Below are 72,089 nucleotides of genomic sequence, written 5' to 3' on the forward strand. Positions count from 1 at the left end.
AGCTTGCTGCCCCCTTGACTGATTTGAAAAAGAAAGGAGCTTTTTTTTGGATGGAAGAGGCACAAAAAACATTTGATAAGCTTAAGGAGGTAATGAGTTCATGTCATGTGCTTACAATTCTAGATTTCTCTTTACCTTTTGTTGTTGAATGTGATGCTTCTGGAGAAGGTATAGGGGCTGTCCTAACTCAAAGGGGACATCCAATAGCATTTGAGAGTAGAAAATTAAATCAATCAGAGAGAGGTTACTCCATCTATGATAAGGAAATGTTGGCAATCATGCATGCACTTCATAAGTTTAGACAATATTTGGTATGTGGGAGATTCATTGTAAAGACAGACCATAATAGCCTCAGGTTCTTCTTGAACCAAAGGGATTTGAATGATCGTCAACAAAAATGGGTAAGAAAATTGCAAGCTTATGATTTTGATATTGAATACATGAAAGGAAAGAATAATGTGGTTGCTGATGCTCTCTCAAGAAAGCCCACTTTGTGTTCCTTAACATCTATCTCTGTTGATTGGAAAGTCTCCATAATTTCAAAAGTATGCTAAAGATTCCTTTGCCACCAAGATTTTGGATAAGTTAGTGGATGATAACAGGTACAAGGTTGTTGATGAATTGATTTATTACAAGAACAGGATCTTCTTAGTGCCAGGATCAAAAACTAAGGAGAGGATATTGAGGGCCTTTCATGACACACCTTTGGTTGGTCATCAGGGATACTTCAAGACATACAGGCAAATTTGAGAGTGGTTTTCATGGAAGGGTATGAAGGAGGATGTCTTTAAACACATTAAAGAATGTATGGTATGCCAACAAAGCAAGAGTGAGCAAAATTTTTCTGCAGGGTTTTTGCAGCCACTTCCTATTCCTAAACAAAAATGGGAAAGTATTTCCATGGACTTCATCATTGGGTTGCCCAAGGTTCAAGGTAAGGATTGCATATATGTGGTGATAGATAGACTAACTAAGTATGCACATTTCTTTCCTATCACATCTGATTTCAAGGCATCACAAGTGGCCGAATTGTTCTTCAAGGAAATTTTTAGATTACATGGCTTGCCTAGAAACATTGTTAGTGACCGAGACAATAGATTCCTTAGCTCTTTTTGGAAGGAGCTCTTTCATTTGGCAAGAACTGAACTCACTCCCAATACTAGCTATCACCCTCAAATAGATGGACAAACAGAGATAGTTAATAAATGGTTAGAGGGATATTTGAGGAACTATGTTTCAAATCAACAACATGCTTGGGTGAAATGGTTACACCTAGGGGAGTATTGTTACAATACATCTCATCACATGTCTATTAGTATGCCTCCTTTTTGTGCTCTTTATGGTTATGATGCCCTTTCCTTTGTTGATCTAATACTTTTCGATAGTAGAGTACCTGCAGCAAGTGATTTCGTAAAGCAAAGCCAAGACATAATAAGGTCCCTCAAGGATAATCTACAACATGCACAGAACCAACAAAAGTTATATGTTGATAGGAAAAGGATTGAAAGATCTTTTGAGGTGGGAGATTTGGTATTTTTTAGGTTGCAGCCATATAAGAAAAGTACCTTGAAGAGGAGTGGGGTAGAGAAACTCAAGCCAAGGTTCTATGGGCCTTATAAGATCATCAAAAAGGTAGGAGAGGTAGCTTATGAATTGGAGCTCCCACCAAACAACAAAATACATAATATTTTCCATGTATCTTGTCTGAAGAAGGTTCTAGGCCAGAAAACCATAGTATCTACAGAATTACCACCTCTTGATGATGAAGGGAAATTAGTTTTGATACCAGAAGAGATTTTGGATACAAGAGAGAACAGATTGAGAAACAGGAGCGTCATAGAGCATTTGGTCAAATGGAAAGGATTACCACTAGAGGATGAAACTTGGGAAGGAGCACATATTCTTGAGAATTCCAACCTTCATTGCTTGAGGACAAGCAATATTTGGGAGGGGAGGACTTTTCATGTCCCCTTTTCAAATAATTAAAAATAATAAACTTTGCTAAGGTAGGCAGGCTCCAAAAAGGTGAAGTTTCAGCAAAAGGGGCTAATCTTTGGAAACCAATGGACTAATAAATAAAAATTATTATTAAATTATATTTTATTAACCCCTCTTGGACGTGAGTTAGGGTTATGCCCTCTTTTAAGGGGTTCGGAGGCATTTTGGGCTCATTCCAGAACTTGATTTTTGCTCATTTCTTTGTTGTTCTTCAAAGGCTGCCAAACCTGTGGAGAAGGAGACCCAAGAACGGGAGTTTGAAGGTTTCCAAGAAGGCTAAGGATGGGAGTTTAAATCCATTCCATGTGCATGCTCATGCAAAGTTTTCTTTTGTGCTGAACAGTGCAGATTTGTGAGTTTTTGGGTGTGCTTTTGTAAGAGTTTGGTGTTTCCGGTTGAGTATTTCATATCAGTTTGGGTTGCTACTGTATATCAGACATTTAGATGTTAAAATAGAGCTGAATATATGTATTTGGTCATGATTATACTTCTATGATATATTAACAGTGCTTTTGTGGTGTTTTCGGCTATTTTGTGTTGTTTTCGGGAGCTCGATGAGCATTGTTTTTGTCCTCCGTTTGGGAGCTGTTGTGTAAATGTTATACAGATCTGGAAATGTCATTTTGTAGGTTGTTATGCTACTAAAATTTCTATAAAAAATTTCCACTTTCAAATTTATTAATAATATGTGAAGCTGTGAAGTTTTTGGCACTATTTCCGGCATACCCAATTTGGGGTTTATTAAGAAATTGGTGGATCTTTGAAATATTGGTTGTTTGATCTTAAAGATCTTATTAGAGGCTTGAAATATCATATAAAATCAGAAAAGGGACATTTCAATTTTTCACAAAAGTCTCCTCTTCCATATCCTTGTCATCTTCTGCTTCCTCTTTGATCTCTATTATTCTAATCATGGAAATGGTTGGAATTGTTTCCCCTCTGGTTTTGAGTGCTACTGTTGGCCTCATCCTTGTTCTTATGATCATCATTTTGGCCTCCATAAGACCGTCTACCAAATTTTCCACCTCAACCTCTTCTGCTATTTTGTTATCAAACTTCTTGTTCATCTTTTCCTCAACTCTTAGGGAAATTGGTACGCCTCTTCAATACTAGTCATTTGAACCAAACTCAACTCCTCTTGAATTCTTGGTCTCAACCCATTAAGCTAACAGGCAGCTTTCTCTTTGTCATCTTCTGCATGGCATGTTCTGATGAGAACTCAATAGAACTCTTTGATATACTCTTAAGCAAATCTTCCCGCTTGCTTCAGCCCTTGCATTTTCTTCAATAGATCAAGCTCATAATCCACGGGAATAAATTGTCACTTCAATTTGGCTATCATCTGGTCTCATCTCATAATTTTTTCCTTTCCTCTTCTATTTCACCCCAACTAGATCTCTTGCCACCAGATCTTCGCATGACCCTTCAGTTTGGCCTTCGCAAACTTGACCCTATCTGAATCTTCAATATCTTCCTACTTAAAGTATTCCTCCAATTCATTGATCCAATCGATCAATTCCTTCAAGTTAAGATTTTTCAAAAACGTGGGAACCTCAAACTTAGGTCTTTCCCCAATCTTGGAAATGGCCCTAAAAAGCCTCTCTTCGTTTGGGTTCAAAATTGTTTCTTCTTCAACATTTCTTTCTTCTTCTTCTTGCTCACTTTCATCTCTTACGGAAAGATTTATTCCTCTACACATTTGTTCTTCCAATGCTTGCATCTATCTCTAAAGGACTCTAAAACCCTCAAGTGTAACACCTACAACTCTTCCACCACTCTCTCTTTGTGGAGGCATTTTTGGGCTTCTGTTGAAACCCTTTTGTAAACTGCCTCAGAATTGGCCATTTGTTCACACGCTTAGCCCAAACCATGGTCCTGGTGTAAACTGCCTCCTAATTGGCCATATGTTTGCACACTCAGGAAATCTTACTCTGATACAACTTGATGAATGGTGCTCCCCTGAATACCAAAACAAACAACAGAAATAGAGAACACAAATTGCAAGAACAAAATATGAGCTTCTTATTATTGTCGCAAATGTAAAATTATAGAATTACAATATGCAAACCCACATGAGCACCTTCCTTACAACAATGTGCAATACAAAGTTGTGACTATCACCCAGAACTACCCTAGACAACCTATTGGTCTTCCCTATATAGGCACTTTCAACCACCCAAGAAGGTTCTAGACACTAAGCCCTAACCCTTGAGGCTGACCAACCTCATATTATATTATTTCATTACATATGATTGACTTGAGACAATTCACAAATTACATTTTAGATGGGTCCACTTCTGGAGACCATAACTAGCAAACCGTTGACCCAATGGGCTATTATAACCCCATTCTGGAATTCCCAGCTAGTAATCTACAATCTCTCATCATGAAAGCGCCCATCTATCAAATTTTTTCCTCGTTTTGGAGCTATTTAGGCTTTCATCATCAAACCTGAAGTTTGGATAGCCAAAATTTATACCAAAAATCTACAATAATTGGACCAATACATTTGATATGATGATAAAACTCATCCAACAGGCTAATATGTCAAAGGTGATGCAAGATTGCCCTTACACCTAGGATGCTCCTACATCAATTTTTCTCCATATGATATCTTTCTTTGTTCATACCTATTCTTATTACTTCTTCATCTAGTATTTTAATATCAAGTTCTACCTTTGTCTTTTCATTGAATGTATTGTCAAAATGATCCCTATTCCATTTTAAGATTTTATTTTTAAGCAATTTTAGTTTTAAAGTGAAATAGAACAAATTGGATCCTTCAAATGACTCCTCATTCCACCCATTTTTGAGTAAATTCATAAAGTCCTTGTGTTGAAACCACATATTTTCAAATTTCAAGGGATTTTTAATAGGCTTACTAGATTTGGTGACTTCTAATCTTACAAGAAAATGATTGGATCTAGCATTTGTTAATATTTCTCATTCTAGTGTGAAGTCAAATTTCCTTATATCTCCTTTAAAACTATTTGGCTAAAGCCATCTCTCCTATTATTCCATCTATAAATTTTGTCATTTGTTTTTACATCCAACAAATTATTGTTTTTTACCCATATATTGAAATCTTTGTGGAATTGTGATACATATTTTTCACTACAGCCCAAGATTGCATTGAAATCTTCTCCTAGAATGTGAATCTCTTAATTACTTTCACTCATATACTTTTCTAATTCTAACCATGATGTTTTTCTATTGTTGTTACTAGTGGGGTCATAAACGTGGCTTATATTAAAATTTAATTGACTGTTTAGTCTTCTTGATATCTATACAATCCAGTTAGGTTTTGCAATTTTAGTCTCATAGATTTCCTTGAATCCCGTAATATGGCTAGGCCACCTCATGCCACATTAATGTACCTAATTTTTGTAGGATTTTTTTAATTCTTCTTTACTTAACTTGGTTTCTTCCAGCAATATTATGTTTGAATTAAAATATTAAGTTTTATTTTATTAATCTTTATTTATTAGGGAAATTAATACCTCTAACATTCCATGTAGTGGTCTATATTGGTCCTTGGGAAGGTCCTTCCCCTTCCCTACATGAAATATGTTAGTGAGTTTAGTTTGGATTTATGTTAATTAACTAATATGTATTAAATCTACCAAAGATTTTCTACCTTTCTTCTTTGGGGTTTTCACAATTAATGGAAATTCTAAACCTTTGATATTTACAACAATACCTACATTCTTGTTTGAGATGTTTATATTATTTATGTCATGTAATTCTCCTGATTTCGATTAGATTCTTGTTCAATTTCTTTCCTCGTATTCTTTTCAATGGCTTGATTGAATTTGTCAATGTCCTCATCTATCTCATCCATATTATCTTCATCTTCATTTAATTCATAGTTTTCTTCATTATTACTTTTTATATGATTGAGAAGGTTATTTCCGTATGCTTCTAAAATCTTATCCTTTTCTCTCCATGGGGATACTCCAATTTGATTGTAAAGTGACTCAACTTCGACATGTAGTTGAATAGAAACTTCATAATATATTTCATTGTTCTCATGATTGATTTTACCATGTGTTTCCTTTAAAACTTCATCTATTGTCATCTATGGTTCTATCCTATGAACTCTAGAAGATTCCTCCATCTTGTGCCATTGTATTAACTTGTTGCTACCATTTCTAGAATGCCATTGCATGGATTATCCACACCCTTGTTGTAGTTGACTACGTTACTCTAGTTCTTTCATTATTTCCTCTTTGTCAAAACTGCTTAATTTAGCGCCTTGGATGTATGTGTTTTTGAATTGGGATAAATGTATGTTGAATATTTTGCATGGGTATCTTGTTGATGATCACTAACTTCCATATTTATTAATAGAGCATCAATACATAAAAGAGTGTAGTTTCATTTCTTGATTAACCTTATTGTTATTATTTATCATTTTTATTTTATTATCAGATTGATGATCCTTTGTAAAATATTCATTCTCCTTTTCAACAATATCACCACCTTCAATATCTTGATTGGATAGGGCATGGATTTTATTTGAGTGAGTTATGTTATAATGATGTAAGTTGCTCATATTACTTTTGTTATTATCGACAATGATTATTGGAGTTGAAGTCCCTTATCTTTAGAATTTGCATTTGAATCCTTTGAAAAATTGGTGTTTAGATTTAAGTACAATTTGCTAAGTTTTCATAAAACCCTATTTGTTTTCCTTTGATTCCTCTTAGATTATGTTAGATCGTTTATATATCAGAATTAAAATCATAAATAGAACGACAATTATAATCTTTAGGGGTTCAATGTTTTAGTGCTAATGCTAAGATTAATTAAGAGTTTAAGAGTTTTACATCAGCATTATCTAAAAAAATTGCTTCCATACCTAAGACCTCTCCCATCATAATTACCAATTCATTTCAAGATTTTAGTGTGTAACAACTCTATATATATATATCCATTCAATAATATTGGTCATGGAAGGAGGTCCTCCCCAAAGTGCCTATATTATCCATGTTTCTTGCAGTAGTGCCAAAATCCTTCAATATATTTATTACTAAGAACAGTCGCAATATAGTATTTAGCCGATAGGCTTTCCTTCTGGAGTTCACTCCAGTCGAAAATTGACTCACGCCGTTAAACCATATTGTTTTCCGACAAGCAGTTTATTTTCTGAACATGGTTTACCAGTCACTATTTAAAGTGATGTGATAGCTTATGTGGCGTGAATGTTGTTCGATTTCAAAATCGACGGTTTGATTTCTATGCAAGACTGGTTTGTAAATCATTATTATAATAATAAAAGCAATCAATTTTTCCATCCATTTAACCTATCTTCCTCATGAACCGGAGCAGCTTTTAAAGAGTTTTATTTACATTCTTCTGACGTGGGCTCCGCGTGCTTTTACTCAGAAACTCCTGCCCGTCTCGATCAACATATTTGGTGCTGGCATTTACTTCTTCATTATATCCACCCTCGTTATGCCAGTGGAAGATTTTCTTTTGATTACATAGAATTTTGCAGCTAATAGTCTCAGTTCCATTTATTGCACGGCTTCATCCCTTAGCTTTTATGAATCGGGTGTTTTGTACAATTGAGCCTGAGTGCTTTTAATTTTTAGCCTAGAAATTTCAATTATTAAAATAGGCGCCTACCTATAGCATTGAAGCTTCATCACTGTGTGTGTGGGGGACGATATGTGTTTGAACAGTGATCTTATCTCGGACATCTTAGGTCGTGTGGATGGCAGAACACTCGCAAAAGCAAGACGTGTTTCTTCCCAATTTTGGTTTTGTGCAAGGCAAGAGAGTCTTTGGGAAAAGGCGTGTTTGAATCGTTGGCCTTCCATAGGGGACACAGATGCCAAACAATTCATCTCTTCTCAATTGGCCGTGTTCAAAAATTTCTATGCAAGTTGCTTCCCTTTCATTGATTTTGATCAGTCTGAGTCTCCTATATCAAATTCAAGGCTCAGTGAGTTGAAGAATCTGGGTTATGCTAATAATCCATCTGATTTTGTGTCTTGTGGATGTGAAATACAAGAACAAGTTCGTCTTTTCTGAAGTTCTCCAGGGGATTTTGAGGGGTGTTTCAGCAACTGCCCATTTAGGATTGATCTTATAAACTTTGATGAGGTTCACACTTGCCCTAATGATTTGCCCACAATTGTGCTTGGGGACATCAACAAGGGCAGTGAATTTTGGGGATCCTACTTTTAGGGATTCCGATGGCACAAAATCTAGATTGGAAGAAATAATATTGTCTTAGCACAAAGTTTGGTTATCTAACTATCCACATTTCATAAACATCTGAATAAAATAAAATAGGAACCTCATGATAAAGATTAAGAGAATAGGAACCTCAAGATAATGTTATTTTTATTTAATTAAGATGATATGTAGTTGACCTTGTTTGTTATGTGTTATTGTACAGAGGCATTTATAATAGTGTTTTTATTTACATCATTTTGTTCTATTGATGTGGACTAGTTGGAAATTCAAGTAATGATTTAACACTAGGAAGTTTCATGTAACAAAGCATGTTTTACCCTCTATTGCTGAAGTTTAGGCTCATCTATCTATGATAGATTACTTGAAATGTGAGGAAAGTCCAAAGTGATCAAACTATTAAAATTAGTCATTCCATATTTCTGCGGAAAATATGAAATAGAGTTGTACGACACATTTTTAAATTAAATTCTTTTGTAAAATGGCCAAACACTAAAATTGAATCAATTACAAGTAATAATTTTATTATGTTTTAGGAATATTAATTATTACTATTATTATTATGTGGTTATGTTAGGGTAGATTTTTGAGGTAATTTAGGAATTGGTATTAAAATTTATGAATTGATTATCTATATTTATTAACTATAAACATTTTAATTTGGATTTGTACTAATATTATATTATCTTATATTAATTTAATATTGATATAATATGTAAATTTATTATTAAAATTTTAGTTTTTGAAATTAAATAATTTGTGATAAATTTTGTAGAGTGGGAAATCTAAAGCATAAATAATGTAAGAATAATATTTAATTGAAATATTTCACTTTAAAAATGTCAAAGAAAGATAATACTCATTACGGTGATGATACAATCAAAATATAAGGCTGGTATAGTGAAATTTACTAAGCTTTGGAACAAAGTTGTTGATTCCATAGAGATATGAGAGAACCATTCAACACTCATATGACTCATCTTGCTCTTTCATTATTTTGCATTTATTGGTTCCTTTGTGCATCATTATTTATACCCAATGTTTTGTAATTTAATGATAAGAGATAAGTCATTTGTAAGCATTTAATCCTGATTCACATACCCTTTTCAACAAAAGATTCTACAATTTCAATGTGTAGGCTTATGGATCATAAGAACATTTTTCAAGCATGTTTCAACCTATATCAATTGGATTATAACTAAACCCAATTAAAATCAAATTATAAAATAGAATAAAAAGGAGGCAAATAGTGTAGTTAGTTCCTACAAGTCATTGTAATTAGGGTATTTGGCACCACATGTTGTTACAAGATAGGGTTGTCATTGAACCATAAGATCGCCCTGTCAATGTCTGATACAAGCACATGACTTATAGAACACAAGAGGTAGCTAAGCCATATTACAAATCTTAAAGGGTAACATTTGTGGTTAGTCTAATAATCCCCCCCTTAACATTACCCAAGGAGATTTGAACCTATGAACATGCTCGTATACCACTTGTTATAAGCTAGGGTTGTCATTGTACCAAAAGATTGACCTATCAATACTTGAAACAACCACTAGACTTGTACAAAAAGTGTTAACCATTATTTTTTTTGTTGTGAAGCTTTCACTCTCTCTCATTACAAACCAACTCCTCAACTAATTTCTCCATGCAACCTTTATACACCTACAAATCTAATTTTGGATAATCCATAAATGATCTTTATATTTCTCAATATATAATGACCTAGGTTTTATCTTGCACTAGTTTTTAAATCAAATGCAATAGTTGTGGGTGTGTTAAACAACTTTTACACCTACTTTTTATGTACTCCACTTAAAATTATTTCCTTTCTTCAATTCATGGAACTTATTGTTGCTTATGAATTATATCATTTAACCTTCTAGATGTTTGGAGAAAATAGAGAGATTTATAATTACGAATACTACATTTTTTTAATGTCTTCCCATACATTTGAATGTTTTGCTTTTTTAGGATCTTAAGAAATATAAACATTTTTCGTACATGTTTGTCAACATACACTTCTAGTTTTATTATGCAAAGATTTAATTATTCTTTCAAATCAAACACCTATCGGCTACCCCTTGCACCTCCTTTGGGTGCAAGTGCTAGTTTATCTTCTTTTGACTATGACCTATATTGCTGCTTGAAAATCTTGGCTTTTCATTAATTTTTAAGTTAGGGTTTATTTGAATTTTCCCCCAATATTTCAATTTCATGTATAAAAGATACCCTCTTTTGGGGGTTTTTGCTGTGTTTTCCGTCAGATTTTTATCCCTTTGAGTTAACATCGGAAATATTTCCTTTTGCAGAATGTTGATTTCTAGGTACTTTCACCTTATCTTTTGTTAATGGAACCTTTTGAAATTTCCTAGGGGAGTTTATTTGCCCCTAAAATGGCTATATAGTTCACTATTTATGGGATTTACACAACTTTTTTGTTGTCGAAACTGCCTTATTTCGTGATTTTGTACCACTATCCATCCATCTGAATTTACGTATTCATCTTTTTCCACTAGGGCCTTATTAGCATTTTCCTTTTTACAGAAGTATTTAGGGGTTATGTACTTTTGCACTCTTTCGGATGAAGAACCCTTGAATCCAAGCTTTGGGTTTCTAAAAATTTCCCCATCCGTAAATTTCTTAGTTGTCTTTCCCTCATCCTTCATTAAGTTTTGACAAATACGTCAAAGCTGTTAGAAAACAATTAGAATAGGTCGTAGCTTATACAATTCAGAAGCCCTTCTGGTAATGTTGATTGTTTAGTGGGAAATGCCATTTTCATCAAGATAGGTGTTGTTTACTGTAGGTTTTGGGAGCTAAAATTTAACCAATTTTGCCAATTTAGGGTCTTCCTTCTGCTATAACTCGCATTTCTACCTTGGTTCGCCATTCACTTTAATAACTTACTTAACAAATTACACAACCTCTATTTTCCTAACATTATCACTTAAAGGGTCTACTTTGGCCCGCCATGATTCTACACTTTCGCATATAAAACTACATTTTCCTCAAGTCTTGACTGAATCAAACTCTATACATCCCCGAGATCCAAAGCTAATCTTCAAACTCTCCATCCTCATCACAAGACATATCCACAAGCACAATGCTAAAAAAATTGTGATTCTAAGCCCCATAAGCCAAATCGAATTCAAACATAGGTGCAAATTGAATCCCATTGTTAAGTGAAAATTATATAAAACAACGAACCTTTTTCAATCAAGAGTTCCCAAAATCAACATGGCATAATAATCATTATATGAATACATAGAGCAGATCAACTAGGCATATGCACTATCTTCATGTGTCTTTCAACTTGCTCAAAATTAATAACTTGATCCACGGGCTTGACTAAGATCAAAGAGGGTCAGGATGTTGCCTTTGTCATGTCCCATTTTCAAATAATTAAAAATAATAATCTTTGCTAAGGCAGGTAGGCCCAAAAAGGTGAAGTTTCAGCAAAGGGGGAATAATCTTTGGAAGCGAATGGACTAATAAATGAAAATTATTATTAAAATATGTTTCATTAACACCTCTTGGACGTGAGTTAGGGTTATGCCCTCTTTTAAGGGGTTTGGAGACATTTTGGGCTCATTCTAGAACTTGATTTTTGCTCATTTCTTTGTTATTCTTCAGAGGCTGCCAAACCTGTGGAGAAGGAGACCCAAGAATGGGAGTTTGCAAGTTTCCTGGGAGACCCAAGAATGGGAGTTTGCAGGTTTCCAGGAAGGCTAAAGACGGGAGTTTGAAGTCATTCCATGTGCATGCTCATGCAAAGTTTGCCTTTGTGCTGAACAGTGCAGATTTGTGAATTTTCGGGTGTATTTTTTGTAAGAGTTTGGTGTTTCCAATTGAGTATTTCATATCAGTTTGGGTTGCTGCTGTATATCAGACTTTTAAATGTTAAAATAGAGCTGAAAATATGTATTTGGATATGATTATACTTCTGTGATAGATTATTAAGTTTTTGTGGTGATTCCGGACTATTTTGTGCTATTTTCGGGAGCCCGATGAGTATTGTTTTTGTCCTCCGTTTGGGAGCTATTTTGTGCATGTTATACAGATCTGGAAATATCATTTTATAGGCTGTTATGCTGCTCAAATTTCTGTAAAAATGTCCACTTTCAGATTTATTAATAATAGGTGAAGCTGTGAAGCTTTTGGCACTATTTCTGGCATTACCCGATTTGGGGTTTCTTGAGAAATTTGGTGGATCTTTGAAATATTGGTTGTTTGATTTTAAAGATCTGATTTGAGGCTTGAAATATCATTTAAAATCAGTAAAGGGACATTTCAGTGGTATCAGAGCCATGATCTTGCCAGCCTGAGGGTTTGTAGAAGTTTGCATGTCAGTTTTGACAACTACCCAGATCTTGCATGTCAGTTTTGACAACTACCCAGATCTTGCATGTCATAATTTATGGTTGCATGTTGCTTCTAATCAGTTGCATGTCAAAATTTATGGTCGCATGCAACTAAGTGAAAGAGAAAAAAGATATTTGCAGCGAGAAAAGAATAAAGAAATTTTGATCAAATCTCCAATTGAAAGTAAAAGTACAAAATCCAAGGAAGGGAAAAGTATGGCTGATCCAGATGAGATGGCAAAGAAATTCTTCCAAGACATCCAAAATACTCAGAAGCAAACAGTGCATAGTTTGGCAGAAACTACAGAGGCTTTGCGAATATTGATAGAAAAACTACAAGGAGTTGCATCTATTAATGAGAAAGGGAGCACTTCAGAGGAGCCAAGAAATCTGAAATCCACACCATCTAAATCAACCAAAACTATTTTCTTGCCTGCAGATGAGCCACCAGTACCGAATCCAGTCATTAATCTCGTGGAAGAGGTTATAGGTAACTTGATTGCATTAAGAGCTACTTACAATGGCTTAGATGATGACTTTCGTAGTTCGGTTCCTTTTAGAGAATATGTGGATATGATGAACACTTTGATGCCCAAGAAAGAGAACAGGAGGGAGCATGACATAAGTGGAAGAGAGCTCAAAAATAAAATAAGAAAGTTTACAGCACCTACTTTTGATGGAACAAATAAAATTTCAGCTAGAGCATGGCTACAAAATTACAAACTTTCTTCACACTTAACCCCATGAAGGAGAGTGATGCTATTCAATTTGCAAGTCTACACTTGGAAGATGCGGCCTATGATTGGTGGTATCATGGAATGACTACTCAAGGTCATGATCAGAAAAATGCGTTTGATTATTTTAGTCAAAGAGTGATAAATAGATTTGACCTCAAGGATGATGATTATGAGGATGTTGTTGTGCATGATGGTGAGATACCTGGTAGAGATGAGTAGACATTAAGCATTCATGACTTTTCTGAGAGAGAGTATCAGGCACAGTTAGATGCTTCATCACATGAGGTTGAGGCTCGTAGTACTTCACATGATTTATCCCGCCAACTGAAGGTTAGTGAAGACAGTATTGTGACTTTATTATCTCATCATGACAGGTATGTGGAGTTAGTTGGTATTGGTCATATTACTCAAGTGAGGATTTTGCTTGAGTTACCAGCTGATTCTAGTTTACAGATATGGACTCGAGATTGTTATATTGACATTTGGGATTCAGTTGACTGGAGATCTTTAACACTTTTTGGTAGCAGTGTTTGTTTGGGTGCTATCATGGATTTGATTAGTAGATTGCAAGATGTCTTTTCTTGTGCTAGCAGCTTGTCCGATGTTGGTATTAGTTTTTATACACCAGTGTTGGGCTTTGTTCATATATCCAGTCGACCATACTTGCTGGAATGTGTTGATGATATTTCATATTTGGCAATGTGTACAGATGAGTCCCAAGATCATATTGGCATTGATGAAATCCAGAAGGATGCAGTGGGCAGTTTTGAAAACTTAGTTTCTTTGGGTACAAAGGAGTTCGATAACAGTGCTACAGTTTTTGATACTCCATTTGTTGATATGAGCTTTAGAGTTGATTCACACGATATGGATGGTAATAATCTAGAGACTAGTAACTTTGAGGATACTCCTTTAGACAGTGCATCAAAGGAGGTTTGTAGGAGACAATCAAGCCAGTGCCATCATGTGTCTAATCAGTTGAGAGTTAGTGAGCGAGACATTGCTATCGCTTACCAGCATTTTGATGTTGCTCGTCAGTTGTTAGCCGTTTATGGATGGGGTTCTCCTACTAGTGATGAGTAGGGAGGCAGTTATCTTTCCTTGATAGAGTTCCACTCTTTATGGGAGGCTATCCAGATTCTAAGACAGGATTATATGCAGTTGGTAGCCGATAGAGATTATCTTATGGAGTGGGGCAGTACAGCATACGATGCATTGTTGGCCAAGGAAGATGAGGTGAGTGAGCTTACTCAACAGCTTGAGGTGACTTCTGAGATTCTTGAGAGTACACAGTTGGCTTTCAAGGAGTCACAGTTTCATTTGGCTAAGGTGACCATGGAGTTAGAGCAACTACAGTCTTTACTAGATTCTGTACAGTCACAAGCTGTGGTGTCTGATGATCTGAGAATGTCCATGGTCGAGATTGTCAAAGATAGTGGAGATGGGGATGCATCCATCCTTGATACTAACATTGGCATATCGGGTTCATCCCCACTAGAGTCAGGTTCAGTTGAGTTGGGTGCTGCAGTAGATTGTTGTGTTATGCCTGACATGGTGGTGACCTCTAGCATTAATGGCATGAAGACTAGAGATGTCGTATCAAAGACCATGTGTGATGTTGGTGAGCCGATAGTTGGCATGGTTCCTGCTAGTAATACTACTCCCTTGGCGATGTCTTTGGAGGTAGTAGTCAGTTCCAACTTGGTTAGTGATCGATTGCAGTTAGTTACATCTAGATTGCAGTCTGAGCCACTGACTAAGATTGGCGCATTCTATCAGCATTACATTGTAAAGTATGCTCATCAATTTACCTTTGATGACCATGTTGATGAGATGATGATACAGAGATGTACTTTGGTTCCTAGTGCTTATCATCAGTTATGGGATCGTTTAACGCCTCAGGATGAGAGTTGTGATGGGCACGACATGGTGATAGGTTCTACAGTTGACAGCTTGATAATACATGACTTAGAGCAGGAGTTTCAGAGTGATGCTTCAGCGGGTGTTGTTATTGATTCTACTCCTTTGGCTATGACATCTCCTGACTTAGTTGGTGATCAGTCACAGTGGGTTGTATCACTTGTTCATGGTAAGTTGTTGACTGAGGTTGGTTTTTTTTATCAACATTATATTGCAAGGTATGTACATCAGTTAGCATTTGATCCTTGTGTTGAGGAGTTGATGGCAGGAAAATTTGGTTTGGGTTCCAATTCTTGTTGTTTATCTTGTGATGGCTTTTCACCATCAAGGGTGCATGGTAGTTATGGTTATGAGACAGTGGTCAGTGATCTACAGAGTTGTGTTGACTGCAAGCGTTGTATAGTGTGTGAATTCTTCATACTTGGTACAGTTTCATTCGGGAGCATTCACCATTGTTGCAGAGTTGGATTGTACATTTCGTATAGGCCAGTGGAATGCATTGATGGCATTTACTGTGTTGGTAGTCCACTTTACTTGGGTTTTGATGTTCTAAGAGTTTGTGTCTCGTGGATTTCTGACTGTGGAAGTTGTGATTTTGGAGTTTTGTTGAGCTATAATTGTCAGTTTGATTATGGATTCCTCTTGGTCATATTGCAGAGGATATTGCAGGAGCCTATGTTAATTGGTAGTAGTATAGTTCATGACTACATTTGGGATCCAGGTGGATTGATTGGTTTATTGTTCAGCCATTGCTTGAGGACAAGCAATGTTTGAGAGGGGAGGACTTGTCATGTCCCCTTTTCAAATAATTAAAAATAATAATCTTTGCTAAGGCAAGTAGGCCCAAAAAGGTGAAGTTTCAGCAAAGGGGGATAATCTTTGGAAGCGAATGGACTAATAAATGAAAATTATTATTAAAATATGTTTCATTAACTCCTCTTGGACGTGAGTTAGGGTTATGCCCTCTTTTAAGAGGTTTGGAAACATTTTGGACTCATTCCAGAACTTGATTTTTGCTCATTTCTTTGTTATTCTTCAGAGGCTGCCAAACCTGTGGAGAAGGAGACCCAAAAACGGGAGTTTGCAAGTTTCCAGGGAGACCCAAGAACAAGAGTTTGCAGGTTTCCAGGAAGGCTAAGGACGGGAGTTTGAAACCATTCCATGTGCATGCTCATGCAAAATTTGCCTTTGTGCTGAACAGTGCAGATTTGTGAATTTTTGGGTGTATTTTTTGTAAGAGTTTGGTGTTTCCGGTTGAGTATTTCATATCAGTTTGAGTTGCTGCTGTATATCAGACTTTTAAATGTTAAAATAGAGCTGAAAATATGTATTTGGATATGATTATACTTCTGTGATAGATTATTAAATTTTTTTGGTGATTCCAAGCTATTTTGTACTATTTTCGAAAGCCCGATGAGCATTGTTTTTGTCCTTCGTTTGGGAGCTATTGTGTGCATGTTATACAGATCTGGAAATGTCATTTTATAGGCTGTTATGCTGCTCAAATTTTTGTAAAAATGTCCACTTTCAGATTTATTAATAATAGTTGAAGCTGTGAAGCTTTTGGCACTATTTCTGGCATACCCGATTTGGAGTTTCTTGAGAAATTTGGTGGATCTTTGAAATATTGGTTGTTTGATTTTAAAGATCTGATTTGAGGCTTGAAATATCATTTAAAATCAATAAAGGGACATTTCAGCCTTCCACTACAAGCACAAGGAGCTCCTACTGTGTTTATTAGCACCATGTTCAGATATTGGAGGCAAAAATATTTCTAGAGAATTCATGTTGCATGTTCAGAAGAAAAAAAATGCCAAATCAGCATAGAAGGTTCCGAGCAACAAATTGCATGATCAGCTCTGCAGCTACAGGATTGACCTTAATAATATCAGTGAGCTTACAGTTTGTTTGGACTTGCCTCATGCAACTCTGATTGTTGGACACGGAAACATATATCAGAACATCATCTACAACCCTTTTTTTTACCAAGCCCTAGAACTAAGCACATGTCCTCTTCGATAATTTTAACACTAACTTAAGAACATGTTCATGTAGTATCTCAAACTAAATTTAAATATCTAGGTTCATTTCTTATTGGTTATATGCAACTAATTAATCTAGATTTCTAAATAGGGTGGTCTTACATCCTTACACTAGGAAACCATTTAACAAAAATTCCTTACACTATTAAACCATTTAACACAACTCAATTGCATCAACTCTAGCACTGAATACTTCTGAAATAAAAAATGTTTTCAAAGGCACACCCTTGCTAATCGCACTGAAATCTTCAACATTTGGCACACAGAACCATCCCCGTATTGTCCATTTCCTTGTTTCATGCCAGAATAAGGAAATCTTATTTTCAATTTGTCTAGATCTCTACCTCGTCTAAGAACCTTCATAACCAGAGGATGAATGATCTACTCCACAAATAAAGGTTCTAATTGTATCAGCATTTTTCAAAAGTCAATGGAAACAAATATAAGTGATTAATGTGCTGCATAATAAACAAGATAATATTGTAAGCTAATCTATTCACTGTTCAATTTTGGTTTTGTTGATGACTTTAAACTGAAGTTGAGATTTCCTTGCATTTAAAATATCATATCTTTTTCATGGCATTCAACAAAATTTGGTTTAACAAAAGGTTTCTGCATCAAGTAACAGAGAACCTCAAAAACCAAAATAACTACCAGCCGAATACAAAATTAAATCCATTAATGAGTTTCACAGAAAACCAACAGGAACAAGGTGAGATCAGCCATCTCTCAGCTCTCCCCTCGTGCAAGTTCAAGCTGGACCGACAAGAACCCCTTGAGCTGAACCTTCTTTGCGCTCTCCCTCTTTTACCGTCTCATCATCTCCTTTCCTGATCTTGATCTTATATTTAGCCTCATAGTCAGTGATCTCTTTTTTCTTCCTCTGCAATGCCTCCATGAGTCTAGAAATCACCTCTTGCAGGCCTTCTTTGTTACTCTGTACAGCAGGCAAAACCTCAGCAATTGTCCTCTTTACCAGTACCCCACCTATCATTCGGTAACAGTGTCTAGATGGATCCAAAGGTTGAATCGCCCCAATAACCAGTGAGTGCTCACTCAATTCCATCTCCAACTCTGTAATCTTAGAATGCAGTTGGTTGAGTTCTGATCGTAATACACTCCAGTGATTAGCGACTGCTTGCTCATTGATAGGTTCCTCTCTACCATCTGTAGCTCGATCTGCCATTTCTGATGCAAAAGACCAGGTTAACTATGATCCCTGCAGATATTGGAATTAAAACCAATTCAACATTATAAAAAGAATGCAAGAGAGCTAGCAGAAGGGAACAAGAAACTTCCAAAGTTTCTAAGTTTAAAGCAAGCATTGTAAACATATAAATTTCAGATTTCATGACAATAACTACTACAGCTAGAGTGTGTATTCATTACTCTGACACTTTTGAGACTATCTTCAAAGTTTATAAATCACAGCAGACTAAAACCTGCTACTAAAAATGGAATGTTTTCCAAACTTTATAATTGCAAAACAATTTTCTGCTTTGGTTATGGTAGACTCTAACCGATTATACAAGTTACAAACTCACTCATCATCTAATTTTTCCATAACTCCCTCACTAGCAGCTTAATATTAATTTATAAACCTAAAATCAATCTACTCCTCAATTTTAAAAGATCGTTACAGTAGACTCTAGCCAGTTATGCATATAACTTGTACAACTACATAGTACAAACTCATTCCACATTTAATTTCTCCTTGACTCTTTCATTGACAGCTTTAAATTATACACCTAAAATCAAACCACTCATTAATATTTAACAATCATTTTGAATTTCACTTATCTGATGATCCTTAAATATTGGATCTCAACTTGTATTATTGAAGTCTTCCAGCTAGCGATGACATGTTCTTCCTTGTCCCTTCAGACCAATGCAATGAATTATTATTCTCAAACTGTGCCTTTGCTTCATTGACACTCTAAGTAATCGGGTTCGTACCCTCAGGCCCCGTACCGGGTTTGGGTATGCACCCAGTGTGGATATCTGTGGGTACCTGCTGGGTGCTCACAGAGTACCTGCTGGGTAGGCATATGCTGATTTTAATGTTTTTACACTATTAATTGGCATTCAATATTTATCTTTGGGATTTGGTATTGATCAATGATCAAGTATCATACTATGAAATGATTTAGTTTTAGAGTTCTGTATATTTCTCTTATTTTTTAGTACACACATATCCAAACCCCTAAAAAAGTTCACGTACCCCCCTACTATGTTCTCATACTGGCACCCTTCCATGAACCTGAACCAGAACTTAGTTTACAAGTTAAAATTGGGAATTTTCAGGAGTCCCATTCATTACATTCAGACACATTTCATCTCTCTAAAGTAGTCAAAGATTAATAGCCAGTGTCAAAATATAAGTAACCAGCGAACTTTTCAAGACTTTAATCATGATAATTGATAGGCTGCCTTCAGCTCTATTCATTTCTCCCCATCATCCCATTTTTTTGAAAGCATATTATAGAACATATTGAAAACCAAATCACGAGCATGGGCCTAATATTGATCCTAGAACCTATGTGAATTTCCTACTAGCATTGAAATGTTATTTGTTGATATAACTATTTCATTGCACCATAATATATTACATTTACGATAGGATGTTCATTTTTACTAATGGACTAGGATAGGATCATAGGACAATTGAGTACAAATCATTTCCGCCTTTTCAAGGAATTTTTTTTCTTATCCTCTCTGATTTAGGGACTTAGAGGTTATCCCTTGTTTTCAGGTTTTATGCTTTATCATCATCCTCATTAGATTGGACTCTGAAATCCTAGATGGCTATACATTGTGATAGCCCTTATTTTCACTGTGCCAAAGTTTTGGAAATTTATTGTGAAAATACTTTGAAATGTGTTGTATTGGTAGGGTTTGTTCTATGTTGTCAATTTTCCGGTGACAACCCTAACTTGATCATTTTGCCCTAAGCCCAGTTTGAAAATCTTGCCCTAGTAGGATAGTCTAATATCCTAAGGATAATATCTTTACCCTGTCATGGAGAAAATTTCTTAAATCCGTGATCAATTTTAACCTTTACCCTAGGTTTTGTGTTCAAGCAGGAGATCGAATGTCACTTTCATATATTGCATCTTACAGTACGATCTTACGATCGGAGATTTTAGCGTCTAGTCGTAAGCCTTGAATTTTCCCTCATCCGATGTTACGAAGTAAAGGCTAGCGGAGGATCATAAAGGTAAATGTTGAGTCTCCCAATCTTATGATATCCCATATAGTCGTAGCATCACGGGTGTGTGTTTTCAAGTTTGCGATCTTACAATCATCCCATATCGTATCATCGTAAGTGTTTTATGGCAAATGGCAAGTGATGCGATGTTACAAGCAGCTAAAAAGCATATGATTGTAAAGGCTCAAAAGGGAACTCTCGACCATACGAAAGTAGGAGGATCGTGAGATCGTAAGAACAAAAGATGTTGAGGTTATGCAAGGTTATGATGTTATGATAAGTTGAAGGGCATATAAGCGTAAAGGCTTATAAGGAGACTTTCGAAGCTACAAAAGTGAGGAGATCGTAAGATTGTAAGCAAGGAAATCTTAAACCCGAGTGGTGCCAAATGCATGAGCATAAAGAAATTGAGCACATGTCAATAAAGTCTTCCGAAGATACGGAAGGCAGGAGATTGTAAGATCGCAGAAGCAAACAGTGAAGGTTTCCAAAGCCACAAAATACAGCCAGCATATGATCAGGAGTTAGAAAAAGCAGTTAAAGGAAAGCTTCTGAAGTCACGACAAATGTTAGTTGACTATGATCGCAAGATCATGAGACAAGAAAGGACAAGACTCGATGTTACGCAAAGCTAAGATCGTAAGATCGTAAGGATTGAAATAAATGTTGACAATGCTACGAAGGGTTTATAAAATGTTAAGCGTAGGTTCGTAGCTCCAAAAGAGGACATAGCTTTCAATGTTTCAATCTTACAATAAGTTGTGGCTTGTAAGATCGTGAGAAACTTAAAGGGCTAATTCCAAGCTTACAAAGATACGAGGGGTTTCGATTTCAAAGTGAATCAACAGAACAGGGCATAGATCAGCACTGAACAACCAAGACAGATGAGCATTATGCTCAATATACATAGTAATGATGGAGATCTGATTTTTAGGTGGAGTAAGGCAGTAAGAGACAGATGAAATGAGATGCTCTGAGCGGCCCATCAAGAAAGAAATAAATATTTGGAAAAGCAGTTGGAGATTTTAAGGCTCTATTAGCGGGAAGCAATTGAAGATCTACACAATTAAAGGTAGTAGAAGACAAATAGAATTAAGTTGAAGACTCCTGCAGTAAGTGTCACCTGCCAGCTTTGCAACTACTTCCCTAGTTTTATCCAAATACAGAGAATGTTTTAATCGTAACATTGTAGAAATATTTATGTATTTGTTTTCCAGTAAGATTTAGACGTGTGTCCTCCCATCTGAAGCTTGTTGCAATCCTTCTCTATAAAAGAATTTCCATGATCTAGAGGAAAGGGTTCCAATTTTTGTTGAAAATCTTTTCAACTGCTATGATACCACATGTTGGTTCTAGTTCTTGGATATTTTTCCACTACTATAATACCACAAGGTTGGTTCCAGTTTGGAAGGTTTTCCATTGCTAGGATACCACCATTTTCAGCATTTCTCTCTGTATTTGAACAACAGTAATAAAGTTAATATAGACAGTTCTGGTCTATTCAGTAGTTCTATGAGTTGTTTTCATGCATCCTATTGTATTTGTTACAAGGAAATGAATAAAAATGCAGCAACAGGTTTATCTTCAGTTCTGATTCTCGTCTCCTATTTATGTTGTTTGTAATCTTCTGTAGTTTGTGAACAAAGAGCACAGATCCAGTTGCAACTCCTTAAAGTTGTATGTCTTAATATGTTTTGCTGTTGGAACAAAGAGCCAAGTAAATGCTTGATATATTTGACAGGGTTGCAGATTTAATAGAGGGATAGGTCGAGTATGAGGTTCAGTCTTGATGCAGATGTCTTATTCACAAAGTGATAGGATAGATCTAGGATCCTGATACATGAGATGTATCAATGATTTCCAAGAATGTGTTAGTGATTTATGGAATTGCCCAATAGATAAGGCACTGATCAGCTACAGGATCTATATGTTTGTTGTTCATACTTGGGTTTTGCTGATATTCAACATATTAATGAAATTCATTTCCCTTTTATGTTGAAGAGCTGAAAGGATGCCATCACTCAGCTTGTGAATTTCATAGGTTTTTGCAATTTGCTACTGCATACCTTTGTCACTGCATAAGTATAGGAGAAATAAGGGCTTCATCTGCTTTGTACAGATTCAGGTTGTATGCTTTGAAACTGGTACCATATGAACAAATCTGTGGTTCAACCACCTAGGTCTTGCAAAACTTGAAGAAGTATAGGCTTATAGTTGGCCTCGGTGTCTAAATAGGTATGTTGAACATGCGAATTAGCTGCCCCTAGATGTATTTGTTCCTATCATTGGGTTATTTAAAAGCTGTTAATTCAGGAGCCAACACATTGTAGCCATAGTCACAAGAGAGATGTAAGTACTTGGAGACACCAAAAACCAATACCATACCAGTATGGCTAATTTTGCAAATATAGGAGACTTGTACTTGGAAACACCATTTTTTATACAATTTAAATTCCAGAAAATATCATAACAGAACTCTGAAAAGAACAGTAAATCAGTTGTACAGGAACACTAAATTGTAAAGGCAATGTCTCTTTGAAGTTTAAACAATTGAAATTACAAAAAATCAGTCATATAGTCTTTTATGTCCCTCTCAAAAGTCTACTGTCAGTAGATCTAATCAATCTTAAATTGCATTTGAATCTTTGTGTTGTCTAATATATTAGCACAAAACATAGACAGCTCCCTTTTATTTATTTGGCTTCACGTTTCTTTTTTTGGTAATTTAATAGCTGGTGGGGCCAGCTCTCATTGCATTAATATCAAATAAATCATTACATTGCCATTCGCTGATGCAGTGCAAAAGCCTCCAAAAGCTCAAGAGTACTCGAAGCCAGAGGCACCCATAAACTGGTGGCAACAAAAAACCAGCAAACGAAATACTGCCCACTACCCCACATTGCAATGAAAAGACCAACTTAACCCTAACAGTTTGTAAATCTTACTTCAAGAGAGATCCCATTAGCAAGGTTTGGATCTATCTTTCATACATTTTCCTCCACTTATTGACTGAGCGGAGAAGCGTACTGAATGGGGTCTCATTTTTCTTCTTCTGCTGCACCACTGTCCAGACTTCACTATCCCCATTAGCACCCAACATTACTTCTGAGGGATCCCAATCCCCAGTGGACACAACAGTAGAATTCCCAATCAGTTCCTTAGTTGGGGACAGAGGGTGGGACGCCCACAAGGCTATTATTTGCAAGAGACGAAGACCCAGTAATGGTTCTAGTGGCAATACCCATCAGTGGGCTCAAAGGAACTACCTTGTACTCTGAGGGATCAAGAGTGTCAACCCCGTCCTTTCGCAGATCTATATGAGAGACTTTCTCTTGGACAACATCAATCTTCTCTTAGCCAGAAACCTTCTTTTCCACAAAATAGTATTGAGGAGAGACATCCCTCCACCATGAAGCAGAAACCTGGTTCTCTCTCTTTTGCTTGCTACACCAAGCAGCCATGTGACCAACCTTGAACATATAAAACAGTGGAAGGGAGTGCCTTCATAGTCAATTATCCGGTTCCAGCATTTACCAGAGGTTTGGAGGGAGAGCTCTGCAGGCAGGTCTTTTTCAATCAGCACGTAGGCTGCCTGAAGATTCATTTAAGGCCCCTCATCAACACCCAAAAATCTCCCTAAAGAGTTGCCAATTGTCTCCAAACAAGAGTCAAACCAGAACTGGAGTGACAGATTTGGGAGTCTAACCCAGATCAGAATTGCAGAAAAGGATTCTGACCTGGGGTCAAAGGCTGGGTATACCAAGGTTTCAGCATGAAGAGGTGCTCCTCCAAATCCCATTGGTAATCACATAGAACTGTTCACCCATCCTGAATATCATCAAAAACCACCACAAAGAAGCCTCTTGCACAGGGATAAAATTGAATGTCATCCTTTGGAATGGGTTTATCCTTTACAAAGGGTTTCCAAGTTGTAGAGATCCATTGATGAAGTTAAGCAACACTTGGCTAGTAATCTACATATTATTATTAGACCATGGTTGGCAAAGAATCTTCATTCTCTGATATCTCAAGCTCGATCTCCTTGCCTGGCACTTCTTTGACTAGGAAAAGAGCGAAAAGTCATGGGGCATGCAACAAAGACAGCTTCACTCCCCCCTTTATTGAATCATCGAACATCATCCTTCCCAATCCTAGACGAATAACCTGCCAACACTGAAGCATGTTTATTGTTATAGTTTATAGTTAAATGGAAGTGATTTTGAATCAACCTTTGTGGAACTCACCCAATCTACACCGCTAGTTGCTTGCTGGTTGCAAAATTTGCCTTGCATGGTGAACTATAAGTTTAATGAGTCTTACTTGAATTATCGCTTACACATTGATATGCATCAATGGATGGTGTAAATGGAATGGTAATAATTTGAACATCTTACATCTACCTTAGGAGATTGCACTAGCTTGGTTGAGGTTGATGGCTAAACTAAGTACTACTAGAGTCACAAAGACATTTGCAATTTCTTGCATTCTAAGAGTCGAATAGCTCTCTAAACCCTTCACCCCTTAGCAGTTTGTTGTTGGAAAAGGCTAAAGTAGTTGTTATCCATTGAATTAATAATGCAAGTCCCTTCATGATAACCAGCATATCACATCATAAAATTGAGTAAAAGTTCACCATTAAGAAGGAACCCTAAGGTTGTCTCATTTGATCACACAATCCATATACATTATTAAGCATATCAGAACCCTTATTCAAGAGAGAGTTGGAGATTTGGTCTTTTGTCTTGGGATACTAAATATTTGATTAAGTATATTGTAGTGGAATAAACTTCACATCAACATTACTATTCGAACTGTTGTCACCACTGCTATCAGCATATGTAAGCATCTTTAATAGTAAAGAGAAGTGTCCATTGGGATCAAGGAGTAATTTAGTCTATAACTGATGAGTAGCTAACTCCAAGTGGTGGGATGAAGAGGTTCCTCAATATGGATTCCATGAAGAGACATACTCCTTCACTCGGAAGATGGTATAAAATGAAGAGCAATTCCATTTCAAAGGACATTAGATTGAAACTTATTTATTTATTTTGGATCAGCTCGATAGAGCATTTGTCTAGCTGGCATAAACCGGTTGCAAGCAATTAAATATATATTATAAATCAGAGAAGGCACCATAGTTGCAAATCAAGAGATCAGGTCAGAAACAGCATCTTTATCATTAATGCAAGAAACAGCCTTTTCCCTCTCAGCCCAAGGATTACTCCCTTGATCTTGATCTGGCTTGTGAGGATTATGATGGTTTTTCTGACTTTGAGAGGTCTTAACCTTTTTTGGAGGATCTTGATGAGGAACTTGCAAATTTTATACATGACTTCAGTTGTCCCTGTCAAGAATTGTTCCATCTCCCATACGGCTAGTGCCGTATCTAAGCCAAACTTACCAATCAAACAGAAGAAGAATGGGTGCAAATCTGATGCAAGAGCAGTTTCATATTTAAGGACATGATGCAGTTGATGATGGAACTCAATGGAAAATGAATGCCTTCCTCACTAGAAGCAGGAGAAAGGGACCAACAAAAAAGGCTAGATTAGCATTTTTAACTGGTGTTTGGTCTTTTTGGAACTGCAATTCCTTTGTTCCTATGTTGTCTTCTTTGTTCTTGTTCTCTGATAGTTTCCTCAGCTCCCTTAGGTCTTTTTGTGAGGTCGGTCTCTCTATGCTCCCCATTCTTGGATCTGAAGCAAGCTTTATTTCATTTATTTTATAGTGAGGGTGGACCCTAATCCCACAGTTTTCCTATCAAAAAGAAAAAGCGAAGAATACATCTACATATCTGAAACAGGAACCTTATCAATATAAGCAATATTACCAATTCATTGTTGCATGTACATATTGGCATATGAGATATAGCCCTATGCTAATTGCATAAACTTATTGAAATATCAAACATAGTACATTATTCATCCATCATTGCACAATTATGTAGCTATATCAAGCAGAGCATCATTCAAAGGAAGTGCATTTCTTAGTTTAAATTGATATATCAGAAAGAGCTGAACTTAAATATATATCTGCAGATTGGAATATCTTATCTTTGCATACAGCAGTGATTCAAGATCCAATCCAAATAGTATCATTGGTAGATTGTACATATCATAAAGATAATCTCGAGTATTATCAATATATATTAACTTGACCATCTTGCATATTTCCAATTGTCATATTAGAGATAGTAATGATATGGCTATTAATTTCATACATAAGCACTCATAAGAGGTATCATTGCTCATCATTTACAGTGCTAAGACTCTTAAGGAAATTAATCTCTTGCAATTCAGTTTGCAAAGTAATTTTCCCTGTTTCCTAAGTTGGCCGAAAAGGATACAATACACTTGGTATCCAAGCTTATAATCCTGCAAAATGTGTGAGAAGAACATTCTAGATGGGCAGCAGATGAAGACTATTTGAAGATTGATACAAACTATGACACAATATTGCAGCACAACACTCAATAAAAATTAAATCAGTTGTTTAGCAAGCTAACACCAACATACAATAATGACAACAAGGGAGACAATAGAAGCCAATACATTCAAACTTCATCTAAACACATGCCTACAACAGTTTAAAGTTGATGCCATCAACATCTAGAACTTAACACCAAAGCCATGAACCAACAACAGGAGATCTACATGAGCAAATTCAACAAGATAGTGTAAAAGGTGGATTACCATCATGACATACCTCTAAAGGACTACATTGAGCTAAGGCTAAAATACTCACCTAGAGAACATAAAGGTTGCCACCTTAATCTAATAGGACAAATTGAAAAGCATGACTATAAATTGGCATCAAGAATTTCACAACCAATAGAAGCTTTGACGGTTATCAAAACAAAGGAAGGAGGAGAAAACTATAAAGACTTGAAAAAGATTCTACAAACAATTCATCAAACACAAGAAACAGATAACCAAAACATGATCACTAAGCACTTCAAGCAGTTTAAGATACTAGAAAAGGAAATAGTTTCCACCATCTCTAGAGGGATCGACGCGGTTGGCTCTTCATGCATATCTTTATCACAAATGAATCAAGTAAGTGGACTCGTGAGAATAGTGAGGTTGACCTCACATCATCGTAAAGGTCATGCCTAGAAGACGAGATTGAGCAGATAATCATAATTTAGATTATGTCAATTTGATCGAGGATATCAACCACAGCTTGCTTTCATCCAGAGGTGTGAATGAGATGAAGAATGCTTCTAGTACAAGTAAACCAAAAGTTAATTTGTGTATCCAACTTCATCAGCTCGAAAATGATAAACAAGGCAAGTTGACATTAAAATTCTGGAAAGATGAAACATGAAAGACGAGATGGTTAATAAAAATAGAGCATCTACAAATCATGAAAGCCCAAATCATAACAAAGAAGAGGATAGGGTAAGAAGTATAAAAGAGACATTGCAATCGAGAAGCCAAGGCATAGTAATCAAGCACTTCATGAAGCCTAGTAAGAAAGAAGGAGATAAAAATGATTTGAAAGGTTACTCAAAGAAATCAAATAGAGAAAAATTGGAGGAAGTAAAGTTTGTTATTAAGAGCAAGGATAAATTTCACTTTATTCATAATCCCTTGTTCGAAGTTGAGATGGACAAAGCTTATGACAATCTGCTCTTTGAATTGAATGAAGAGGCTATTAACACACAGAATGGCAAAGATGAGCACAAGACTTGTGACCCCATACAACCCTGATGCAACTACATGCAATCTACAAAAGGATAAAGTTCAAGGAAAGATTACTTCTTTAAAGCAAAGTTCAAATAGTGAATGTTTAAATTCGGTTGAGGAAAGTGGCCATCTAATTATGGCTCCTACAAATAAAAGTTATTGTTACTGCCTTTTTTTCACAAAATTAACATTAGTCAATATCTAACCATATCTCCTACACACAAAAGTTATGCCGAACTTTTCCACAAAATTAACATTAGTCAATATCCAAATTATCTTTATGAAGGCTAATGATGAGATATTCTCCAAGTACGATCACAAGGAATAGCGACCCCTACCAAATTGCAAAGTCATCCATGATTACAATAAATTGAGACAACTAAGATTGTGGAGGTATTTCAAGACTCGTTTTCTTTAGAGAAAGACTATCGGTAACAACTATTCCAATCAGATAAGTGAACATCAGACTACTGAAATCAGAATGGTTCAGCAGCAACATGAGGGTACACTCGTAAGGATGAATTAGAGCTCAATTTTCAGTTGGAGCTCAAGGACTGATGAATATCAAATGTACAAAATGTATATAGGCATCCATGCAACATTGGGTGACACCCCTTGTGGACAAGCACTAAAAGATTGTTATTCTGAATAATCAACCTAACTACATTGAGAAACATTGGTGCTTTAACAGTTGGGACATGGAAGTCTATAGGATAAGTGAATTGCATAATGAATCCACTGACATCCACGTGAAGCAATGGATGTATGTTGAAACATTATATTTATTTACTTGGGATCCAATAATCATCATGACAATATAAGAATGCTTGTGTGGGCATTTTCCAAAAGGGGGAGACTGCAATGTCCTCATCATGGTGACCAAACATTTGAATTTGTGAAGTCTCAAAAGAGACAAAACTGCAGAGTGTCAAACATGTTATTGGTGATATTTATATCAAGTCAAGAATAAGTTGTACAGCAGATCAAAATACATAGATCCGATAAAGATAAACGTTAAACAGGGTCATCTTTAATGCATAATGATTAAGATGATTGTCATTCATAACCAGATAAGGAATAGTTAACTTATGTCATGAAGTAAGGCAGCAATCCATCAATGAAATTGAGCTATTTAAATTACAACAAATAAGGAAGTTTCTCTTGTTCATTAGTTTGTGTATCTGTTACAAACTGCAGTGAATAATTTTGTAGGCAATCTGTATGCGTTCAATGGTAGCAGCGATAGAGATCTACTGGTCATACCTGAATTATTAGTTTTTCCATATGATGTTGTTGATATGCTTTTCACAGCTTTTAGTATATTCAAACATTGTCTTCGTGCATAAACATATTATCTCTGCACCGGCGGAATAATTTTTCAAGTTATTTGTTCGTCAGCTCAGTCAAGAGGTTTTGGTTGTACCCTTTTGTTTTATCCTGGCACCATTCACATTATTTGGGTATTCTTTATTGTGGTTCGTGGTTTATTTCTGACTTGACATCCATAAGCAATGTGTGTGATTTCCTATCCCTTCTAGCAACCTCTCTTCATTCAATGGTCATTTTTTGTATAGAAGATGTGGGTTATGCAAAAGGTGTCTATAATTTATTTTATTATCATCGTGACTCTTCACATCATTTTTTTGTGTTTTGGTATTCATTCAAGAGTAATGTCATTTTCTCTCTTCCATGGGTAGGAAGAAGCTTGGGGTGATCGAGCTCCTCTCTGAGTATCAAGATTATCAACGGCAGTGATTTTCCTTTATTTTTTCATTTGTTTGCATATATATTCCTTTATTTGTATTCAAACTTTTCCAATTGAAAATGGTTGACTCTTGTGTATTGGGGCATCGAATTAGTATTGTTTGGTTTCATGAGAAGTAAGAGAAATTATTATCTTGTGAAGCATGTGATAGGAGTTCACAACGGACGTTAATATTATTTTAAGAGTGCTGACCATTTTTGTTGTTGTGTTTGTTTCACAAGTCATTCTTGGTATGACTTCTTTTTAGTGGAATTCTTTATTATTCTGTGTATCATGCAAAAACATGTGGTGATAGACAAAATTCTTTTGTATCAAGAGCTATCGCAGAGATTATTATGTTCAATATAGTTCTCTCATTTGAAAGTTGTTGTGTCAAGTTATCTGAAAGTGTACCCAAATGGCTACAATGACTATGTTGAGATTAAAATTGGAGATTTGGTTGTTTTTCCTAAAGACTATAAAGAGATAAGTATTCTATGAAGATTGATTATAAATTTTTGTTGTACCGCTAGGAACAGTGTATGCTTTTAGCATTGATATCTATGTTTCTCTTCATGATAGGTTGATTCTATGAATTATTATTAATCTCTCTTGGCTGCAAGGCGGATAGAGAAGTAGTGGGATGTTGAGAGATTACATGCAAACTTGCGAAGTCATGCAGATTGTAGAAATGAACATGGGGATGTTGCTTGCAGTTTTGGGACTGAATTGGTGATATATACCTTCATTAAGAGGAAAATCATATACAGCTTGTTATTATGATTAGTTTCTTTGAAGAGAAAGGAATGATATTTATGAGACTATTCAACTGCATAAATCAGATTCAAAGGGACCTTGTATGGAAAAGGGAGAATGCCTAATTCTTGCAAGCTTGTATGGCAGTGTGATTGCTAAAGCTCCTTGTTTGGTCAACTTGGAATCAGCTCTATTATTGTCATAATCAAAGTAGTGAGAATGCTGCTCTTGTTGGGATGGAGTCTCTATAGAGAGAGAATCTCAACCATTCTTATAGATGTGGTTAATGAGTTCTTCTCTGTGAAGGAGAAGTTCAACGTGAAATCCCTTGTTCCACCCTATGCAAGTAGGTATGGTGGATCTGATGGAGCCCTAATTTTTTGCAAAAATTTGGGCCTCTTCTTGAAGAATAAAGTTTGAGATTTGATAAAGTTTTGTTATTGATTATAAAGATGAGGAATATCAAGAAGCTAATGAACATAAATAAAAACAGTGAGTTCAGATTGGAACAACGAAATTCAACACAAGTACAGACAATGCTTATCATCCACTGGAAATTACTGTTGTCTGAATACAGTATTGAAGCAACTATTCTTCTTGTATTAGACTCTGAATTCATTTCCACCCTGCAAAAATTTGGGCCTCTTCTTGAAGAATAAAGTTTGAGATTTGATAAAGTTTTGTTATTGATTATAAAGATGAGGAATATCAAGAAGCTAATAAACATAAATAAAAACAGTGAGTTCAGATTGGAACAACGAAATTCAACACAAGTACAGACAATGCTTATCATCCACTGAAAATTACTGTTGTCTGGATACAGTATTGAAGCAACTATTCTTCTTGTATTAGACTCTGAATTCATTTCCACCCAGTTGCTTGTTGAATGGGGGTTTCCAGCCACACTTGCATCCTTGCTGAAGTTGAATGAACGAACTTATCCATCTCCAGATTTGAAGCTAAAAGTCTTCCTATTGTACTCATGATTCCTTGAGAGCATAAACAATGGCAACGAACATGCAATCCCATCATAGAACAGTCATCAGACTATATAGGGGGCGAGCTAATTGCATGAAGATTGTTACAAAGAACAAAGAAGGCATTGAAAAGAGATCCAAGTCAGCAGGTTGGAATGAGTTTGTCTAATACAAACAGATGCACACAGCAACCATTTCTATTATCATATCTAGCAATGACAGAGACATAACTTAGCTATTGGGCATTCATATCAAAATTGGATCTCTAGACTATGTCTGAACAATATGAGATGATTACTGGTCTCTTGAGTATTGTAATGCCTTGCCCAGAGATCCTTGGAACAAAGATAAATATAAGCCAAGATATTTTTTTTTACAAGTATGAATGCACATGACAACATCATACAAGGATCGCAAAGATCGCAACGGAAGACTTCACCAACAATCCCAACAACCAACGGATCTCCAAACGCCACCACCAAACAAAAACAACAAACCACGGAAGAACGCCAACAATTCTGAATCCGAAACATTCCAAATTCAAAATCCAATTCCAAGGTATTCAAGAACACCATAGAGGGTAGCCAAAACACCTCCCAAAAACTTCCGGCCATACCAAAAAGTGCCTGCTATCCACCCAGACAGGTTTTTCCAAAACCCAAGCAATACTTTAAATCAGCAAGGTACAATACTTTCCAATATTGTACGACCTTTCTAAAGAAGGTGTACAATACAACAGAGTGTCACACGATAGAGTTTGGAAAGTATCGCACGATTCTTCTCCTTTGAGCGTGCGATACTTTAATGTATCGCCCAATGCTGATGCATGGTCGCCCAGTGAAAGCAAGAATTACTCGAAGGACCAAAACAAGAGATAAAACAGTAAATCGAACCTCCACACTAGGGAGTACCGAATAACCAGATATCATCATAAAACACACTGTCATCTCACAATGGCATCATCATGCAATATGATCAACTGAACAACATAGTAGTCTAACTTCTATGATACTAAAATCAAAGTATAACATCTAACCCTCAAGTCATCTCAAATGTAAAACATAACATGAGTAACAAGTATCTCTCGGATCAAAACATAACAAGGTAAATATCTGCAACACAACCAATGAATCCAATATGGAAAATCCATTTCTAATTATTTAGGCATTTAATAATGGTTGTTTAAATAACATGAATAGGCACTTAAAACACATACGTGAACACAATCATATACATGACTAACCACTGCTACAGGAACCTAGTCCAGTTGTAGCAGGTTAATAATACACAGTGCAATCTCTACACAAATCTCAGGGTAATCACAGAACAACATCATGATACCACATCAATCCTGGTAACCACTAGCACAAACCTTAGTGAACCATCTAACACATCATAATCTCATAAATCAGCCATAAGCATAATCAAAGCAACCAATACAGTAACATAAATCCAATTACCTCAAGAGTGTAGACCACTCATGGTCCCAATCACGATCCCTCACCAAGCAAGATCATCAAGGTTGCATCCATCAGGATGACTTACGGAAATCAAATGGGAGAGGCACTACAAGTATCACACTTTTCCTTTGGATTAAGGCATATGTATTAGCAATGGTTTGATCTATGAATAAATATTTGTGGTTGCCTTGTAAAGTTATTTGGACCTGAGAAATCTCCAATGACTCACCCTGTAGCCATGAATTTTATTTTAAGTGGTGAATATGCATGCGACAGAACCATGGCACACTCCTAGGATCTCTCAGGGCAATGAAGCTTATCACCAGAAGCCTTATTATCTCAAAATTTGATTGTGTGAGGGTGTGATTGTATCAAGGTATCTCCTTCTATTGTATGTGGGCAATTTAAGAACCAACTGAACGATTGGTGAATGGAAGACGACATCAAATGTCTTGAGAAAGCAAGTAATATAAACGAGAGATGTCATCCGATATCTATAGCAATGAACTAGTGTCTCTGACATACAGGACCAGAAACAAGCTCAAATGTGGTGCACTTTGACACAGCCCCGAGCACATGTGGGAGTTGTAGATGGGGATGTGATTGTTCTTTGGCGCAAAAGTCTCAGATAATAGAAAATGGATTTTCAAAGGAGTAGCAATTCATTTCCATTCCAAAGCTGCGCTATGAGGCAACATATACATATTAAGGGACCACAATAAGAAAAAATTCCCGTCGTTTTTGTCAAGGCTAAAGACATATGCATTGAAGTTTCTTAAGTTCAACTTTGTGAATCAACAGCAAGTAGTGGGAGGGCTGGCAACTCCATTACATCCTGTGAAAATGAGAAAAGAAGATGTTTTGATTAAACTAGTGCTCCATGGAATAAAGATCCAATGCCTAATTAATCGTAGCGATTCATTAAAGTGGCAAACATGGCGTCAGGAATCTTACATATCAAAATAGATGTGTGTGTGTTCTTGTATGCAAGTCACAATTGTGATAAAAGACCCAAACGCACATCATTACTGTTTCTCCTTTTGCAGTTCATCGGGGAGGTAAATGTATCATGAAGCATTCTAAGTAGAAGTGTAGCATATGTAGGCCATGAACCCCAGATTGATATCTAATTGATACCATGTCCATTGATATTGAAATCGCGATTATGCATTCAGGTAATAATGTTATTTTATGGTTATTGCAAGTCAAATGAAGGTGTGTGCTGAAGGAGAAAGCCTGCGCGTGCTTGGGATATGGGGACTCGAAGCATATTCCTATTCTTCAAATTATTGTGATTTCTAGAATGGGAAATGCATCACCAATGTTTCCATCGCAATATGGAAGGCTCCATCTTTTTCCTATATAGTTTGCAGTGGTTGCTTATTAAATCTGTTTAATCCTTAAGCGATTGGAATTATTGTTTTAGTGTATCAAGAAGTTGGGCTTGTAATCCCCTAGGATTATCGAAGAGTTCCAATTATAAAAGGGATTTGGTGCCGAAAGGGTGTGACTATTCCCTTTCGCACCTTTTCATTTGTTATAAACGTGGAATGTCAAAAGAGATACAATTGACACAATTCATATTCCTACAAGTTTTAACACCAAAGCTATATATGCACTATGATATATTATTTTTTCATTAGCAAAGAGATAGATTTTTTAACAAAGCTCGTGGATTTGGATTGTTGAGTACAATTTTTCTATGCTATTTTGGAATCTAATTGCATTGGATGGATCATCTGTAAGGAGTGTCTTCATTGCAATTCTAATTCTGGCATAACCAGTAAGCGTATTTATTTTACTTATTTGCATAAAGGTTTTAGAGTTTAAATTATTATTAAGTTATGTCTTGTATAATTATTTTTTAAATTCTATAAATATTTTAATGTTCGGACAAGTGGATTGGATCGTTATTGCATTTTAAACTTGATAAACATAGATATTGTGAAATATTTAATTGTTTCAGTATTTATGTCTAGTTTGTCTCCATATCACAGGAGTTAAAATGCATTCTAGACTAGTTTAAAATTGCATTTGTATTATTGATCCGTCGCGTCTGGATTATTAATCTGTTTATAGTTAAAGTACATTGAACTTTATAAAGTTGCACGTTTCAACTTATTATATTGACTCTGTTTGCCCATTTAAAAGCACTAGTCTTTATATTACTCTTAATTCATGATTCATACGTTGGCAATTATTTCATCTCTCCTTTGAAGATTTAATATATCCATTTGTGGCATTAATCCATAATTATTCTTTCTTTAAAACACTCTCACTTTTATACAATTATTTACTTTTGTTCTTAAATCGTAATTTACAAGTTAAAAGCTTTCTATAATTCTTGCCATTTGGGAAACTTTCGTTGCATTCAAATCCTAATCAATCTATTATAAGTATCTTGGACTTGAGTAATTTGTTCAGGATCAGGTACACCTGCCTTAGTTTTGAAGAGCCAGAAGTGCAGAGGATCCAGATCGAGTTGATTGATCCTGTCAAGTTGGCCATAACCGCTTGGATATCCTAGCATCGAGTTGGCAAGGCTCGTAGGATCCCAATCTGCAATTTTGGAAACCAATAGGACCCATCCTCTATGAGTAGGCATGGTGAAGATGCATTTTGCTCTGGAAGAAGTCTGAGGTGAAAGTCCTTGTTCCTCCTTCTGCGAGTAGGTCTGGTGGATCCACCGTCTATGAGTAAGCATGGTGGAGATGCATTCTTTTCTAGGAGAAGTCTGAGGTGAAATCCTTCATTCCGCCCTCTACTAGTAGGTATGGTGGATCCACCCTCTATGTGTGACTCCATGACTAAATTTTTTATTTCCTCATCCTCTGAGAGTAGACATGGTGAATATCATGTTGAGATGACTATATCATGTTGAAAATGTTAATATTTTAGCCCTGAAATAGAGATAAACAGCAATTAAAGAGCATAAACAATACACAAAACACTCAATACATTTATCCTAGGAAAACCCTTCCAGTGGAAGGGAAAAACCAGCCTCACCATTAAAATATATCTTTTATTGATCATAAAATAATCAAGTACACAACTTCCCACTTGATTGATTTACAATATACCAAGCAAGCACATAAATAGATTGCATAAGACACTTCATCTTTCCCACAAAGGTCTCTTTGAATCCCAAAAATAAGACCTTCATATTTCATCATATTCAACACTTCACATTTTCATATGCATGCCTCTTTGCATGACGTATGACACAAGTCTTTTTACATAATATTCACTTAAATATAATCACAAATATTTGTTTCAGCTGAAGATGAACATAAGGGTCATAAAAAACATATTTCTATCTCAAAATCAAAGATAAAAATCTCTATCACAGCTACAAACTTCAACACTCCCTCTTAGCAAGAGAATGATCTTTAGTCGGGCATGCACACATAGCTGCAACCAAAGAAAATAAAGTCACATAACATATGTTATCTCAGCATAACATAATCCACCATAGTTACTTCATAAGCACATAGAATGGAGTCATACACATGACTTTCCCCATGCCTACTCGCAGAGGATAGAACAAAGACTTTTACCTGAAAACTCCTCTCAGAGAATGATACTTTTCCACCAAGCCTACTTACAAAGGGTGGTCCACCATACCTACTCGCAAAGGGTGGAACGAGGGCTTTCACCTCAAACTTCTCCAGAGAAGAATGCATTTCCACCATGCCTACTTTCAAAAAGTGGTCCACCATACCTACTCGCTGAGGGTGGAATGTGGGCTTTCACCTCAAACTTCTCCCAGAGAAGAATGCATTTATTCACTAAGATTTTCTCTTAATAAAGACTCTGTGTCACCAAGGACAATTTTAAACACCATAAATAAAAAGGAAGTTGATTCCAAGTGTTCTACTATCGCACAAGCTTCACATAGGGTTGGACATCTCCCTCTGTCAAGTAACCTCCCTCTGAAGCTTAATAGACTCTTTAAACATGATCTTGCTCTTTTTAATGAAGATAATGAACCACCAATTTAGTATCAATACTGCAAACAATGTTGCAAAATCCCTCACTATTCCATTGCACCCTACGACCAAGAGAGATTTATAACAACTCAAAAGATTCACTTATCATAGAGAGCAAAGCAAAGATATACTCTCATTCTAGTTAGATACAAAAATCATAGAATAGTCTCTCTCTCAAAATATGTATCATCAAAGCAACATTCATCTCATGGGTTCTTTGTTGCTCCCATCCACCTGTTGGCTTGTTCACAACACCCATGTACAGCTTCTAACGGAACACCACAAACCTCCAAAGCTATGATTAATTTCTGAACATCAAGGCATGATTAGAAATGCATAGATCTACAAGACCAAGTTAGCAACTCACACAAATCCAGGCCAGGATTACTTCACTTTCACAGTTTGGACATTAAACAACCATAACATGAACAACTTGTTGAGAGTTTTCAGTCACTATAAAATCCCTTTCGTAAATGCATAGATTATTATAACATCAAGAGCTATATAGGCACACAAACATATTTCATAAATACATGACTATACTCTGATAATGCAGCCTCTTGCTAACCAAATGCAACCAAGAGAGATAAAATTAACCTATCATAACTATCCAACAAAAATTTATGATCTATACAGGATAAATGACCATAGAATACTTATCTCTTTGTTAGAGGCAATCCATAATTCTCTCACGTAATCTCCAATCAGTTTGCTTACTGATTCCAACCTTTCCTTAGGATTGATAGAGCTTCAATACAATAATGTCCCTCTTTAGCAGTATGATGTTCTACCACTTTTGGATATGTTGGCACACCTATTACAAACTCATAAATGTGATTTCTGAAGAGCAATAACCTGTATTCACATGTTCCACCTTTGAAGTGAACCTGCTCTAAATGACAAGCATCTCAACTAGTCCGGTATATGCTCCAAAAATAAGTCTCCTAGTTACAAGTCACGGCCGCAACTACCTAATTGCAACTACAGATTGAATTTGTCAAGAAGTAAAGCATCCCAATAACCTTGAGGCTCAAACAGGGCCCAAAGCTGATCCCAAACTGTTTGACACTGAGAATGATATCCAGCTGCTCAGCTAGGCACTACTCCACCCTTGACAAGGAACTCCAACAAGTTTTGTAGGCACTGTATTTTTCTTTCCCAACACTAGAAACAATAAATTGGAGTCTACAGAATATGTGACTCGATAAATTATTCAGTGTGAACAGAGAGAAATATTCCGTAGCATGTGATGAACATCAGCATAACTAGGAACCTCTGATATAGAATTGCATGGTGCCAAGAATTGTGTGCCCATCACCGCAGAGAGCCAAGTCACTATAAATGACACTTTGCAATGCACTCGACTTGAATAAAGGTTTGTTCAAGTATAGAGAGGATGATCCGAATGCTAGAATCACACAACAACCATAACCGATACACACCATCGACCATACAACCCAATGAGAACTGCACAACCAAGAGTGGGCGATAGTGATTACGATTCCATGTATCATAGATCCAGCAGTGACAATGGATCATAGGTTTTTCTCTTAACAGAACATAGTCGAACCAATATCATAATACAAAAATTGTATTTTTCAATACAACAAATACTCTTCAAACTTTTGAGTCTGAAAGCACGAGCGGCCAGGAGAATGTTCTTGCTCAAAACGGATATAATATATATGGAAGAGCCTTCTAGTTGTCTCCTATGATTGACTCCATACACACATTCACATATAATAGCTCCAGCTAGAATTAGAGCTGAGATGGCAAGAAAAATTTAAAAAACCAATCTTTTTCAAGAACGGCATGTGCTTTGATGACATGACATCAATCATAAAAGAATTTGTCGTTAATCTCTTAAAGGCTTCGACCCTTTGAATGGATGAGCTAATGGAAGTGAAGTTGAATGTTGAAGAGTGTCATGTTAGCACTTAGTGTGACGATAACTCTCTTTGAATAAGAAGGCTTTCACAGCTCACGTCCAATTGTCGCTAACTTCAACATGATGGTTCTTGCTTGAGTCTTGTGACAACACACATACCTAACAGAGGCCTAGGAAAAAGATTCAGGCCAGAATAAGAGGTCTTCGACTGTAGTGAGAATTTGATACCACAATTTAAATCCACGCCACTATACAGAAGGAGATGCACCAGGCTTTAAAAAAACAAAAAATCCGATCATAAATTGAACAAAGCAACGAGGAGCCAAGGGAAGAATTTAATCCAATATTTTCTTCCTTAATATACACAGAAATCTGCAACCAATAATATGAATGACGCTTCCACAAGATCAATCAAACGGGCTCCATAAAGGACATCAAACTGCTCAAAATGCATGAATAGTAGAGAGATAAATTCCCTTTATGCCGGAAATATGGATTCAAAATAATCTCACATAAATAACCTTATATCTTCTCCTTTACATTTGTTATCAGATTTTGACTCTGATACCATGTTAATGTTTTAGCCCAAAAAAAGAGATAAACAAAAATAAAAGAGCGTATACAATACACAAAACACTGAACCATTTATCCTGGGAAACCCTTCCAGTGGAAGGAAAAAACCCAGCCACACCAGCAAAATATGTCTTTTATTAATCATAAAATATTCAACTACACAGCTTTCCGCTTGATTGATTTACAAGCTTGATTGATTTACAATATATCAAACAATCACAAAAATAGATTGCATAAGACACTTCATCTTTCCCATGAATCCCAAAAATAAGACTATTTATATTTCCTCGTATTCAACACATAGTGACCAAGCAATACTAACAGAGGAAGGTCGGGCCCACAAGCAGCAACAGGCAACAGAAGAATACAAAAACAAAATACAAGACCCAGCATTCGAATGCAAACTGCAACGGGTGTGTTTTCTTTATTTACTTGTCTCCTCTTACTTAATATATTTTATGTATCGGTATTGAAGAAGTAATATTAAATTAAAACTGGTTGACACACAAACTGCACTAGTTCAATATCCTAAATCTTTCCAAGCTGGAAGGGCACCTGGCATTGTTTTCACATGGGGATCACTCAAGCAGAGTTAGAGGGAAAGTTAGCAATGGTCTGTCATGGGTCAAACACAAGCATTTCTCAAAGGGTAGTAGGGAATAAATTGTTTTTCCAACCAAACCTAATGGATGGCACCAGTTTCAACAATAATTTTCAACTGCTGGGCCCCATGCTCAATGCCCTATATCAGGAGGGTTGTAATCAATTTCTGAGAGAGCAAACAACCAGTCACACAAAACCACTATCTATGGTTAACACAAATGATTTAACAGGGGTGTGGAAGGCTGTTATGCTGGACTTTCTGCAAAAAAAGACAAGTAATGTGAACAAAGGGTTGATACTAGTAAATGCAAAACAATAAGAAGGATTTTAAGATGCAAGTAGATCTGGAAGTTCAAGCAACCGCATAAGAGATGTCTGGTAATGATTTTGCTACGTGTGAATGGCATCTCAAACAATATTGGACAAATCAATGTGGAACAAAAAGAGCTAGAAGAGAAAGTGGACAGGGGGAATCAAAAGCAGGCAGTAGAAAACGAGAAATTTGAATCATTTACACACCAAAGAGAGGCAGGCACAGAGGCTAAAGCGGTCAGCTTTTCAAAAACACAAGAAGATCAAATATATTACAACCCAACCAAAACACCATTAACATGGTGCCTAGGACTATACATACAGGAGCTCATGGACTTAAAAAAGAGGCTTGAGGTTGTGGAAACGAGGAATTGGGAAGAAGAGAACAAAGTGTATGAGGCAATAGACTACACAACTAAGATAGAGCGGGAAAACAAAGCTTTAAAGGAACAGATCTCAAGCATGCAAGAGAAAATGGAGATAGGACAGCAAGGAGCTAGAAACCATAAAGCAAGAACTGGAGCAATGGAGATCAGTTGGAAACAAAGGGACAAGTCTAACAAATGGAGATGACATAACACAAATAAAGGAAATTGAAACAGCCATGATGGATATGGAAGTCAAAGAGTCTCAATTAAAAGCACAAATAGAAGAAGCAAGATCTTGGTCTCAGGTAGTTAGCGAAATAGTGGACAAACAAAAGGAGATTATTGAACGACGAATCAAAATACAAATGAAAGAAGAGCAAGACACAGGGCAAAGTGGCTAATATCATAGTCAAAGGAGTGAAAGATTTCAGAGTAAATGAGGAAATGGACACACTAATGAGAGATTTTCTTAGAGATCAGCTGAAGTGGACAGGTAGCATTCAACAAGCAAACAAAATTGGTAAATGGGTAGACAGAGGGAGGGATAGGCATATACGGGTTACCTTGAAAAATATAGAAGATAAGAACAACATTCTTAGAAATAGAGGGCTGCTCCAAGGCACACATTTTTATTTGGCTGAAGATCTTACCTTCTCCAACAAGAAGATCAAAGAAGGGAGTGGGAAAAGGTGAAAACAGCAAGAAGTCAAGGGAAATGGGCCTCATTGAAGAATGGAAAAGCCCAAATCAGTGAGCGTTTCTCAAGGGAGAAATAGCAATTAGGGGCCCCACAAGACCACCTAAGTATTGTAATTTGGAGCTATAGAGGTTATCCATGGAGAAAAGGTCTGCGGGTGGGGCCCATAGCAGAAGAGAGGGATATCATCATCCTTGTAGAAACTTATGAGCATGATGGTTGCAAAGTACCCAGTTTTGAAGGATACAAAAAAAATTAAGTTTGGAATAAAGGGAACTAGACAGGTAAAGGACATGGGGGGATTACGATGCTGATTCGAGAGGAGTGGTGTGGCATTGTGAAATTGGAAAAGGACTCAAATAAACAGTATATTTGGCTGCAAATATCAGGGAACACAATAAATTTCAGGCTGGCCACATGTTACTTTGCTCCACAAAACTCTAAGTTTTACAAGAAGAGGAAACGAGACAACAAAGATCCTTATGCATCACTGAAAAAGGCATTTTAAAGTTCAACAACACCAGAGACATAATGTTAGTGGGTGACTTCAATGCTAGGACAGCTAACAATCAATCCTTGCAGCTGACCGACAGTGGCAAAGAGGCAAACCATCCTATATGGCTAAAAGAAGACAATGATTAGCTTTGGAAGAGAGCCTCTAAGGATGGCAAGGGAGGTGTCTCACACTTTGGAGCTGAATTACTGGGGTTGTGTAGTGTGTTTGACATGTTGATTTGCATTGGGTTGAAGAGTGAGTTGGCCAAAATCAGGATGTATCACATGTAAAACATACAATGGCCAAAGTGTAGTTGACTATGTAATCTGTTCGCAAAATCTTATAGCTAAAGTACTTGATTTCAAATTGGTGTTTGCCCTTTAGAGTTGAACTTTGATCACATGCCTCTTTTTGTTAAGATGGACTTCACCTCAAACAATCCACAATATAAACATGACTCTCATGCACAAAAGACAACAATCGGCAAAGGCAAAGGCAATATCATTTTAAATCAAGAGAACAAAGTTATTGTCAAGGCAGTGCTGGAGCAGCAACTCCGAGAAAGTAATAATCTTTTGGTGAACAACAATTTCAATGAGAAATGTGAACCGATTCATTGCAGCAAGCTAACTTCTAGTATACATAAGGCTCTAGACACATGTAAAAGATCAAAAAACAAAAAGAGGGCTACTAATACTTTTCCAGCAAATCCATGGTACGATTAAGAATGTAAAGTAACAAAGAGATCTATGAAAGGAAACGAAACAAACAAAGAACTCAAGAAATGCTATAAAAAATTGATTCACACAAAGAAAGAAGAGTATGTCACAGCTAGAAGGCAAAAGTTAATATCCCTCAGAAAACATGACCCCAAGAAGTTTTGGAGAGAGCTGCAACAAGCAGAAAAACAAATAAATAACAGCATTACGGATGCTCAATGGCTTGAGTATGCTAAGCAATTCTATGAGCAACCTCAAGAGGAGAACACCCCTCCGTTTGTGAATACAATGAAGGAAATCTTCACGGTTAAGGATATCAAAATAGGGATAAAGGCTCTAGCAAATGGTAAAGCTAGGGACACTGATGGGTTGCAATCTGAATTTTTAAAATGGGGAGTGAAAATTCTTGCACCTCATATAAAAGATATCTTCAATCGTGTTGCTTGTGAGGGTTTGTTTCCCATTAGACTGGACAACTAGTGCGGTTATCCCCCTCTTTAAGAGTGGAGATGTCAACAATCCATCAAATTACTGCACTATTATGGTTAACCCACTTTTGGGCAAACTTTTTGGGAGCATGGTAGAACGTCGGATCAGCAAATGGGCAAAAAAGGAAGGTAAGAGAGCACGAGGGCAAGCCGGTTTCAGATCTAGACACTCCACAATTGATCATCGCATCACTCTTCGGCACATAAATAGAGAAGTGTGGGACAAACAGAGAGAAGAAGCCTACTGCTCTTTTGTAGACTTCAAGAAAGCTTTTGACACGGTGCCTAGAGACAAGCTATGGAATAGAATGAAAGATTTGGGGATTCTAGATGAGTATAGAGCAACAATGCATAGATTATATGACAGAGTTAGAGCCAAAATCAGAACTAGTGGCAAAATGTCGGAATGTTTTGGGAGTGATATTGGTGTTAAACAAGGATGTCCTTTATCTTCTACCTTGTCTGGGTTGTACATTGATAATCTAGAAGTTTGGTTAGATAAAACCGAACATGGTCAAGCTTCTTCTATATGTTGATGATCTTATTTTGATATCAAAAACAGCGCAAGGACTAAGAGATCATTAAGGGGTCTTACAACAATTCTGTCAAGAAGTTGGGATGTAGGTGAATATTACTAAAACCAAAGTCATGATTTTTTCTTTGAGAGAAGAAAAAAATATCACATTCCTGTTTGAAGGCAAACCGCTGGAAATTGTGAAAGAATACAAATGTCTTGGGATTGACTTCCATTATAAACTCAGCTAGGAGACTTGTAGAGCAAAAAGGATTCAAGGGACACGGAAAGCTTCATTTTTACTCCAGAATAGATGCAAAACAGTAGAACTATGGGACTGGAAAACCAAGAAGACTCTCTTTGGTTTGCTGGTCACATTGGTGGTTCTTTATTGCTGCGAGGTGTGGGGGGGCAGCGTGTCAAAAATGGGGTGGAGATAAATAGAGAGAATTCAAAAACAATTAATCACAAGCAATCTCAAAGTGAAGAGTTTTGTGCCTTATGAAATTCTTATGGTTGAGGTCGGGACTTTTCTGTTAGAGGCTTCAGCTGTAACCCGGTCACTTAGTTACTTAAAGAAGATTGAAAGCATGCAGGATTATCGTTGGCCGAAAACTATGAAAGGAGAGGTTCTTAACCGAAGGAAGAAAACATAGATGAAGCAAAACATTAAATGGCTGGCTAAATGGAACATCAAGTTCAAAGATTGCCCGAACACAAATGTAGACATAAGAAAGTTTGTCAGAGGGAAGTTTCACAATGCCATGTGGAACAATAATGAGTAAAAAAAAGCCTATTATATTAAAGAATTTAATCCAACCAAGGAACTTGGTGAAAAAGCATACCTTAGGGCTGCTATTAAAGGGAAGGCAAGGTTATTAGTGACACAACTGAGGATAGGATCTCATCACCTCGGATGCAAGAAGGGAAGATGGAAGAGGCCCAAAGAGACTTGGGAGCAGAGAATTCGCATATTTTGCAAGTCTGGAGTGATTGAAACAGAATGACATTTTCTCTCAGAAAGCGCGGCATACAACAATATCCGATCTCTTTATGATGTCATCTTGAGGGCGAACAACATGCATAGTTTATTTGAAGGTGATAAGATAAAGCAGGCTGCTGGCTTTTTGGTTAAGATACATACCAAAAGATTAGAAATGGAAAGGAATTTGGAAATTATCTAGTGTGGTTGTTATTTAGACCCTTAGACTGCTCTAGTCTCGTGGACGTCATTAAAAAGCATTCATTCATTCATTCACACTTCACATTCCATACGTATGCCTCTTCACATGACGTATGACACACGTCTTTTTACATAATATTAACTTAAATATAATCACAAATATCTCTTTCAGCTAAGGATGACTATAACGGTCATAAAAAACATATTTCTATCTCAAAATCAGAGATGAAGATCTCTATCGCAGCTACAAAGTTCAACAGAAAAAAGATAAAGTTTTGTTGTGGCACAAATGGGTGTAGCCATTGTGTTTGTCAAGATGTCATGAACTCTGCAAATGACATCTCCTTTGCTAAGAGGAACTATTGATTTTTGTAGCTCGGGAGATGTCCTCATTACTTGCATAGCGCTTTTTCATATACACGTGTTTCGAAATATGAAAAGACATGCAACATGCAAAGAGACATGCGTTTGGAAATATAAAGAGACTCACATTTGGAAAATGAAGACTTTCAGTTATGATATGAAGAGTCTCTCAATTCAAGATATAATGATTGCTTTGTGTGATAAGGATGGTATTCAGTTAGAGGCATTGTACTCAGACCTCTACTATTTAATAAAAAAGATATATTTTTCGTGTGGCTGGGTTTTTCCCCTCAAGTTGGAGGATTTTCCCAAGATAAATTGTTGTGACTTTCTATATCGTTGCGTTCTTTATTTTGTTTATTGTTGTTTATCTTTACTTTTGGGGAAAACATTAAAACCAAGAAGACATTCCTACTAATTGAATTGCTGTCACCATTACTATCACCAAATGTAAGCATATTTAATAATAAAGGGGAGAGGAGAAGTGATCATCAGGATCGTGTAATTAAGTCTAAACCTGATTAGTAGTTAACCCCAGGTGGTGTGATGAAGAGGTTCCTCAATATGTACTCCATGAAGAGACATACTCCTTCGCTCTTAATATGTGGTATAAAATGAAGGCCAATTCCATTTCAAAAGACATCACATTGAAACTTATTTATCCATTTTAAATCTGCTCAATAAAGCATTTGACTAGTTGGCACAAACTGGTTGCAAGCAATTAAATATAGATCAGAGAACACACTGTAGTTGCAGGAATCAAAAGATCAGATCAGAAACAGCATCTTTATCATTGTTGCAAGAATACATCTACATATCTGAAACAGAAACCTTACTGCTAAGATAATACCAATTCATTGTTGCACGTACATATCGGCATATCAGGCATAGCAAAATATTCATCATTGCACAATTATATAGATTTATCAGACACAGTATCATAATACATGGAAAGGAAGTTCATTGCACAATTTGCATTGCTATGTCGGAAAGAGCAGAACTTTACATATATATCTGCAGATTGGAATATATAACCTTTGCATACAGCAGTGATTCACTATCCAATCTGAATAGTATCATTCAAGAGATTGTGCATATCATGAAGATAATCTTGAGTATTATCAATATATATAGACTTAATCATCTTGTATATTTCCAATTGTAATATTAGAGATAGCAGTGATATGGCTATTTGTTTCATACATAAGCACTCATAAGAGGTATCATTGATCATCATTTACAGTATTAACTAAGACTTTAAGGATTTTAATCTCCTGTTATTGAGTTTGCAAAGTAATTGTCCCTATTTCTTAAGTTAGCCAAAAAGGTAACAATACAAAGAGTACAGTTATAAGAGTTCAGTAATCAAATAACAAACACAAACCCAAGTATCACAGAGGGATTTAAGTCTTAAGAGAAAAAAAGAAATTGATTCAATTGAATCAATTCATAACTCAAAGTAGACATGTTTTAAAAACGGAAGGCCTCTACGAGCTACTCCTTTTCAAAGGACCTAAGAAGAATGCAACCAAAACAAAAAGGATGAAGCTGGACAGATACATACATACACAAAACAGGGAGGCAAGAAGCTGCTCCTTTTTTGGACCTCCCTAATGCTAGGATAATCGTCTGCATGAAAAGATTGCATTACAGTTCACTGTAGCAATCCCTAGAGAACTTTCTAGATTAATAACATTCTGAAGTTGAATTCCTGTGGGCATAGTTCCATGACATGGTGAAACAACATAGTCCAACATTGAATGACCATGGACATGGTAAAGAAACTGGTTCACACTAAAGGGAAATGCATTTGTGTGCAGAGACCCAAGCACAACTGCCTCTCTGTGCCTAAAGAAACATCCAGTGTTAACTAACAATACATTTCAATAGGAAATGCTGATTCCATTTTAATTCCCACAGTTTAAAGAGTTGACAGTTTTTCTCATGATTTTCCAAGGCATTTTTACCTTTATTGTTAGCTTTCTAATTCAAGTAATGGAACTTCATAAGTTTTGGGTGCACATTATTATATGAAACTCTTATTTGTACATCAGGATTGCTACAATGCAGATACCTCTTTGCTGGTCATTAGCATGACTACATAGATGATAACCGTCAAATGCTAAAATTCTAATATAAGGTTCCAGTCAATTTCTACTTTTCTCACAATCCACTCTTTATTTCCCACATCTTGTGAATATTTATGAACAAGATCATCAAATAGTTCATATGAGCCTACCGAAACACTTGCTAGAAATATGTTTAACTAATATTCTGTGGCGGTCTCCTATTACTATAGCATGGTATGGCAGCAATTAATAACTCAACATGCATTGTGTATGCACCCTAAAATGGTCGCCTAGACTATGGACCTCCATTCTTCAATTTATCAATTCCTGAATCAATTCATTAATTTCTTGAATCAATGCATCGCAATATTTTATTGAAGATCAGATTGCAATTAATTTAATTATTTCAATATTTCCTAAGGTTTGATCATTTCATCAATAACCTTTTTTAATTAAAAGAAAACATCCATTTTAAATAAATAAAATAATCTTAGTTAATTAAACGAAACTCTCTCTTTTAATTAAATAATTTTATCTTATTTAATTAAAATCTCTCTTTTAATTAAATAATCTTATCTTATTTAATTAAAAGAAAACATCCCTTTTAAATAAATAAAATAACCTTATTTAATTAAAAGAAAATCTCTCTTTTAATTAAATAATTTTATCTTATTTAATTAAAATCTCTCTTTTAATTAAATAATCTTCTCTTATTTAATTAAAAGAAAACACTCCTTTTATATATATATATATATATATATATATATATATATATATATATATATATATATATATATATATATATATATATATTTTAGACTGCAGGAATCGGTGCAACACGGCCCCCCTATAAACTGCAGTGCGCCCGGTAAACTTTTTAACGTGACCGCCCACCGGTAGCACGAGGACGGGGGAGACTAGAACCCGTGACCAACCCCCTGCAACAGGGAAGATTTAGCCAACCGAGCTAGGGCCCCCACCCTTTAAATATATTTAATTAAAAGAAAATCTCTCTTTTAATTAAATAATTTTATCTTATTTAATTAAAATATCTCTTTTAATTACATAATTTTATCATATTTAATGAAAAGAAAATCCCTCTTTTAATTAAATAAATGAATCCCCACTTAAAGCTCTCTTTTTGATGAAAAAATGAAATAAATCAAATAAAATCTTATAAAAAAAAAATTTTTTGCACATATCTCTAAGTGGTGGATTTTTCCCTCTTGCTTGCATTTTTAGGGATTTATCTCACATTGCTCTTGTGAGAAGTCTCCCACCTCCACACTTTCCTTTATAAGGAGCTATCTCCTTCTCATTTGGATAGATGTTAGTTGCTATAGTATTGTTATGCAACAGGTTTGGAGAGCGATTTTGGAGGAGCTTGAGCATTAGGGTTTGGACATTGGAGCTTCATTGCAACTTCTCTCTTCTTATCTTCTTCTCTCATGCATCCATTGCTTCCATCATCATGCTTCATCCTTGCATTTTCATATCAGCTTAGAGTCATATTTACTTTTATAGATTTATCTTGCATTATTTTTTCCTTTCATAGATTAGATTTCATTTCTTGCATTGTTATCATTTAGATTAGTTTGCATCTTCATTTGCATGCATATTTGATAATCATGGAGACTAGCACTCTTATTTTTCCTCTTTGAATCTCTCATTTTATAGTGTACTTGCATGGGCACAAACTAGGTCAAACTGAGGGCCTTCATTACAAACTCTTGCACTCCATAAATAGAGAGTTATGAGTTGCCATTTGAAATCTCATTTTTGAGCAATCTTGGATATAATGACTCATAGAAGTGTGTCAACAATTTAGCACACATTTTTTGTGCCCACCGTGGGGCAACCCACCTTTACATGCTAGTTTTGGCTATTTTTGGAATTAACCCCCTTGCACTCCATAAACAGAGAGCTATGAGTTATCATTTGAAATCTCATTCTTGAGCAATCTTGGATATAATGACTCATAGAAGTGCATCAACATTTTAGCACACACATTGTATACAGGCCTTGAGTCGCCAATGAAAGCAACATAGGAATCAACATTATGCCCATTATCATTGGGCATCTAAATTCTAGCGTACCCGTAATGCTTTACGGGTAAATATTCTCATTAACCAAATTAACATAGAGTGTCTTTTATTGTCAAAACTCATTTGAGAAAAATTGTGCAAATTATCAAATGAAATCTACCGTGAAGGTCAGAACTCATTTGGCCATCCGTTTTGCCGTGTTCTCCGTCTTGCAATATGCCAATGCATTTTTGGCAGGATCTGAGCTTTAAAAAAAATTCTTATTTGTTTATATATGAACTTGAGCTAATTTTAAGTCCTTGCTTAATAATTCACATTTATTTCATCTCCTGCTGTTTTCTTGATATTTCTATTTGTTTATTTTATGCAAGAAAATGTTAGGCCCCAATTTACTGATAGATTGTCAGACGGGCAATAAATTAAGAGAGATGTAATAAACATCTTGATTGCATTTCAGTGTGGCCGATTCGTTAGGTAATCAAGGTCAGTGACAATATTATTAGCGTCTGTGCTGGTGAAACACGTACACTCCTCATAGCGGGAGAACTTCCTACTGTCATTCCCCTTGGTCCCCAGGAATTGATCATTGCTGCCAAACCCACATTCTCTACGCAAAAATTATTCTTTCAAGAATGGTACCAGAGAAATGGCTTTAAAAGAGGTTTGTACATTTAAGCAGTGCTGCAAGAAATGATCCACTAAGCAGAATGGCAATCGCTGTCCTTGCCACAACCAAGTCCCATCGATGAACAATCAAGCAGAAAGATAATGGTTTTCGATGTTAATTAATTCAAGCCGATTGATGAACAACTCCTTAACAGTAAATATGGTGCAAAATGTTTGCGAAATGCACAATCAAGAAATTTACTAAATTCAAAGCAAATAATTGCCACTACGTGCCGCTTTCTTGTTATTAAGAATCAAACGTTTCATTTTATAACTCCACCATTATAAATTTTCAGCGTGAAACAGGACCAGCACCTCAATGATATTCTCTACTTTATTGAAATGAATTTGAAAACAAATAAATAAATTCATGTACCTAGAGCCACACCGAAGTTCCAACCCAAAGAGGGCAGAATATATAATATGCTGGTCGACCCAGCTTTTATGAAGAACTGTATGAATAGAAAGAAAATGCATTAAATTATATCAAATAACATATGCCTGGGGCATATGAAGAGTTCTGGATTGTGCAAGGGTTTAGGGTTTTAACTGGTAGGATGGGCCAGCGTAGTGGTGTCAGTATGAAACTGCTAAAAACATTAAGGCGGCAACTTGGATGCTATGTCATTATGACATTTGCTAAAATAAATATAAAGGATGTTAAATTGTTTTTAAGGGATATAAAAATCATTTCACGAGCATCATAGGATCGAGGGTCGGAAATTCAGCAGCGACATAAAAGCATAGGCTTACCTTGGGGTCCCATGGGGGGCTTGGGCTCTATATTTAAGGCGCTGGAGGTCCCATGATAATATTTTGCGGGGGCTAGAGCTTAATTTGGAATCTTTTCCTATTTACTAGGAGCCCCTACTTTTTAGTTGAGCAGGTGCAAAAGGGGGGGGGGGGGGGGCTGGAAATAGCCCCTACTGTTTAGGGAAGAATTCTGCCACTTGGCAAGAACCTACCCTTCATATTCCCTCCAAATTGAAATCATCCTGCCAAAAATTCTAAAAACAACAATTTATATTTAAAATATTTCCTTTAATTTAGGAGCTAATTTTTTTAAGCAGATTTATATGTAATGCCCATGAGACCGCTCCCCTTTAAATGTTCCTAAAAAAGCTCAGTGGCACCCGCTCTATTTTTAAGCAAGCGAGTGCCCATGGGACCCCAGCCTTAGTTCACAAACTAAAATTGGATTAGGAAAGGGGAGGTGGATTGGGGTTAATCCTATTTACCTCATGCACTAGCGTGGTCTTGGAGGGACCAACTATCTTTTGCTTTATCTTCGTCTACCGTCTATTTTCTTGTTACAAAAATGGCTAGAGTCACTTGCGGGAACCATTTGGAAGAAGTGGCTCGACCGTGACACCATCCAATCAATTAAGGTAATAATTCGAAGCGGTGGGAAATCACATTGTCAATCAGCCAAGCAAGAGCAAAACTATCATGGGGTGGTGAAGTTGAGTGGTGCCTCTACAAACCTCTTCTCCTATTAGAGAGGCGACAAGGGGCCTAAAACCGTGGTGTCTGTGAGCATTGGCCAAAGTAATTGCGGTTATGTAAGTGTCCACAGGGTGGAGATCTACCATTGAGAATAGATATATTTGGTGGGACTATGGCAACCAACATAACATTATTACATACACATGCTTTAGTGCACATTGAAACATTTATATCAAGATAGGTGTGAGTAAATAACACTTCATTTATATCCTTCGAAAGAGTGAAGAGAACTTACATCTTTAAAGCATGTCATTTTGCAAAAAATTGAAAGGAAGTCTGGCCAAGTCACCTAGTAAGAGCATATGTCAGGAGAAGGGTTCAGACCTGAATAGCCAAAAAAATCATGAATGCAAACCAATATTGTCGGGTTCTTCTACGATACCAAAAAATATGAATGATGGTCTCAGGCTACCCACAAAAAGGGCACTGAGGATCTGACACACCCAAATGTTGAAGCCTAGAACCCAAGGGCAAGTCTTGGAAAAGAATGCACCATGCAAAGTTAGCCAATTTAGGTTACACAAATGGTAGACCAAATCATAAAAAACTAGTGTTGCCAAACAAATTAGGAAGAATGCAAATGTCATCATTGGTAATAGGGTGAAAACCATGGGTAGGTGGGGAACTAATCGGGTATCCCATCTTAGGATTGTAGTTACAAAATAAAGTACATGACACCACATCTAGTCTTTCCATCATGGCTTGATAAAATGAATATCAAGCTTGTGTACTATTTAAAGATAGTACCAAGACCACCATGTCAAAATTTTGTCAATTTGGATGAGAAAAACAAAACTGAATGTGTAAATCTTTTGAGGTGCAAAAACTCATAGTAACCCAAGAAAAAAGATTTTTCCAAGCGAATGCCACATTTATGAAAACATTGAGCACAAATCCCTTGAACTTTCTAGTTAATTGCAGTTTGTGTGACTTAATTAGTAGAGACCACCAGATGTTATGTTGATCGAATATGAGTTTGTCACCAAAACTAGCCCCATCCCAGTAAAGCCAAGGTTTCAGAGCCCACATGCATGCTAGATGCTTTTATCAATAAGAGTATCTTGGATCTCGACTACTTCTCTCATAAGGGTTTCAAAGCCAATCCCCTTCCAATTTGATATGTGAATGGGATACCCAGATGAAATATAATGTCTGGGAACTTCTGGGTCTCATTGTTAAAGTTGGCTCTAATAACCCATTTAGTGCACAAGGTCAACCCTCTTTTCTAGGTTGAAGAAAGTCAAGGTCTCCAGATTCCTTGTGAAGACAATGATACTTCCAAACATCTTTGTGAAATTTGTGATGGTTAGCTCCATAAGCCCATCAAATGTCTCATCAAAGCTTTGAAAGCTTGATGTAAGAGGCTTTGAAAGGAGCTCAACATGAAGAGTAATATGTATGGGTAGCTACAAAACTGTAGGAACACATCTAGAATTTACCAACCATAGAAAGGAACTCGGTAGTCCAATAGGCAAGCTTCTTCTTGATTCGAACAAGAATAGCATTCCGTAGATCAACATGAAAATCTTGGAAGGCAAAGAGAATGCTCAAAATATAGAAAATTTCCCCATGTTGAATCCACTTCCACCCATATTGGAGAATCCAAGATGGATTAGGAATAAAGGGCTTCTTGTAACATTGAGTTATGTGTCATTGAATGGCTAATGCAAAATCTTGGGAAAATGTTTCAAGACATTTAAGTGTTTCTTGAACATTATCCTCGTCCTCAATTAAGGTGTGGAAGGAATCATCATCAAAGTGGTCATAAGCTTGATAAAATGTATCAACGCATTTAAGTGTTACTTGCACATTGTCCCCATCCTCAATAAAAGTGTAGAGGGAATAATCACCAAGATTGCCACTAACAAGTTGAGAAGGTGACTCAGGTAGGGAAATTCCCCTGACATTAAACAAAGTAATGGGTTTTCAATTATAGATGTCCCATAGATCCCCCTACCTCAGGGATGAACTTGATGTTGCCTTTATTAATAACCTAGCCCAAAGTGTAAGATTTAAAATAGCATAAGACCCTTATAGAACTCACAAGGAAAGCCATCACATCCAAGAGCCTTCTCGTTGGCTATGGAGGAAACAACATCCTTGTCATCTTCAAAGGTGAGCATCTAATCACAAAAAACATTTTTAGAATTTGAAAGTTGAGAAGGAACAATAGCAAGGAAATTCTTCAAAGCTCAATCTCTACCAGGGGATCTTTCCTACGTAGTGAACACCTTCTCATAATGTCTGACAAAGGCATGAATATTGAGTAGCTTAGAGATCATTTTTTGTCTATCCTTGATGCACTTGATATCAAGAGACGATTGGCAAACCTTACAAGCGAGGGAAAACTCCTTAGAGGCTCTATCACCCACCTTGATCCAATGCAATATGGCCTTAATTTAGGCTCCTAGGGCAGCATGATGATCAACAACTTGATTTTAGTGGCAAAGTCTATCTACCATGACTTGTGAATCCGAGAAAAAGGGATACAAAGTCAGAGCTTCAGTGGAAACATGTAGATATTTGGTGTTTGCATCCTAGGATTATCAACGATACATGGCCAACTATCTACCATAAATGCAAATAAACCTTCCAGTGTGAGTGATAGCATCATTTTGCCAAGAAATCCAACCACTTGGTTGATTGGGCCTAGTCTCCAAATTTGAAACCTATTAAATGTGTGTCATAATGGATTGGTGCTAAAGAAATGACATATTCAGAAAGAACTAACTCCCAAAGGATGCATCTAAGTTGTATGTCATTAAATACTAAACTTTATACGATAGTGGTTTGAAAAAGTAACAACAAGTAGTGACAAGACATATGAATATTGATTTTCGCAAAAGGAAGAAAAAAATATTGAGTTGTGATCATGGGACAATCCAACATTTAAAATTATGTCAAAACCAACTCGAAAGTTACACCAAATATGCTAAGTGCAATGAGGGTGATGACGATTGATGTTAGGATTGAAAAGACCAAATTTATTTTGCATGTAGAACCAGGTCTCGTGTTCTCTAGTTATCTAGAAGAAAGGGAAAATGTATTTACCTAAACCATAGTGAAGTCCCCACAATCATAATCCAAGCTATGGGTGACAATGAGTCGAACAACCAACACCACGAGGTCTCTCTACAACATCTTTGGGAGCATACACATTGGTGATCCCAAAAGAATGATCGTCAACTGACAAAAGAACCCAAACTTTTTGCTACATGGGATCAAACACATATTCCACACCAAAGGATTTCCAACAAAAGGAAATGAGAGTAACAACTCCATCTCGACCAACTTCATGTTGTGAAGCAAAAATAAGGTTATCCAACCAAATAACACGATATGCAATAGAAAGTATGAAAGCAATCTTTTTGACATCCTGGAGGCAAAAAATATCCAAGCCAAAAAAAAATTATGAGTAGCCCTAACATAATACTTTCTAGTGAGGTCTTTGAGACCCATTACGCTCCATATAACTCATCGATCAACCTCTTTTATATCATCCTCATCCCCAAAAAAGGACAAACTATTATACACAAAGAAAGAGATTGTCCATAACTAGGATAACTATCCCTGCTTGGGATCACCTGTCATTTCTTAGAACCTCCATCACTTAGATTAATTCATACAGAAGGGCTATAGGAGCATCAAAGAGAGGATGATTGATCAACATCCATCGATACATTTTGAGAATTGTGAACCTGTTTGAAGGTAAGAAGCAGTCTCATATGAACCTTTCCCCTATTGGTCAAGATTTGAAATAGGAGTAATACTTGACTAGTTTGGCAATGACTTGGTTGAGCCATGTATTGAGGTGGTTGTTGAGGAGATAAGCTATTAGATTGCTCTGGGACAAACATGAAGGTATGTTTACCCTCACATACCACCATTGTGTAACCTTTATTAGTTTTAACATGCAAGGAAGAATGGGGGAGGGCTAGGCTCTTTAGGTGGGGGCTTTGTTCTAGAAATGACCAAGGGACAATCCCTAATCTTGTGTTCCAAATATTGACAACAAAAATAGGTGTTGGACAAATTCAAATAAAACACTTTTTTTGGCAAAACATTCACAAACCACTTGAATATCAATAGTCTCTTTGAGATCACAAGAAATATCAACTTCAATACAAATCCTCTTTCAGGGACAAGCATGAAAGAAATTGTTAAGTTCCATGCAAACAACTTTTTTAGGAGTTTGAACAATAGTTTACGGGAATGGCCAACAAGGCAGAGGGAGACTCAAGAACTCTTTTCATGTGGGAACCTTGAGCTTTTTCTCATCCAAGACAATGAAGTCTTGTGACCATGACTATAAAACAAGCAATGAAGACCTAACAAACCAAGGCCCATACTTAAGGATAGCCTCAACATGGTAGGATTTGAAGAGTAAAACAAAAAGAAACCGTTGGTCACCCATTCATGAAGCGTGCTTTCAAGTGGAACTTTTCCCACAAAATATTCAATCAAAGTAAATTTCTCAAGCCAATCACAAGCATTATCAAAATCTTGGACAAAAAGAACAATGGCAGGAGAGGTCATACTCATGAAATACCTTTAGAGCAGGAGAGGTCATACCTCATGAAACACCTTTAGAACAAACTTGCAAGGGCATATGTTTAGAAGAGCCATGGATTCTCATTGCCAAAACTCCAACACTAACATCAACTATTGGGTCAAAGTTGGCAAAAGAGATATTAAAACTTATAATCTCACAATAAATGTGGCATGAAATACTAAAGGCTCGATAATTTAGAGTAATAGTGTGACATGTAGTAAACCCTAGCAGAGCTTTGATGTTAAATGTTTTTCACATTGATGATGGTAAAACAAGTTGGTCAATGTTTAGGGGAAAATTGAAGCACTCAGTAAGATGTGTATGTCAAATGAGATATTCACCCTAACACTCAAATATAACAAAAAGAGAGGGTTTCCAAACATAACCCTCAATATAACTCAAGATAAATTAGCAAGACCCAAGTAAGATGAAGGGATGCTAATACAAAACTCAAATTTTACTAAAGAAGTACGCAAACAAGTCTCTTTCATGCAATGTTGATTCAACTTAGATTTGTTTATGTGAAGGTAAGTTGATTAAATTAAATTGATTGTTAGATTGATTAACATGCCTAGGGTTAATTGATTTAAATGCAAGAAACACAAGTACAACCCTAATTATGAAAGAATTCAAATCTAGAACATAAATGGACAAATAATAGTGCAACTTACTATGAGAATGTGAAGAGGAATACCCTTTGAAGGCTTGGAAGTAGTAGACTACAGAGAACAATGATAGAATTGAAACCAAATCCAAAATTAGGAAGTCGACAAAAACAAATCTCAGAAAGTGATTTGTCCCTAGTATAGGTCAACTTGTCATGACAAATAGGTCACAATAGAGGGTATACATCAACTTGGAGGCATAGGATCAACCTAAGTTGACATAAAATAGAGCCTAAAAATTTTGCACATCCCAAAATTTATGCAAAAAGGGTACTCAAATCTATATCTGAAACTCAAATCCTGAACATGTACACAAGGGGAAAATGGTTATGTTTGTTAGGGAGGGCTTGCCTAGTTAAGCCATAGATGAGGAATTTACCTTGAAATGAAATGAAATTTAAAACATGTAAGGAAGTAAGACAATTTGTAAATAATTCACCTCACTTTATGAAACCCTTGCTAAGAAGGATTTTGCATTGCTAAATGTTGTTGATGTCAAGTCTTCAATATGAATGTTGTAAATCTCAACAAATGCAATGGATCTTGTCAATACCAAATCATCAAGGAATGGATTTAGATGTGCTTGTAAAAGAAGAAGAAGAGGAATGGATGCAATGCAGATCTCTTCCCTTGATGACCAATAATTGAGGAACGGATGTAGATGTGCTTGAAAAAGAAGAAGAAGAGGAATGGATGCAATGCAAATCTCTTTCGTTGATGACCAATAATGGATGCTAGATCTTGAAGAGGAAATGATCCCAATGAACTCTTGAATGCCTTGAATGCTTGAAGATGACAATGCGTTTGATCATAGATGTCTCATAAATGCATATTATGTCTCTTTTTCATGTATGGTAGTCTTACGGGTGTATGATATGTAAAAATGAAATGCCCAAGCTTCCTTAAATTGTACTTTTTGGGATCCAAAACAAAGCAATTTGATCATGAATCAGAGAAAATAATTGAGGAAATCAAGAGGAAATGGGATCCAAAGTTCATTTTGTCCCAAGTATAGGTCAACTTGGGTCAATTTGGGTTAACCTATGCTTGAGGAAGTCCCAAGGTCTGTAACTGCAAGGTCTCGTGGGTTGTGCATAAAAAATAAGGAAAATATATTATTAGAGCAGGAAAAAGAGCCACTTCAAGCACAAATAAATCCATGGACCATACATTCACTAAAGGGAAAGAGCTAAATTCTTAAATGATGGGTGCTTCCATTTCAAGATGGTAGAGTCAATATTATTTTTGGAGTATTACAGTAATAGTATTTTTTTAAGCTTTTCTTAAGAGAGTGCTTTATAAATGGAGCTATGAACTACTCATATCCATCCCCATAATGAGTACTAATGCATCTTCTAGACATCTCCTTGTATTTGGTTGGAGGCATTAACCATATATTCCCTAGCCCCTAAATAGAGGGACAATCCATTGAGCAACCACAATGACATTATTTATTATCGTGTAGTTGGTTGATAGATAATGTATAGTTATTGTTGTATTTATTTAAATATAAAATGTACTAAAAATCACATCTTGTTTGTAAATTCAATTAGGGAAAAATATGGTCTATTTTTATATGTATTTGTGTAGTTTATGAAATCAATTAATATACCATTTCTCAAATGATAATTTGTGTGCAGTTAAAGGTCTGAATGGATAAGTGAATAGAATCAAATTTGCAGAGATATGAAGCACATAAAATTGACATTATCTCAAGTTGATAAAATTGAGAAGGTGTTGGAAAGTTTCTCCATGCAAAATGCTAAAGTTGTTAGCACACTTTTTCCTATTCATGTAAAATTGAGTAAGGAGATGTGTCCAAAGATACAAGAAGAGAAAGATAAGATTTCCAAGGTAACTTATGCTTCAGCTATAGGAGAATTGATGTATGTCATGGTATGTACTAGGCCAGATGTTGCACATGCAGTGGGAGTTGTTAGTAGGTATATGAGTCATCCTAGGATTGAGCATTGGGATGAAGTCAAATGGATTATAAGATATTTGAGAGGAACATCTAGTATTTGTTTAACATTTTGGGGACTCTACTATTGATTTACAAGATTATGTTGACTCAGATTTGGCAGAGGGTTTTGATACCAAACAAAGTACTACATGTAATGTATTTACTGTTGGCAAGTCAACAGTGAATTGGATTTCTCAGTTGTAAAAGGTAGATGTTTTATCCACTACAAAGGAAAAATATGTTGCTGCTATAGAGGCAATCAAGGAGACAACCAAGGAGATGATATGGCTTCAACTATTCATAGAAGAATTGGGACACCCATAGAGGGATACTTTTGTTTTTTATAGATAGCTAGAGTGCCATTCATCTTGCAAAGAATTGTGCTCTACATTCAAAGACAAAACACATACAATTGCATTGCCATTTCATTTAGTTAGTTTTGGATGATGGATAGTTAAAGATGAAAAAGATACATACAGATGATAATCCAACATATATGTTTACAAAGGCAATGAGAAGGGAGAAGTTGAAATCCTCTTTAGCTTCAAATGGTCTTCTAGAATGAACATAATAAAAGAACAAAAAAGTTCGAGGTGGTTTTACATTCTAGTGGGAGCTAAAGGTTTAGTAGTGCTATGATCAGTCTCCAAGTGGAAGGTTAGTGTTGTGGTGTCTAATCAGTCTCAAAGTGGGAGGTTTTTGTGATGTGGAGCCTAATTAGACACAAGGTTAATTTTTTCTCACTTTATTTGGTGTGGTTCCGCCCCTAGATTATTACTATGAGGGTTTGAGGGCAACACCCCCAAGATAGGGTCAAGGGGTAGCGCTCCTTACAAGGTCCTATGGCAAGACCTCATGTGCAGTGCCTATCGCAGTACAAGGTGGGGTCGAGGGGCAACACCCCCACATTAGTTTTTAGGGGTAGTGCCCTAGAAAGCTCAACCAAATTTATTATGTTAAAAGGTGTTGACTGCTATTCTTTCTATTTGACGACTTATTCGAGCCCTAATTTTGTAAGTGACAAAAACCTTACATAAAATGAATCAGGGTTAGGGATTTCAAAATGTATAATGAGATTGTAGCTTCTTGCAATGGTATTAAGCTATAAGGGATTGTGGATTGTAATCTCTAGTAATAATAATATTGGACTTGATGTTGGTGGACGTAGCCCAGGGATTGGGTGAACCACATCAAATCTTTGTGTCTTGTGTCCTCTTCTATACAACTTTTTATTTTTTGATATTGGTTATATTTGTATGTAATTTTTATTTATGTCCATGGTTAATCCTAACAATCTTTTTCTTCATCCAAAAGTTCCCTATAAGAGTTTTTACTAGAGGATATTTTATCAAATTATCAATTTTGTTTTTGTTTTTTTCACTTTTACAGCTAAGAGAGTTAACTTGGCTACCAAAGTAGGCTTCATCATTGTATTTGATCTTGGGCTTGTAGTCTTGGAGATTCCTGAGGCTGAAGAGGGCCATTGTTGCTTTGTTGGATTTACAAATATCAAGAGCTAGTGGTGTGTCTTGAAATTTCCAATCTATCATGTTGGGGTTAGTGAGAGGAAGGAGGGGGCATGAAAGGATATAATTATCTAGGTCATCTTCAATGGATTGGAAGGGTACTTCAAAGAGTTTCTCCTCTTTAGTCTCAAAATCAAGTTCAACCTTTTAATAGTTGTCGGCAAAGGATACCTTGGGTTTAATGGAGCCTAATTCCATCCTTTAGGATAGCTAGTAGCCTCAAAGGAGTGTCTAATACATTCTCTTTTGGTCCAAGGTCTATGCTATGATATCCCATGTTTTCAATAATGGGTGGAACCTTTACATACTTATCTTTGGGGAATTCCACAAGATCATCTTTACCATCATAATAGACCCAATCCAAGATATTGGAGTCCATGTTCACATCACTGAGGGAACTCCAATGTTCAAAGATCTTTTTTTTACATGCATGGTGTCTTTGTCTCTATGAGGAAGTATTTGGGAAGGTTTACCAAAGGATCGGAGAGAGAATGACAGTTGTTTAATGCACAAGGAACTCTCAAACTTATACTCTCTCATTCTTTGATAAAAAAAGGTGACCTTCTTTGTAGTTCTGAGCTTGGCTTTGTCAACCTTTTGTTTTCTTTTTCTAGAACTAGTATTGGTGTTAGGTATCTTTGTAGTCGTAGTGGAGGGTGTCTCAATTACTTTGATAGGTTTAGGCATCCCTTTTGCAAATTCACTGATTGGGCAAAAATTTATTTGTGCACTTTCTAATCTTTTACAAAAAGAAAAAGGTAAAGGATCTCCTAGAATTGTGACCTCTATTCCTTGGTGGGGAAACTTCAAGCATTGATGATAGGTAGATGGAACAACTTTGAGTATACGTGTCTAGGGTCTATCAAGAAATATATTATATGGCAAGTCTAGGTAAAGGACATGGCATTTAGTATTCATTACAATGGGTCCTACTTGTAGTAGTAGCACAATAACCACTTTTTATTCTTTCTCTTGCTCATAATATACCTTTATGGTTATTCTTTTATTTATATCAAAGAGGTCATCTAGGAGTCCCAAGAAATGGTTCATCTTCAATATACATAAGTTTAAACTGTAGACACCTAAAAATCCTTTAGAAAATAAAGTATTTTTATTTTCTGAAAAAGTCTTGATGACATCATCATTTATTAATTAATTAATTAATTAATTTTTATGCCATTAAATCCCTTTATCTTAATTAAAAATATTTAATTAAGGAATCCCTCCCAAAAATGTTTAAATCTTATTTAAACATTATTTCCTTATTTATTAATTATTTAATTAATAAATTGACCAAAAAACCCAAAATAAATAAAAAATTTATTTTTTGCCCAAAACTTGGCCAATTTCTTTAAGACCGCTAACCTCTTCCAAAATCTTCTAATCCTTTTTTAATTTTAATTAAAGGCTAATCCCATCATTTCCTACCCCTAATCCCAACTCAAAATATTTAATTAAGATTAAATATTAATCCTCATGTTTATTAAAAAAGTTTTAATAAATATCTCCTCAACCCAAACCCTTGAAATAAATAAAACTTTATTTATTTTCTAAAAATCTAATTTATCCTCATCCTAAGAAGTTCTAGACTCTTCTAGAAAGTCTTCATCCTCATCCTAGGAAATTCTAGACTATTCTAGAAAGTCTTTACCCTCATCCAAAGTCTAGACTCTTCTAGAAGATGTCTTTAAACCTAATCCTAATCCCCTCCTAACCTTGTCACATTCCCTAAACATGGGTTAAAACTTACTAACCCAAGCCAAAGTTAACAAATATCTCCTCCTTCACCCACCCTCATTAAATGCCATCCACTTGCATATTCCTAAGCTAATCCTAAACCATCCTAATCCATCTTCTAATCATTTGTACAAGCCTAAGCAAGCTTAAAACCCTCCTAATCAAGTCCAAGTCGAAATTGCTCTCATCACCCTCAAAATATCTCAACCATAAAACTTTATGAAGTCCACTAGGTCATAAATGACTCTTACAAGCCCTTTTATTGCTCTTACAAGTCATTATGAGGGTCTTTATGAAGATTTTATCCCTTGAGCCTCCTTTGTTGACTCATCCTTCCCCTTTCCTCCATCCTCTCACCATGTGACATGTGTCACTCCTTAATTGGTTGTAAGGAAGCACAATCCATGTGCTCTTCTCTCATTCAATCTAAGCCCTCCATGAGCTTTTTCTCATCCTTGCATCTTAGCCCTCAATCCCTCAAGCCTCTTGCCTATAAATTGGATCCTTCCCCTTTGCAAAATAACACAATCCATGAAGTAAAGTTATAATGCTATTTTGAGAGCCAAATCCATACTAAAGCCATCTATCCACACCAAAAATCCACAATCATCCATTGAAGCCTTTGGAAGCATATTGAGCATACATCCTATCCATTTAGATAAAGCTACTCAACAAGAGAGCTTCTTATTGAGAGAGTCCATTAATGGCTCATATTCTCAATTGAGAGCTCATCTTAGTCTATCTTGAAGTTTATGAATTTTGTTTAGTTTGTAGAAGCTTTATTTAAATTTGGTTTCTATTAGCATACTAACATTGCTCATATACATTTTGGCACGCCCGGTGGGACCCCGCATGGGTCATCTTCATTAGCTTTTTTAGTCAATTTTTGTACGTCATTTGCTGATTTTGGCTAATTTTACTTATTTTTGTGATTGGTAGGATTGTATAAATTGGTTTTGTAGGTCCACATGAGCATGAAGAAGACAAAAGAACTCATAGTCTATCTCATAGTATTTGCAGATTTTTCAAGCTGATAGGTGGACAAAGCACTTGGAATTCTTCTTCCTCTTCTTGTCTACATTCTTCTTATTCCATCTACTTCTTCTTCTTCTTCTTGTGGGAGATCTTGGCCATTTTTTTTTTTTAAGGAAGCAAAATCATACACACTTCTTTTTAGTGCTTAAAATGAACCCCCAAATCATACTTAAATCCATTGAAAAATTAAAAATTTGCAAGAAAGAAAAAATCTTTTAACAAGTGAAACTAAACCAATATAATCATTTGCATCCTTGCAACATCAAGGTTTTAGATGCATTCATGCAAAATTAGGAACACTTCATTTTTGGGAATTTAAAAAGAACTTCAAGTTTCCATTTCAAAAGGTTCAAAATCAACACTAAGTGCACACTAAAGTTCTTTTAAAAAATCTCATGAAAACTAAGAGTCCTAAATGGTTGCCAAAAATTGTCCTAAAAGCTTTGTTATTTGTTCCAAACAAATGTCTTATTGCAAAATCTTGAATGTTTCTTAGGATTTTCATGCATCAAAACAATCTAGGAATATCATTTTTGGGCTTAAAATATGCAAACTAGAACACAAAATCTTGAATGAAAACCAAAGTCCAAAGAGTCATTTTCACTTTTGAGTCTAAAACAATCTTGAATGATCTAAGGTTAAAACAAAGCACTTCAAAGTTCTTAAAACAACACACAAAATCTCAATCTTGAATGCTCAAAAGAAAACACTTGAATGTTTAACCACTTGTCTTTGAATGCATGTTGCTAAAATCACTCTTGAATGCCATGGATTAAAATCAAATTTTCTTTGAATGCATGATTAAAACAAAAAATCCAATCTTGAATGCCAAGGATCAATTAACCATTGCAATATCAAACACTTCATTTGGAGCTTCTAAAAATTGAACAAAACAAATCTCTTTTCCACATGTAATCTAGGTAAAGTTTGATTTTTGGACATTTAAGAAACCTTGTTAAGTTAAAATACAAATTTGCAAAAATTAATTTGAGTAGTTCCTTGGACTCACCTCTTTTCTAATCACCCATCAAATATTAACCATTGGTTGCAATCTCAACGCCATTTATGGGGATGGGTCTACTTGAAAAAGGTGTTAAATGTTCCACAATCTAACTCACTCACTTGGTCTTTGAATGTTTGCTTTAACTTTATCAAAATTCTTAAATGATCAAAACTCTAGATTAAATCGATCACACTTCAAGTTTGGGCACTAAAATTGAACAACAACTGACGTGGAGAGCCTCCGGGCGCGCGCTTGAAATTGAATCTCACACACTTTTGTTTTGGGCTTAAAACAAACTCACACTCAATCTTGAATGCCTTAAAGAAAATTAATCGATACTTGACGTGGAGGGCCTCTGGGCGCGTGAGTTTGCTTTTGTTGACCCTAACTCTTCTTATTGTTTGCATTCTTCGATCGATTTACTTTTGTTGGTGCTTCAAGTTGGAATTGAACATTGTCTCTTAAACATGAGTGCTTGCAAAGTCTAGATTAGCACACATAAGAGTCAGTTGGTAAAAGAACAAGCGTGTTTTTTAGCCCAAGGTCATCCAAGTCTTCTCTCCCCTTTGTCGTCTTTCGAGGCCATCTTGGGTGCATAAGATTAGGATCCAAAACCTTGTTTCTTTTTAGGAGGCCTGCTTGGGGATTTCATCACCCCTTAGACGACCTCAACTCTAGCGTTCTGGCGGAGTATAAGAATCGGGAGGTGAATCGAAAGACACCTCTCTTGGGATCAAAATTTTGTCACTCGGGCTAAGCCTCAAGGAACTTTATACCCTTGAGAAGTGAAAGAGGAGAAGTGGATTACCGCTCCTCTCGGCTGTGTGACATCTTTTTGGTTTCGTCTACGGATTTGGGCCTCACGTACCTTGCGTATATCGAGGACTCCCTAGCTAAACCAAATTTCATCATTGTAGAAAGCTTCCTAAGATGTTGGTGTGTTTGACGTGCTTGCTCAAAACTTTTGTCTGCTTGATTGTTCATAGCTTTTGAATGAATGTTTGCCAATTTTGGTCGAAATCCCAGAAAAGCAGAAATCTCCCAACTCAAGGCATACTTAGCGTAGTCACTGACTTATCAGAAAATCATCCAAGCTCCCCCGATGCAACCGAATCTATCTAGTTCTTTGCCTTAGAACAATCCCAAATCCAAAGTCCATTCAAATCATCCCCCCAGCCAACTAGCAACCCAATCCAAAATCACCCAAGCCTTTAAAGAGTTGTTGTCACTTTGCTAGATTTTGCTATCTAATCAATCCTACCAATCAACCAATCTCACCAAGGTTATCCCTTTGACAGAGCATTGTCTAGGGTAATCCAGCTTTGTCACTTGTATCCCTCATCACCTTGAGCTAAAGGTTGGGATCCACAAGTGGTCAATCTCGTGTCATGCCCATAGGATCATTAGTCTATCCTCAAGTTGACACAGCCACCGCCAAATCCAACACATAGGAAAGAAAAACTCTCACTTTTTGATAGCATACCCTTGAAGTCTTCCACCCACAAGAAAGCCAAAAATCTCCAGCCAATCCTCCTTAGGTCTATCATACAGCTTTGACTCTCCTTAGGAAATCTTTCATCAGCCAATCCAAAATCTGTGCTTAATCCAAATCCAACCATGAGCTTCCGTGTTCATCCATATGCAAGACCCCATCCCCATCCAACTCATCATCAAAGCGTGAAGTACCAATCCTATCATGATGTGTTTGGTCGCATTGTCCTTGCTCCTGCCACCTCCTATTCCAATGATGATGAAAATCTTGTTGACTATGACGGGTATATTGAAAGCCTTAGAAACATTCCCCCAAGCATCCCCCAAAATCCAAGAGTTATTCCAAACTATCTAGTCATGCCATATGATATTCTAGCTTCCCCTCCATCACCCCATCAACCAAGCTTCCAATCTTCCACCCCCATCACACTAGCTATTCCTGTCAATCCACCTCCACCTTCAACACACGAGTCTCCAAGGAATCTCCTAGAGGAAATACAACAAAAGTTGCCTCCAACAGTCGATAAGCCGTGTCATCTAATCCAACCATGTGAAGTAGTCAGTGATGAAGCTTCCCCATCTATAATATCACCTCCATCTCCCATAGCTATCATCCCCATACCATCCATCAAATTGCTTAAAATCCTTCTACTTCCCGCAAGCATCAAAATCCCACCACCTATCAAATCCCTCCAAATCCTATCCACATCGCCTCCAAGCATTTCCCAAATCTCTCGTAATGACCCTTATGCATCCATCTTCTACTCACCCATCTCCACTACTGAATCTCCCATCTATCCATCCGCTGCCTTTGAAGAATCAATCCCTTCACCTCCTATCACACCATCCACTCCAAACCAATCCTATCAAGATCCTGCCCAAAAGCATGTTGATATCCCCCAAAGCATAAATGAAGATATCATCATACCATATCTTCCATCCATAGTGCAGTCACCATCTCCTCCATCTCCAAAACCTCGAGCCATATCTCCTCCACTACAAGATATCTTGTCATCCCACCAGCTACATCAAGATCCTATCCTTTCATCTCCCCCGCTCCATGCTTCCATCTTACCACCTATCCAAGCTATTCCACCATCTATAATCTACCCTCTTGGTTCACTTACATTCATCCACGGTGGCCCTCTCTCAGCAGAAGAATTAAGAACAGTATCTCCCCATTGCAATACACCTAATAAATCACTTCTACCATTTTTTGCAAGCAAAAATTTTCCTCAGCTTGTTCAAATGCTCAATCGATGGCATTATCAAGGTCAAGGTTTAGGACCACAAGAGCAAGGAATCAGAGAGCCTATTATTGCACAAAAAAATCTAGGATTTCATGGTCTTGGATATGTATCCAAAGGCTCACCATCTAAAGGTGTTGGTACACCACACCCCCAAACCAAGCCTATCTCCAAGCCCACCATGCCAGCCTCCCATCACTCCTTCAAGAAATCTTATGTCATCCCCCCTCCACCATCTTTGCAACCCAAAACAACCTACCATATCCCCCCTTCATCCGCTAAATCCATTTTGGGTCCCTATGTCCCAAAATCTACCATCCTCCATCCTCCTATCAGCCATCATAAAAATCCTATTCCATCCATTCCTATGCAAGATCAACAAAGGCACATATCAGGGAAAATCATCCATCATCATCCCCCTACATGCTCTTTCATATCCTCTCCATCTCACAAAGCTTCTCCTAACCATCTTCCCAAAGCTTACCACAACAATGTAAATGCCAACTTCAAAATGCATAAAGCTAAAAATCCACATCCTAGGCAATCATATGTCTATTCTAAAAGACATACTCCAAAAAGGCAAAATCCAATCAAAGAATGCAAAACAATGCAAAAGCCTATGAAAAGAAAATCCAAAACCATGTGGATCCCCAAGAAAAAAGTTGAAACCCAATGCATAATGGCATCCACCATTGCTAATGCCCCATCTAGTGACTCATGTCCCCCATCTCCTAACTCCATCTTGGGTGCCTATATCCCCAAGCACGCTTCCACAAATCCTCCATCACGCCCGCATCTACCATCTATCCCCCATATGCTCTTTTCACACCCGTCCCAACATGTGCCAATGTTGCTCTTGCAAGCATCCCCATATCATGCTCCTTTCCAACCTTTTCATCCCTCCATCTCCTACCATCAATCCCATCTAATCCAATCTATTACATAAATCACACATCCGGTGTACCAACAACTAGCAACAAAATTGAACATTCCAACAGCCAGTGAAAAATCCCAAAAAAGCCAAAATAGCTGAAGAAAGCCAAAATCATTCCAGCTAAGTCCAAAGTCAAAAATTCAAAAAATAAAAGAAAAATAAAGCGTCCACTGGTGAAAACTTGGCAATTCAAGCACCTTGGACAAGTACGATGATGAAAACTTGGCAAACAAGCGTCATGCGTAATCCCGCCATCCCCAACTTAGCCTATCACCCTCATGCTTTTGGTCATCTCTTGACATTCAACTCCATCTTCCAATCTATCCACCTATCCTCCACCCTCCATCTTCCATCTCACACCATCCACTTATCTCTTGCAGCTTCAGCCAACCATCCCAGCTATCATCCATCTCCCTAGCCCCTTCAGCTTTTTCCATCCTAGCTTCAATCCTATCACATCCATCATAAGACCTCCTTCCGCATGTTATCTTCTGATTAGGGGCACTATATTCCTTGGAGATCTTGTCTTGTCCATCCTCCCTTGTCATTGGTATCTAGCTCTAGGCTATCCTCATGCAAACCCAATGTCATCTCTTTATATCCATCATAATCCTAGCTATCTACCATCCTATCCAGCAATCTCATCCTACTCCTCTAGCTATCCTTGGTCACAAAATCTCTCATCATCATTGGATGCATCCTGCCAAATCCATATCTTTTGCTATCACCCCACCCTTAGCTTTCGCATCTTGCACAACATCGAACCATCCTACTATCCTATCATCCTGAGCTTTTGCCTACTTGTAACTATCTTGGTCCGTTAGCTTGTACCATATCTTGATTAGCCCGCTTGTAAATATCTTGGTCTGTTAGCTTGTACATCCTCTTTAGCTTAGTACCATTGTATCTATCCAGTGTTCATGTCAGTTTGTCCTTGATCAGCATCTTGCACCCATTGCACATCTTGGTTAGCTATTCCAATGCATCCTTTAGCTAGATTTCCTGTCACCAAAGTGTTATCTTTCTTAGTTTAGCTTGCCAGACGCATCACTCATCCAAATCCACCAGCTTAGGTGCTCTCCGATAGGTCCTTGTAGGATATAGCTTTCCTCATGTCTGATCTTGGTTCGTTAGTACCTCGTCCTACCCATCTCGTTGGAAAACGGTTCTCTTTTGGATTTTCACTTTCTTTTGATTTGGACTCTTCCTTGTTGGGTCTTGAAATATCTTTTCTAAGCAATCTCCTTGTTCCCTCCTCAAGGTTTCCACGATCTTCCATATCATGGTATACTGTGAATGGGGCAATCAGAGCGTAAGGTCTTGATCATGTCTTTTGTTTGTTTTTCTTTTCTGCTTGTGGGTTACCCAGTGTCGGTTCCACTCTGATTCTTTCGAGATTCATGTGTGATGCTGGGGCAATCCTTGCATGTTTATTTTGAGTTAGTTCGTCAGTCCTCTGGACAGTTGGTGAAAAGGCCTTGATGTTCTTGGTAACCTTGGCAATCAACCAACAATCCTATAGCAAATCTAGTGCTCAACTACATGGTGGTACTTCTCTTTGAAGTATCCCCCCCGCTCAAAAAGCTTCAATGGTTTTCCTTCATCTCCATTATCCCCCATCCATATCCAGCATCTGTCTCTCCTACCCCAGCTTATGCATCAGTATCTCTTTGAATCACTCCTCACCTTTAGCTTTAGGGATCCACAATCCTAGTCATAGGGATCCACCAATCCAAATCAATCCACCAAGCCTCATCTTTCGAGATCCACAATCCTAGTCCTAGGGATCTCCGAAACCCATCTTCCACCAATCTGACTCTTTGAAATCATGTTGCATCAGCTTTTTAATCCCCTCATCCATCTCTCTATCCTGGATTCCTTTTTATAGCGCTCTGCTCGTTCATCCTCCACCTTCCCTGAGATCTTAAGCTTGCTTCCTCTTGTGCCTCTGATTCTCCCTTTATCATTCTCCTATAGTGAGAGTTTGAGCTAACCAAACCTCTTCTCTTAAGCAAATCTGAGTCTCCTTGCTCATCCGAGATTTTTGTACTTTTCAAGAAGCCATCGAGCCTCACTTTCTCTCCCCGCTGCCTTCTTGAGGGGGCATCTCACAGTCCATTCTCTCCTCTTCTGCTCTAGCCTTGGGCATCTTATTTTCTTATCTTTGATGCCATGCCACTTGCGGCATCACATCAAAGAGGGGCAAAATGTAGACACCTAAAAATCCTTTAGAAAATAAAGTATTTTTATTTTCTGAAAAAGTCTTGATGACATCATCATTTATTAATTAATTAATTAATTAATTTTTATGCCATTAAATCCCTTTATCTTAATTAAAAATATTTAATTAAGGAATCCCTCCCAAAAATGTTTAAATCTTATTTAAACATTATTTCCTTATTTATTAATTATTTAATTAATAAATTGACCAAAAAACCCAAAATAAATAAAAAATTTATTTTTTGCCCAAAACTTGGCCAATTTCTTTAAGACCGCTAACCTCTTCCAAAATCTTCTAATCCTTCTTTAATTTTAATTAAAGGCTAATCCCATCATTTCCTACCCCTAATCCCAACTCAAAATATTTAATTAAGATTAAATATTAATCCTCATGTTTATTAAAAAAGTTTTAATAAATATCTCCTCAACCCAAACCCTTGAAATAAATAAAACTTTATTTATTTTCTAAAAATCTAATTTATCCTCATCCTAAGAAGTTCTAGACTCTTCTAAAAAGTCTTCATCCTCATCCTAGGAAATTCTAGACTATTCTAGAAAGTCTTTATCCTCATCCAAAGTCTAGACTCTTCTAGAAGATGTCTTTAAACCTAATCCTAATCCCCTCCTAACCTTGTCACATTCCCTAAACATGGGTTAAAACTTACTAACCCAAGCCAAAGTTAACAAATATCTCCTCCTTCACCCACCCTCATTAAATGCCATCCACTTGCATATCCCTAAGCTAATCCTAAACCATCCTAATCCATCCTCTAATCATTTGCACAAGCCTAAGCAAGCTTAAAACCCTCCTAATCAAGTCCAAGTCGAAATTGCTCTCATCACCCTCAAAATATCTCAACCATAAAACTTTATGAAGTCCACTAGGTCATAAATGACTCTTACAAGCCCTTTTATTGCTCTTACAAGTCATTATGAGGGTCTTTATGAAGATTTTATCCCTTGAGCCTCCTTTGTTGACTCATCCTTCCCCTTTCCTCCATCCTCTCACCATGTGACATGTGTCACTCCTTGATTGGTTGTAAGGAAGCACAATCCATGTGCTCTTCTCTCATGCAATCTAAGCCCTCCATGAGCTTTTTCTCATCCTTGCATCTTAGCCCTCAATCCCTCAAGCCTCTTGCCTATAAATTGGATCCTTCCCCTTTGCAAAATAACACAATCCATGAAGTAAAGTTATAATGCTATTTTGAGAGCCAAATCCATACTAAAGCCATCTATCCACACCAAAAATCCACAATCATCCATTGAAGCCTTTGGAAGCATATTGAGCATACATCCTATCCATTTAGATAAAGCTACTCAACAAGAGAGCTTCTTATTGAGAGAGTCCATTAATGGCTCATATTCTCAATTGAGAGCTCATCTTAGTCTATCTTGAAGTTTATGAATTTTGTTTAGTTTGTAGAAGCTTTATTTAAATTTGGTTTCTATTAGCATACTAACATTGCTCATATACATAAACCATATCCATTATCTATAAGGATTTGTTTTATTTTATACGTATGTATAAGAACTTCAATGTGGAGCTACAAGTTGTGGTGGTGATCAGGACCTCATAAATCTTTGTCTATCAAGACAAGGTGTTGTTGTGCAGTGAGACTTCTGATCATGGTGATGAGTTAGGAAGCATTGATATTTTTAGGAACACGAGACTCTAAGAAACCAATCTTAAGCATCACTTTGTGGATGAGTAATGTGGTGAGAAGTTCAAGAATGGATATTTGTGCAAAATTCTTGCCTAACTATGATAGGACATCGTACAAGAAGTCACTCTCTGTGAAGTGAATAAAGCAACAAGAACATTTAGAACTAATGGATTACTGGAATTGGGAGTGGAAGCTTGCAATGTTAATCTTCCCCATTGTGTGGTTGCACCACAATAAACTATTTTCAATGTGATTGTGTTTACATGGGTATTTATTTCTTCAATGTATCCCACATGGAGTCAAAGCCACATATATCATTTGTTTCTTTTTTACACACAAGGATCCAAAGCTTGATATGTAGTTAGTATAATAGTAATAGTGTTGCACATTGGATGTAGAAACTGGATTGACATTATTTGTGTCATTTTTTTCCATTGTTGTTTCCATTGTTAGGATCAAGGAATGGTTT

The 72,089-nt window shown here is 36.5% G+C and overlaps 2 protein-coding genes across 6 annotated transcripts; one reads left to right on the forward strand and one right to left on the reverse strand.

Annotated features, from left to right (window-relative positions):
- Positions 1 to 7,671: 7,671 nt before the first annotated feature.
- LOC149557570 (F-box protein At2g27310-like) lies at positions 7,672 to 8,037 on the forward strand. Its single transcript, XM_089830335.1, has one exon. It carries the CDS (start codon positions 7,672 to 7,674, stop codon positions 8,035 to 8,037), a length of 366 nt encoding a protein of 121 aa, XP_089686461.1.
- Positions 8,038 to 17,801: 9,764 nt separating this feature from the next.
- LOC149557571 (prefoldin subunit 2-like) lies at positions 17,802 to 50,730 on the reverse strand. Of its 5 annotated transcripts, none has more exons than XM_089832208.1 (3): positions 50,625 to 50,730; positions 50,451 to 50,526; positions 17,802 to 18,456 (listed from the first exon to the last, which is right to left on the reverse strand). In XM_089832208.1, the coding sequence occupies exon 3, from the start codon at positions 18,452 to 18,454 to the stop codon at positions 18,020 to 18,022; it is 435 nt and encodes a 144-aa protein (XP_089688334.1). In that variant the 5' UTR covers positions 18,455 to 18,456; positions 50,451 to 50,526; positions 50,625 to 50,730; the 3' UTR covers positions 17,802 to 18,019. The 5 variants fall into 5 exon arrangements, with proteins under 5 accessions (XP_089688334.1, XP_089688333.1, XP_089688335.1 ...); XM_089832207.1 differs by having other exon boundaries at positions 17,802 to 18,487; positions 50,625 to 50,729; XM_089832209.1 differs by lacking the exon at positions 50,451 to 50,526 and having other exon boundaries at positions 17,802 to 18,487; positions 50,625 to 50,710.
- Positions 50,731 to 72,089: the final 21,359 nt, after the last annotated feature.

Source organism: Cupressus sempervirens, chromosome 5 (genome assembly GCF_028749045.1).
Source record: "Cupressus sempervirens isolate cs-2001-9-10 chromosome 5, ASM2874904v1, whole genome shotgun sequence".
Classification (NCBI taxonomy): domain Eukaryota; kingdom Viridiplantae; phylum Streptophyta; class Pinopsida; order Cupressales; family Cupressaceae; genus Cupressus; species Cupressus sempervirens.

Coding starts and splice junctions, on each gene's coding strand:
- LOC149557570 (XM_089830335.1), top strand. CDS start 7,672: ATGTGTTTGAACAGTGATCTTATCTCGGACATCTTAGGTCGTGTGGAT.
- LOC149557571 (XM_089832208.1), bottom strand. CDS start 18,454: ATGGCAGATCGAGCTACAGATGGTAGAGAGGAACCTATCAATGAGCAA.